General features: G+C 34.5%; 3 protein-coding genes across 8 annotated transcripts; 1 reads left to right on the top strand and 2 right to left on the bottom strand.

The window, feature by feature from the left end:
• Positions 1 to 27,102: 27,102 nt before the first annotated feature.
• Positions 27,103 to 48,673, top strand: LOC132276958 (uncharacterized). Its single transcript, XM_059778617.1, has 13 exons — positions 27,103 to 27,631; positions 35,311 to 35,387; positions 35,543 to 35,597; positions 35,963 to 36,041; positions 36,147 to 36,216; positions 36,496 to 36,948; positions 39,151 to 39,226; positions 40,893 to 41,117; positions 41,650 to 41,726; positions 42,189 to 42,231; positions 42,423 to 42,480; positions 44,310 to 44,379; positions 47,912 to 48,673. Exons 1-13 carry the CDS (start codon positions 27,436 to 27,438, stop codon positions 48,455 to 48,457), a joined length of 2,025 nt encoding a protein of 674 aa, XP_059634600.1. The 5' UTR covers positions 27,103 to 27,435; the 3' UTR covers positions 48,458 to 48,673.
• A 1,177-nt stretch (positions 48,674 to 49,850) lies between these two features.
• LOC132304907 (uncharacterized) lies at positions 49,851 to 59,892 on the bottom strand. Of its 5 annotated transcripts, none has more exons than XM_059802614.1 (14): positions 59,536 to 59,890; positions 58,671 to 59,285; positions 58,314 to 58,395; positions 58,109 to 58,212; positions 57,611 to 57,737; positions 57,426 to 57,520; positions 56,833 to 56,956; positions 54,337 to 54,417; positions 53,955 to 54,053; positions 53,683 to 53,868; positions 52,024 to 52,158; positions 51,870 to 51,926; positions 51,305 to 51,439; positions 49,851 to 50,206 (listed from the first exon to the last, which is right to left on the bottom strand). In XM_059802614.1, exons 2-14 carry the CDS (start codon positions 58,709 to 58,711, stop codon positions 50,006 to 50,008), a joined length of 1,467 nt encoding a protein of 488 aa, XP_059658597.1. In that variant the 5' UTR covers positions 58,712 to 59,285; positions 59,536 to 59,890; the 3' UTR covers positions 49,851 to 50,005. The 5 variants fall into 5 exon arrangements, with proteins under 5 accessions (XP_059658597.1, XP_059658604.1, XP_059658600.1 ...); XM_059802621.1 differs by having other exon boundaries at positions 58,671 to 59,269; XM_059802617.1 differs by having other exon boundaries at positions 59,707 to 59,890.
• Positions 59,893 to 62,619: 2,727 nt separating this feature from the next.
• On the bottom strand, positions 62,620 to 67,879 carry LOC132304898 (uncharacterized protein At3g52155, chloroplastic). Of its 2 annotated transcripts, none has more exons than XM_059802602.1 (5): positions 67,440 to 67,874; positions 66,188 to 66,287; positions 65,882 to 66,061; positions 64,821 to 64,938; positions 62,620 to 63,380 (listed from the first exon to the last, which is right to left on the bottom strand). In XM_059802602.1, the coding sequence occupies exons 1-5, from the start codon at positions 67,693 to 67,695 to the stop codon at positions 63,312 to 63,314; spliced, it is 723 nt and encodes a 240-aa protein (XP_059658585.1). In that variant the 5' UTR covers positions 67,696 to 67,874; the 3' UTR covers positions 62,620 to 63,311. The 2 variants fall into 2 exon arrangements, with proteins under 2 accessions (XP_059658585.1, XP_059658582.1); XM_059802599.1 differs by lacking the exon at positions 62,620 to 63,380 and adding an exon at positions 63,980 to 64,153 and having other exon boundaries at positions 67,440 to 67,879.
• Between the last annotated feature and the right edge of the window lie 4,210 nt (positions 67,880 to 72,089).

Raw genomic sequence — 72,089 nt, 5'->3', positions numbered from 1 at the left:
ATGCTTCCATATTTGTTATAGGAAGTGGCTAAAGATTCCTACGATATCCGATGATCAACTTTCCACCTTTGTAGCAGGTTTTACACTTAAGGCAATTGTATATGCATCCTTATCTGTATCTGTTCACCAAAATTGACATTTGATGTCGTGATGTACCTTCTAACCATTTGGGTGTACCAAGAAAATTATAAATTTTCATCTCAGTCGCCCGACCGTCATATCATTATTTCCAGAAACTACGAAATCCTCCTCGAGTACCTTAAACTCCATCTAAGTAAGGTAACACCGTCTCCAAGGTCAGCTCCAATATTCAAAGTTGACCTTCTCAACTACCGTAGTAATAACAAGTGTTATTATTACACCTGCTATAAATGCATCTAATAACTCAACAACTAACCAAAAGATTTAAATATTCTATCATTTGTTAAGAGCATCCACTTCCATAATTGCTTCCACCAAACGGAACTTGATATAAAGTGTGAATTACCACTTTTATCTATCTAAACCGTCTCGTGATCCATTCTATTCGTATGAACTAAAGTCCTACCAGTTCGAAATAGACAAGAACTAAGCTGACCTAACTTATCAGTCAACCAATATCCCATCCAGAATCATGACCCTTGTGCGAAGTCAGCAATCCCTCAACTAAATCCGTGGAAAATGCTATCTCATTTCCACTTCAATATAGGGAATAGCTGTAAATGATCTAGTGATCTCTAATGGTCCATCTCGACTATCTAATACAAATTACAATGGGAGACAAAATCACTATGTCCCCCCTCCTGCCTGTCCTCCAAACGTCTGCTTCATACCGTGAAGTATCATATTTCCACTAGGATAAATAAAGAACTAAGAGTTGTGAAACTCAGTCTTTGCATTCTCCATCCAATTTGTCTGCAGAAAGTACTATTAATCCGGTACCACCAGTTTTCGTCTGTACCCATTGTTTAAATTGGAGCATCTTCAAAAGCGAATTCTGCAACTAAATCTATCCACTACTGATCTGTGATAAACTTACCGATATTGAAAGTCAATCGGTAATTCCATTTATCAATAGTTAACTACGACTTTAACTCAACAAAAGTCAACAAATTACAACATTTCCATACATACCATGCACCTCATCTTTATAAAGGTGTTTGGTCTCACCATCTTGTCTTTGACACACCCTGCTTCTTTAAAACAAGTTAATGACAATCCGACTTCTTTGTTTAACTTCAAAAGAATATGAAATCCTTCCATCCTCTACATAAGTTATCAATTTCCTAGTAACAGCTAATTGTTGCAAATTGTGACCTAAAAAAAAATTTCCATATTATTTATGCAAGTGAATAAGACTTAGTTTCCTCCTCTATATGCAACACCGACAACTCCTCCTAATGACACGCCCTCACGAATAAAATTCTTGATTAAGAATAAACTGATGAATATTTATTCAGTCTACTATCCTCAATCGGTGTCATTCTAATAAGTACATAAACCCATACTAAATCCTCCTTTCGACTTAGTAACAACTTCCGGAATTTTTCAAGAAGATGTTCAGCAAATCCGGCACCTCAGATAAATCATCGTGGCGTTATAGTGATCTTTATTTACCACCATCTCACGCATCCCAAAATATTAATAACCACCATTATCATAGCGTTGTAATATGACACAAATATGTACCTAGAGTAAAGTAAATCAAACTAATCATACTAGATTATTTGACTCACAGTGATGGTTTAACTATCCCATCCCAAACAATATACTAGAATGACGCATGTCCAGGTCTAATAGATTGGCTAGAATTATGTGTATCTACCATATCCTACGACCGCATGCTCACAAATCTAGCGTAAATAGCGCTATTACTCCATATTATTAAAAACAATAGTTGGCTGATCACATACTTGTGTCCCCAACTAAACCATATACCATTAACCAAAATAATCAACGAAAATAAAACACGTATGACAAACACACTAGCACAAAATATACTCCTACTTAGGACATCGTTCTTTCTAGAAAAGAAAGTCTCATTTGAAATCAACACTACCAAATTGTTTCACAATATCCTTTTATAGTTTCGTAGGTAATCATCCAACCTCAAAACATATCCTTTAAACAGAGCTTAAAAGCAACATATGTTTGCCTAAGCAAATACTAAGGGCTTAACCCTCATCCTCCCTACACGCTGAATGTAAACTATCTAACTTGGCTTTATAAAGCGAATTAGAACATCACAACATAATACCAATACCTTCCTGAATGTGATACAAAATCATACGTTTCGTTCTAATAAGAACTCCATCAAATCCCCAATCTTCTGAAGAATACTTCTTATATATCTCTTTTAGAGATGATAAGAAAGCTTAATTATTTGTAGATTGATCAACCCCAATTCTACTAATAACATTCGCTATACTAGTAGCAATTCAGATCACCTCGCGCGATCATTCATCTTCAAGATTTAGTACCCTTTTTATTGGATGCACATAAATCTCCTCCATTAGGATCCTCTTCAGCTCCTACTCCTCGCTTGTCTCCTTTTTGAGATCAACTGAAGTCGTGTTGGCCCCGATATGCGGTGACCTATCACGTACACCTAAATCCTTCCTTGGCTTATACTTTTAAAGTAACGCAAAATGAACCTAAACCATCGATCCCTAACTTTGCCTTCTGGCAACGAAATCGATAACGTACTCCTTTACTCTTTTGGGTCTTTGTCGCTTTTGCCTTGAACCCATCCTTTTCTTAGTGCCAACCATTCTGTAACTACAGAATATAATTGACATCAGCTGCTCCTAACGAATCGTAAACAGAGTACAATGAATCCTAATACAGGCTCTAAGTTTTAAGAGACGCAACGCGGAAGTCACATAACGGAAGACACTCCTAAGGACACTTGAACCTGGAGTGCTCTGATACCAACTGTGATACCCTCCAGGATTTTCGAATGCGGGTTGGCCAGGCCCACGCCTGTATACCAGAGGATATCAAAACAAATTGATAATAAACGAACACAAAGTACAAAAGAATAAAGAAGAATAAATAAAATATTGACAAAAAACTAAAATGATAATCTAATAATAAACCTCAGAATATATTTTCATTAATTAATAAACTCTTCTGATACAACTGATCCTCCAAAATACAACTCGGGAATCCAAACTGTGTGGACCCCTAGAAAATCCAAACTAAAGAAGTGACAGCAATAACTGTCTAAATCAGGAAACTGAATCATAAAAGAACTCCTATGTAGTATCGGAAGAATGAAGTAGACTGATCCCTGCTCAGCACGAACAACCTCTACTCCTGATGAACACCTGAAAAATAATGGTGGGTCAGGCCCACAAACAAGTTCTACTCTACTACAGTCCAAACAGAGATCCGATACACGTATACATCCTAGTCAATCCAACAGTAACTAGTAGTCAGTATATATATATATATACACACACTAAAGGAACCTCACTAGACTATAGGGTTGTCTCAACCTGTATAGTAGGCAACATGCAAAACGCACATATAGTGGGCATGAATACCTAGACCAATCAGGGTACACAACTACACTATATCTAGCTACACATCCCTGGCGATATACGCACCCTAACCACTAATCCTGAGACTCAAGCTCATATCATGGCACCATACTTATATATATATAATCTAGTAACTATCCTATCCGGTATAAATTAATCCTCTATAAGTCATTCTACTTGTTCAGCTGACCTGACTTGAATATAAGTAGGACTTAACATTTTAGTTAATCCATTCCCTTATATAATAAATTAATCATCCATAAGTCATTCAACTTGTTCAACTGACCTGACTTGAATATAAGTAGGACTTAACATTTTAGTTAATCCATTCCCTTATATAAAATAGGTAGGACTTAACTGATAAGTTAATCCGTCCTTAGAATGCCACCGTCCCATACCGGTGCATTAAACCACACAATCTAACAATTAATGTAACGATTAAGGAAATACATCAAACAATTCAGAAATAACTATGATAATATGATATCAAGTTATCACAAAATAGGAATGACTTATTATTTATTTAAGCTTCCTATATCATATGTCCTGCATAAACTGAATCTTATACATATGATGATATTTTATTATACCGTCAAATAAGTATTCTCCATATCCAATTCATCCTACACATTTAATCTCAATTGGTAAAACATATTAAAAGATTAAATTCATTCGTTTGTTTAAAACATTCAAATAGCAAGCATCATTATAATTGAGTCTATTTAAATTTATTTAAACCCAAACCTAGTTTCTATTTAATGTTCAGGAATCCTAGACATGTTTTTACGTTCCATCGTTCCACAGATATGAAAAATACATAATTTAAACATGTAAAAATTCACACCGGAAATCAAATCAAAATCATACATTTATCAATTCATAACATTAGAACAGATATGAACCAAATTCATAAAACCTATGTTCTAATCCAATTAAACATGCATAATTATTTAATTTTATGTGTTTAATAAATTCTGGAATTTTCTAGGCATGTACAGAAACACGAATCAAAGGGAAAGAGATAAAAGAAGAACTTGCTTTAAACTTTCGAATCGAAAATTAAACTTCTTCTTCCTTGATCTTCTTTCTACAGGGTTTTCTCCTCCTTCCTTCATCTTTCTCCTTCTCTCTTTAACTCTTTCTCTATAGAATATATTACGTGATATATTTTCACTCCTTTTTCAACCTATAGTTGTGTATTTATAGGCTAAATAATAACCCTATTCCTTTTCCTAATCCAAGTCAACTTAATAAAGAAAAATAAAAAATGAAAATATCAAAAGGTAACTTAAAATATGTTACGTATATAATCTATGTATATCCTTATTAATTAAATAAAATATATACATCAGATTATTTATTAATACTAAAGTTACCATAATATTAAAAGGTAACTTAAAATATGTTACGTATATAATCTATCTATATCCTCATTAAATAAATAAAATATATACATCAGATTATTTATTTATACTAAAGTTACCATAATATTAAAAAATAACTTAAAACATGTTACGTATATAATCTATCTGTATCTTCATTAAATAAATAAAATATATACATCAGATTATTTATTTATACTAAAGTTACCATAATATTAAAAAGGTAACTTAAAACATGTTACGTATAAAATATATGTATATCTTTATTATATAAATATATAAAATATATACATCAAATTATTTATTAATACTAAAGTTACTATAATATTAATAAATTACTTTCCTTTTTATATATATGTATATACATATATATCTATATATATACATATACAACTATCCATGGGTAATTATCCATACACATCCAACCTCCTATCCAAGTAGTCCATGGGACCCAATTAGTTAGCCCATTACCACTAACCATAACCATAAAATAAAATAAAATAAAACATTTAATCATTTAATTTACAATTAATCAAATACATCATTTAAGCACCCAATCTAATTAAACAAATAATACAAATAACACCTAGACAAAATACAAATAACACATAGATAAGTAGTCAAGTAATCAAGTAACACTTAATTCAATTAAACACATAAACAATTAATCAAATAATCAATTAAATAATTTTAAAAAATACAATAAAAATAAATAAATAAATACCGAGACTATCCTTTTAAAATTAGGGGTATTACAGTTTTTGAGGAGGTTATTGCTATTACGAAGTCTCTTTAGCAAGTGCAATTCAGTTTAGTTGAGAATCATATGAATGATGTTTTCATTGAGGAGTAGGATATTAGACAGAAATTTGAATGTGCTAACTCTAATGAAGCAATTCTTCTGTCTCAGAAGACAAGAATTACATGGATGAATGACCAAGATAGGTGCACAAGGTTTTTGCATCTGCAAATTAAAGAGCATATGGCTCGAACCAATATCACTGTCATTTAGGATGCGGAAGGGAATTTTTTACATGATTATAGGCTTATGAATGACAATGAGGAACTTCATTTGGGGGCATAATGAAAATATTATAAAGATACGAGGAATTTAGAATGGAAGAAGCTTGTTGCTCCTAAAGAAGAAGGTGGTTTGGGGGTGAGAAGAGTTTTGGATATTGATTTACTTGAAAAGTGTGCATTAGCTTTGGATGTTTTACTGTCGAAAGATAGAGATTTCGATGGTTGGGTATAAACATTGTTCATGTTACCTAAGGAATATATCCTTTTGGTAGGTCATTCTAAAGGTTTCAGATTCTTCTATATGGAAGAATATAGTTGCATTTTGGGGGACTTCATGAAGATCAATTGTAAGTATGTTATTGGAAATGGAACTGACATCAACATTTTTCTTCATCCTTGGTGTGATGGCAAAATGATGTCAACATTTTATTCACATACAGTTTTCGATCAAGGGTTTTGGGGATGAAAATGGATAATATTCCAACTAATCTACAACACTATTTTTCTGCAATACAAGATTCATGGAGGGGGACACAAATTTACTTGACAAGCTAATCAGTTATCTTTTAAAGCTACCTGGAATGTTTGTAGAACTACAAGACATAAGGATTTTTTTGTTTGATATTCGCTGGAATGGTGGAAGACCTACATGGTCCACACTTGCTGCTTTAGTATTGCAGAATGCAGTATTTATTTGCAGAAGTGAGGTATTTCTTTGGTGTGCAAATGTATTATCTATTGCAAGACTATAGATGATAGTGATCAGATTTTGTGAAGATGTGAGTTTAGTTGGAGGCTATGGAGGCCCTGCCATCTCTTTGTTAATGGTATTTTCAACCTTTGTCATCTATTTAGGATGTGGCTATGGATTTATCCCCGAAATTGAAAGTGAAGTCCATGACATATAAGTTTTATACGATGTTTTTCACAGCTACATTGTATTTTCTTTGGAAGGAAAGGAATGATAGAATTCACAATGCTAAATTCTCCTCTCCAAAGGATTTGGCAAATTGTATTGAGTGGGAAGTTATGCACATTTTAGGGGTATGCCTTCAAGATATGATTACTGTTTTGCATTAGGTTTTAGTGTGACTTTTTCTGATATTACCTGGTCTGGGAAGACTTTGGTGTGGGATACATCCCATGTGACCTTTGTAATAAATTGTTTATATGTAAAAAAAAAAATTTCCATTTAAGAAAAACAAAAAAAATAATGCATCTTAATTAACACACTTACATGGTTAGTTGATGAAGTACATGGTTCACTAATATTAAGCTGTCTGTTATGAAATACAACTGGTGGTGTTACGTAAGATTCTTCATTCAGAAATTGGATGGGAATTTCTGCACCCTAAAATATTTCATATAAACACTATCAATGCACTTTTAAATATAATCAACATGTTAACCAACAGTCATGAATACTAACTACTTATCTATAATATATTGCAATAATACTCACATTCACTAACACGTAGGACGGGGTTAACGGACTATCGTTGCCATTGGCCACTCCCAAAACAATGGTTTCATTTGATATCTAAAACATAAAAATACTTTAGTTTCTTCCACTCACGAGTGTTTTATAAGGAATGATATAATGTTATGAAAACGAATTTATTTCTTTCGCATGTTCAAATAGTTAAACAATGAAATAGCAGTGCGACAATAACGAATACCTGGCATGTTGCTTTCATTGACTTCCTCCTTTTCTCACTATTTAACTCTGTGGCTGGTTTCAGCCTTTTAAATCGTCCTTTAAAGATGTCTTTAACTTTCAGGGACATGGGAATAGTTCCACTGCTACTTTTGACCCCTTTTTTTTCCCTTACCCCTTGTAATTTTCTCTGCAAACCTACGACCACAACTTATTTGTATTGTTCATTTCCAGTCCAGTGTTTTTTCTAATAGATCGTTATATCATTCAGGATCGTGCGATGCAATAGAAGATATTTCAGTCAGTATACGGCAAAGTGTCCTATGCTGTCGCCTAATCTCAAGTTGAAGATCCGGATTCACGTCGGTTGAAACAATTTCGTCCAACCTGCCATCTCTAATATTTCTAGCCCACCTTTTTATTATATATCGGGAAGGCAACTCATTCACAAACATACAGTCTTTAAGGATTTTCAGACTGTGCCTACACAAATAACCCTCTCTTTCAAATTTACAACATGAGCATGACAATTCATCTTCAAATGTCCTGATCAGACGACGTTGCTGTAATATTTTCAATTTTTCCCATTTTTCATTTCTGAGATTTTTAATAGTCTTTGTCTCGTTTTGTGTGCCGGACACCACAGAGTGTGCCGGTTGTGTCTAAGAGTTGGTTGAGACATTTCATTGCGTCCAAGACTATTTGAAATGCCAAAGTTGCCATTTTTGCATTTTTTCATTTTTCAGGCCGAACGATCCCGGGTGGGACCCTCTACCGGATTTGTTGTGTACTAGAGTTGCGTCATGGGTCCATTACATTTCATGCATTGTTATTTTTGCACAATTTCATGGTGGTGTATTAATTTGTGTGGTTGAGATTTAAAAGATATATATATATACATATATTTGTGGTGGAAAATAAATGGTAAATATATATATATATATTAAAAGCAAGTGGGCCCCATTATTTCATTAAATCATCTCAAAGGCCATTAGGCCATATGCAACCATCAGATTCTCTCTCTCACGGCTAACTCTCTCCCTCTGTTTTCTTTTCTTCTTTTTTTCTTTTTCTTTTCTTTGAGCTTCAATTGTTCTTCTTCACTTTCCGACCAATCGGTAGGGATTCCGGTCTTGGTTCCTTAACGGAAAACGTTCCACTCATCGTTTTTTATCACATAGTCAAAGGGTTTAATTTTTAGAGGAGCTATGATTATTTTATGAATTTTTGAAATTTGTGGATCTAAGGCTTCGGATGGGGTTTTGAGCCACTTAGAGTCGGATTCCAGAGTTGACCCTTTGGAATAGTAGAATCTTCTCATTGACGACTATGTTCTCACCGAACAATTTTCTATTTTGAAGCCGTTGACCGGCGTTGACTTTTGTTGACCGGCATTGACCGCGTTGACCGGCGTTGACTTTTCCTGCTGGGGATGTATTTTGGCTACTTTTGAGGTAGGGGTACTCTAATTCACAATTTCTTAGGTTCTATGTGAATTTTCCTTCTTAAGTTGACTATAAACATGTTTAATTTCAGTTATTTTGACTATATGATTGTGGTTGACTATATGTAAAATGGTGGATGTATGCTATGTAATAAATAAGTTTGTAAATTTAGTTATATCCTTGTAGTGAAGAAGCATGCTTAGAAATGACAAGTTGTTTACTTTATGTATTTCAATTGCCATGGAAATTTGATGTTATAATCGTAGAAATAAATGTTTAAAATATTCTTTTACAAGCTGTGATTATGATATGGGTAAAATGTAAGGAATATGGTTGTTGAATTTGACATTTGGAATCATGAACCATTTATGCATTCATTGGGAAAGAAAAAGGGGAAAAATATATATATTTTTTAAAACCAATGAGATTGTTTTGGGGAAAAGTTTTTTGAAAAGTATTTGTGAAAACCCGGACGCCTAGGAGGCGCCTAGTGGACCGTGGTGTTAGTGTAGTCTAGAGAGGGAACTAGGGAGAGTCCCTAGTGTGGTTGAGCTAATCAGGCCGAATGCGACGCCTTGGAGGTGCCTTGTGGTCGTGAATGGCTAGCCAATCCCCCTTTCGTGACACCTTGGAGGTGCCTTGGGTCGGATTACACTAACGGTTTGAAAGTTGAAACGGTATGGTTTCGGAAACGGGGAGTGACATTGCATGGCATGGCACATCATTGGCATACGTGGTGCATTTGGTAATTGGTTGAGATATATATGTTTGTTGATGATACAGTGGTTTTATTTGACTCCCGAGATATGATCCCGTTCTCTTGCTTTCTATTCTCTATGTGGATTTACGGGGTCATAAAAGGTGTGTCTTAGACATTTTCTACTAAGTGTTTAGCTCACCCCATCATTTTAACATTTTTCAGGTCGCGGGAAAGAAGTGGCGGACGAAGCTCCTCCACAGGTCTTGATGGGCTAGTGGACTATTTTGTCATACTTTATAGTTATGATCTCATTTAATTATTATTATTATTATTATTATTATTTTTTTTTATAAACCTTGGAATAACATGTATAATATGCATTGACATAGGAAAGGACAGTAGTGTCCTTAGTTGACCTCGGGTTCAGATAAGGACCCGGTTAGCGATTCGGACCCTCGAGTTCGGGTCATTACAGTTGCACCCCATCCTCACCAGCAACTTTATAAATACGGTGTCCATTGTTATCCAAGTCACTGCAACTAATAATAGCCTGACTCGCAAGAGCAACTAAAAACTTCTCTTGGAAAAGCTAAAATATTGCTTTGTTGTACACTTTCCCCGCTTGACGTAATATGTAGCACTTTGTTTTTAGTTCCGATTGCCTCTCCACCAAGACATACTCGACTTCATACTCCTTGTACCGCTTGTCCGACAACAATCTGTAATACCCCTAATTTTAAAAGGACAGTCTCGATATTTAGTTAATTGTTTTATTTGCATTTTTAGATTATTTAATTGATTATTTATTTATGTGTTTAAATGTGTTTTGTGAATTGATTGTTTGATTAAGTATTTAAATGTGTTTTGTGGGCTTATTTAATTTTAAATGATTTAACTGAATTATTTGTTACCTGATGATGTGTAATTTAATTGTTAAGATTTAAATATTTATTTTCTGTCTTATATTTAAAGGAATTGGACTTAGATAGTAGTAATGGACCAACCAATTGGGTCCCATGGATTACTTGGATAGGAGGAGTAATGGGTACGGATAATTACCCTTGGATAGTGTGTATATATATATGGGTATATATGTATATATATACGGTTGTTTTATTTATTAATTATTATTAGTAGTTTTTATTTTATTTTTAGTAACTTAAGTATATATGTATATTAAAGTATATATATACGGATTTATTTAAGGATGAAAACGTGTGATACTAATTAAGGTATATACTGCACAGTTAGTTATTATACCTTTATTACTGTAATTTATATTTTTGTTTATTCAATTGTTATATTGATAACTTTTAGGAGTCAAGCTTATTTGATTTTAAATTATTTAACTGAATTATTTGTTACCTGATGATGTGTAATTTAATTGTTAAGATTTAAATATTTATTTTCTGTCTTATATTTAAAGGAGTTGGACTTGGATAGTAGTAATGGACCAACCAATTGAGTCACATGGATTACTTGGATAGGAGGAGTAATGGGTACGGATAATTACCCATGGATAGTGTGCATATATATATGGGTATAAATGTATATATATATGGTTATTTTATTTATTAATTATTATTAGTAGTTTTTATTTTATTTTTAGTAACTTAAGTATATATATATATATTAAAGTATTTATATATATATATATATATATATATATATATATACGGATTTATTCAAGGATTTATATGTTGGAAACGGGGGTATTAAAAATATAAACTTTGGATGAGATTTGAAATAGATTCCGCTAATAATTTTTTACGGATCTCTAGACAAGCGCGTTTCTCTACGCAAGGAGATGAACGTGGTATATTTACTTTCTGAAATCCATTTCTGGATGAATGAGAAATTAGCTCCAAAGTGTGGTGTTTTGATAAGCCTAAATGGGTATGCAAAATGTGGGAAGTGTTTGTCCCACATGGAAAAAATGTTGAAACAAATTGAAATTTAAATAAGCTGAGTTTAGGATTTGGGCTTGGGCTTGGGCCTAATTTTAAAGTCCAGATTATTCTTTTTGGAATTTTGGATTGGGCCTAATTTTGGGCTGGGCTTATTTAAATGGGTTTTACAAATGAGTGGGTTTTTTTTGGTGGTTGGTTTTTTGAATTAAAAAAAAAACTACTTTTTAGTTTTTCTAAAAGGTTACACCTTTTAAATTAAAAAACCATATTTTAGTTTTTCTAAAGGATTACACCTTTTAAATTAAAAAATCACTTTTTAGTTTTTTCAAAAGGTTACACCTTTTTCCGAACCATCATGACCCATGGTTGCACCCACTCGAAAAGGCACATTGCAACCTATTGGAATGGATGTGTCTATTGGTGAACAGACACCATGTGAACCATTGCAACCTATTGGAATAGATGTGTCTAGTGGTGAACAGACACCATGTGAACCATTGCAACCTATTGCAATGGTTGTGTCCAATAACGAAGAGATACACCCTATCCGAAAAGACATTTCTGTTTCTATAAATACCCCCCTTTGGATCATTTGCAAGTTGTTCATTTTCATTTTCTTCTATCTCCCTCTCTAGACTTGAACCCAACCCAAGTGGGTTCAAACCATAGGTTAAGTGGTCCGAATCACTTAGACCCTAATCCAATTTCATCGAGCCATATTAAGATTGGTCCGAACCATTTGGTTCGGATTACACCCAATTCAGCATTTATATAATATATAGATGCATTTTTGAGTCAGAGAGAGTATTACACAGAGGAGGTTCGCCGTATCCACGAGTTTGTAGTGCTGCTACTGGTGGATGTAGACCGTTGTATCTTGGGAGATAGACGCCACTGAGTCTTTTAGCACCATAGCAGGGCGAATCTGTCTTAAGGACATAGTATCCAATACTAGCCTCGGTCTAGGTTCATTCCTTGCATATTATTATTATTTTATTACTTTATTTTGTATATTTAATTAAATATAGAGTTGCATATTTAATTAATGATTTATTAGCATATTGTTAATTATCTCATGACATATTAGTATAAGGGTTGTTATATCTTAAAAGTCACATTAAGCATATATTTTTCCAACAATCTTAAGACAGATTCCTTCCTTGCGTAGATTTTATTATATGTTTCTATTTAACATATAACCAAGTAGATATTATACTAATAGTTGAGATATGATAAAATAATGTTATATACATTATTATATGATAATATGTTAAATATTAATGCATTCAATATTATGTGAAATTGAAGCATGTTATATAAGTGGATTATTGAATTATTCAATATTGGTTGAATTATTTAATTTTGTAATATGATATTATGAAGTATATGACATTACCTTAAACATGTACCAACTAAAGGTGGAAAAAAGTACTTCGTTACTTTTATCATTGGTTGCACAAGATACCGTTATGTGTATTTGCCACGAAGCAAAGATGAAACCTTAGAAATGTGACATTATATGAATTATGGAAAGGTTGAAAACCTTTCTATAAATTCTTAAAAGTGTGGAGGTGTCTATTTAAGGTTGCAGATCTTACTCCTGTGAAAAGTTAAAGTGAGACCTATAATGTGGCAACCTTGTGGGTGGGTGTGCCGTGGGTGGGTGCAAGAGGCACTGACATGTTATCACATTGAGCAATTTATAGGGGCACAGTCCCACACCACCTACGTAAGGGAAAGGTAAAGTGATTTTATGTAGTGGTGTTATCTCCAATTGGTAAGAGGCCTTTTGAGATAAAACCCAATAACAAAATCGTGCGGGCTTGATCCCAAAGTGGACAATATCATACTATATGATGGAGTGGATCGTTACATAAAACCTTTGATAGGTTATAACATCAGTACATATCATTTTCTTGTCGGTTAGAACGTCTACATCTTTTGGTCCTAATTTTCTAGTATGTTTATTGGAGAATGAGCCACAAATCTTTTTTCTTAAATTAATTATGTGATATAATTAATCATGTGATATAATATGAAACTATATTGTTATGCAAGTTCAATATTATTTTTACAAAAATTTATAATTTGAGATTATAATATTGAGATATGTAGTTGAATTACTTAGTGTACGTTGTAATTTAATTTTACAATATAACTTATTTAATGTGTGATATTATTAATTTTGTATGAGTTCATGACTGGTTTGTGTATTTAATAAAACAGACAAAAATTGATTAGTCTAAGTATGTTAATTCTTCCAATGGTCAAGGGAGAAAGATCTATACTAGTGTCTAGGACACGTATAGCTGTGAATGGGCTAAATAAGAAAAGATTTTCCGATAACTCTAAAGAGTTTAATGGAAAATGTTATGGATACACTAAGCTAGTACACTGAGATAAGCTAAATCAAACTAGTTAGCTCTAATGTACAATTTAGCTAAAAGTTAAAATGTTACTGAGTTGCAAACAAGGTAGCTTAGTTATAAGCTAAAATGATTAACGAGGTGCACAAAACCTGAGAGGAAGATGGAAAATCTGTTAGTTGGTTCTAGCTCTCAACTTGGTAGTAAAAAAAAAAAAAAAAACACGAGGGTGATGAGTAGTTATTTTAGCCATAAGCTATTTGAGCTATTCATCATAGCTGCTCATGTAGGAGAGAATAATATTACTTGTAAAGTAGTAGTTTTTGAAGAATATTCTTCAAAACAAATTACTCTACTACCAAGGTAGACTACTTAGATAAGTGTGTACTAAAACTATGAACTACTAGAATTGATAGCTAAACAAACTTAACTTCAAGTTAGCGGTAATAGCTAAAAAGTGGGTGCTCATCATAACCTAGTAGTGAGATATGAGAATAGTGTACTTAATCTAAGCTAGTAATGATAGTTAAGAACTCACTTTTGACTAGTAATGATAGCTGAGAAGTGAGTGCTCACTCTGTAGTGATTGTATCCAAAGCTTAAATAATAAGATAATTATTTGCTTAAATGATTGAGTTATGTGATGTGTGACACATGAAAGGTTATAACATGTTAATATGACTGACTTAACATGAACCTAAATATGAATAACTCAATTTATAAATATAAAAGAAGTAAAATCAAATATTAATTAGAGCCCATTGTAATTAATATCTTTAGCATTAATTCACGGTAATGTCGGTGAATTATTATAAGAATATGCTAAAGATAAAGTGAGTACATATGCACTAGAGACTGTTATATATGCTTGTTGAGAAGCGAATATGGAACCTTGAAAAGGTAGATGAGGTGAAGTATTTAATATATGGTACTTTCATAGTTGAAAAATCATAATAAATACATTAGAGATAAAATTTCAGGATTATCCCAAAGTTGTGGGGATATATTATCTATAGATGAAATTTATTACGAGTCACTCATCTTAACAGAAATACTTATAAATGTGGGGGGTTCCAAGTCCTAAGAGCTTTAGGATAGAACCAAAAATCATTTATATTATTATAACAATAGTGCATATTATTTCCTACGAGGAAAATATTATGGAACAACTAGAAGAGTTCTTTTTTCAGTTGAAGTGCTGAGTTATTTGTTCCAGTTGAAAAGTCAAGTGTGCAAGCTTATAAGTCCTTGAATGGATTAAAGCTACTACCGAGACAATGACATAAATGTGATGCGTAAGTCATTTTATGCCTTAAAATATAAATGATATACTGATTGGTATATTTGATATGAAAGATTTAACATCTGATAATATAGTATATTCTCAATAGAGTGAGATTGAGATAATACTAGTTATGATAACAAAAGCCTAGCTAACTTTTGTAGATGTAAATCTCAAATATAAATACTAGCCAAAGTATATCATTGGTTGAGATTGCAAGGCAACTTAATAACTGTGTTTAATTGCACATTTTCAATCTAGGATCGGATCACTGAAAAATAATAAATTGGGTAGTTGAGATACACCCTAAATCCAATATTGCATAGATCGAGGTATCTAATTAAATTGGAGGTGTAACAGTGATGCAATCTGAATATGGGATATTAAAGACTTCAAATCCAATAGTGGATATGTCTTTTATATTAAAGGTGTAGTTCTATGTTCTTAATATAACTCAAAGTTAGAAACTTTGAATAAATCAAATAGGGAAGTCAATAGACTTCACCTAGAGGACAATTCAAAGTAAGTCTACACCTGTGCCACTAAAGAAAATGATATTGCTAACAATAAGCAATTTTAGGGTACAAAGTATATAGTTGCTCTCACTTGGAGAAATCTCTGCAGTGTGTAATATTTCTAAACACAACCTTGTGGCCACATATAAAATTGAAGGTTGTACTAGAGAGTAAATGTACAGTTCATCGAGGGGAATGGGGTTTAAAGCCGAAAGTTAACGAGTCACCTTAATGGAAACCCAACCTAGCTGACTGGAGATCCCAAGATCTAGGTTCAAAGGGACAACAGAAATTCTGAGTGACTCACCAGAAGCACTGGGAAGATATAAATCTTCTACCCATTTCTATGATGAGACAGTGCTACTTACAGCGATGATCAGGATAAGCTACGATTTTAATGACTCTTATACCTTGAAAATTCAAGTGGGGTTTGGTAGGATACTCTTAATAAGAAGTTACCTATATGAGTGTGAAGTAGGGCCGCTTCTATGAGAACTATAAAGGCTAAGTTTTCTAGAGCACTCATTGAATATCAGGACTTGTTTAGGGCCAAAATGAACACAACAATGAGAACCAACTTTGTGAGGAAAGCTACTGTGTGTTTGTTATTGTCTTGGTTTACACAAACGGCTGAACAGTTCAAGACATCGCGTTCACTGGTTAGCTAGTAAATCCGATAGCAATACACTAGGGAAGGTTCAAAGCCAAAAGCCACCTATCCTGATGCAGTAACTTTTTCGACTATACTCTCTCTAGTGTCTGCATGATCATCTTTTGCATTTTACGCAAATTTCCATTCATGTGGGGGATTATTGGAAACGGGGGCATTAAAAATATAAACTTTGGATGAGATTTGAAATAGATTCCGCTAATAATTTTTTACGGATCTCTAAACAAGCGCGTTTCTCTCCGCAAGGAGATAAACGTGGTATATTTACTTTCTGAAATCCGTTTCTGGATGAATGAGAAATTAGCTCCAAAGTGTGGTGTTTTGATAAGCCTAAATGGGAAGTGTTTGTCCCACATGGAAAAAATGTTGAAACAAATTGAAATTTAAATAAGCTGAGTTTAGGATTTGGGCTTGGGCTTGGGCTTAATTTTAAAGTCCAGATTATTCTTTTTGGAATTTTGGATTGGGCCTAATTTTGGGCTGGGCTTATTTAAATGGGTTTTACAAATGAGTGGGTTTTTTTGGGTGGTTGGTTTTTTGAATTAAAAAAAAAAACTACTTTTTAGTTTTTCTAAAAGATTACACCTTTTAAATTAAAAAACCATATTTTAGTTTTTCTAAAGGGTTACACCTTTTAAATTAAAAAATCACTTTTTAGCTTTTTCAAAAGGTTACACCTTTTTCCGAACCATCATGACCCATGGTTGCACCCACTCGAAAAGGCACATTGCAACCTATTGGAATGGATGTGTCTATTGGTGAACAGACACCATGTGAACCATTGCAACCTATTGGAATAGATGTGTCTAGTGGTGAATAGACACCATGTGAACCATTGCAACCTATTGCAATGGTTGTGTCCAATAACGAAGAGATACACCCCATCCGAAAAGACATTTTTGTTTCTATAAATACCCCCCTTTAGATCATTTGCAAGTTGTTCATTTTCATTTTCTTCTATCTCCCTCTCTAGACTTGAACCCAACCCAAGTGGGTTCAAACTATAGGTTAAGTGGTCCGAATCACTTAGACCCTAATCCAATTTCATCGAGCCATACTAAGATTGGTCCGAACCATTTGGTTCGGATTACACCCAATTCAGCATTTATATAGTATATAGATGCATTTTTGAGTCAGAGAGAGTATTACACAGAGGAGGTTCGCCGTATCCACGAGTTTGTAGTGCTGCTACTGGTGGATGTAGACCGTTGTATCCTGGGAGATAGACGTCACTGAGTCCGTTAGCACCATAGCGGGGCGAATCTGTCTCAAGGACATAGTATCCAATACTAGCCTCGGTCCAGGTTCATTCCTTGCATATTATTATTATTTTATTGCTTTATTTTGTATATTTAATTAAATATAGAGTTGCATATTTAATTAATGATTTATTAGCATATTGTTAATTATCTCATAACATATTAGTATAAAGGTTGTTATATCTTAAAAGTCACATTAAGCATATATTTTTCTAACATTATACAGGGCTGTCCTTTTTATCCTCTTTTGTTTACTGATCATTTCTCAACTCTGATACATGATAAAATTGTGGGAGGACAGATCAAGATGTGCAATGTGGTTCAGAAAACTGGAATGCTGGTTTCTCATGCATTTTATGCTGATGATTTATTTATTATTGTGAAGGCAGATATTTCTAAGGCTAAGACAGTTGATGAGGTGCTTAAAAGGTTTCATCAGGTATCTGGGCTTGAAGTGAACAAAGATAAGAGTTCCATCATATTTTCTAAGGCTGTCAAGGGGAGAAAGAGGATTTTACAGATTTTGCAAATGAAAGAAGAAGCTTTTCCTATAAAATATCTTGGAATTACTCTAGTGAACAGAGTTTGAAGAGTGTTGATTGCAAGGGTCTATTTGATAAAGTAAATGCAAGGTTAGATCACTGGAATACTATCAACCTTTCCCTTACAGGTAGAATCGAGCTCCTTAGATCAGTTCTATATTCATTCTATCATTGGGTATTTGATTTCAAAATACCATGGGGATGTATTAGTGCTTTGGAGAAAAAGTTTAAGCATTTTTTATAGAGTAGCAAGTTAGACTCAAGAAAGATGTCCCAACTCAAATAGAGTCAAGTAACTCTCCCTTGTGCAGAAGGTGGCTTTAATCTACGCAGAATCTCTGACATTGATTTTGCAGCTAAGGTTTCAATTTGTTGTCTGACGAACAAGAAGACTATATAGGTGCAGCGGATGCATGCTAGATACTTACAACATCATAATTCCTGGATGGTTTTACCAAACCCTCAAGACTCAAGTATTTGGAAACAGATTCTGGATACAAGAGATTTTATTCAAGCAAATGTGGTGTTCAAGATTGGAAATGGTGGATCATTTAATATGTTATTTGATCCTTGGTGTGCAGGTCTGTCATTGGTTCAGAGATTTGGGGCAACTATGTTTAGAAATTTTGATAAACAAGCTATAACAGCTACTCTTCTTGTTGATGGTGGATGGGTTTTACCTGTTTCTTTCCCAGAACCTGCTGCTGCGTTTGTTGTTAATATCATTCCAAAAACTGGTAATGATGAGATCTGTTGGATGCATGGTGTGTTCAGTTTGAAGAATGCCTAGATAGCTTGCAGGGCTAGAGGGCAAGTGGTTCGGTGGAAGGGTCTGTGTTGGAAATATTGCAGACCAAGGATTTCTGTGGTTTTTGCAATTATCATGCATAACAAAAATCTTTCTTTTGTTAATTTACAGAGAAGGGGTTTTCATGGACCATCAGTATGTCATAACTATTTTCAGGCTGTAGATAATAATAATCACTTATTCTGTACCTGTGTGTATGCTATTGAAGTCTGGCAACAGATTGTTTTTTGGTTAAAAATTCCTGATCACAAGTTCCAAGAGCTTAATTTGTTTGTTGATTGGATGCTTCAGATTACACAGCCCAAGGGTTTTAAGTTCAAGTTGTTGAAAGGGTTCTTTATTGTGTTTGTTTGGAAGATCTGGATGGTGAGAAATTCAGTTTTACATTGTGATACAAGAGTATCCTCTGTTGCTGCTGCAAATGATATAGTTTGGGAAGTTTTAAACTTATTTTCTATTGGACTTGCTGATTTTCTTGCTCTTTTTGATGTGGTATAATGAAGCTTTGTTGCTAATAGAAGCTTGGTTGCATATCTGTTTTGAGTTCAGCTAGAATGGAAGGTCTTGACATAAGTTTTTATGTATTTTGACAAGAATTTCATGTGCAGCATTTGGTCTGTTTCAAGGTCTTTAATGGGCTGTTTAGTCTGTTTAGGTTTGTTTTGCTGTGCTTTGTAAATGGACTTAGTCCATTTATTCTTCTTTCTGCGGGAGAGTTTATCTCCTCTTTGTAATTGTACTCATTTTTCTTTATTTAAATCAAAAACACATCATTCAGAAAAAAAAAAAAAAAAAAAAACGTGTGATACTAATTAAGGTCTATACTGCACAGTAAGTTATTATACCTTTATTACTATAATTTATATTTTTGTTTATTCAATTGTTATATTGATAACTTTTAGGAGTCAAACTTATCCTTTAATATTAGTTTATAAGTATGTTAGGTTAGTTGCTTTAGGTCTGTACGTAGGTCTTGTGTTATAATAGAATTAGGATGCTTTTTTTATATTATATATAGAGATAGGTTAAGTTTGTGGCGTGGGTATTGATTACAAACGAAATAGGAGAAAAAAAACATAATAGATCAGAGGGTGGCACGAGAACTAGAGGAAAAAAAAAAAAAAAAAAAAAGAAGAAGAAGAAGAGAGATAGAAAGAAAAGAATTGGGTGTCGCCGGATTTAGGGGAGAAAGCAAAGAAAATAATTAGGTTTTTAATCTGAAAATCCTTAAGGCAAGTTTCTTTTCTTACTCTTCTCATTTAACTTGTGTTATATACATACTTAGATTAGTTCCAGGAATTTAATTTAATTAATTGAACCTTTTTGCATGATTAAATCTAAATTTACAGTTTAAGTATATATTAATATGTTTGTGTTAATATTACAAGTTTTGATGATTTTGTACATGAATTATGTTCTATGTGTTGCAAATATGATTATATAATTAATTATTGTTGTTGGGAGGTCTGGGTTATTAAACGGCTGGGTTATTATTTTTGCAGATTTCTGATTTTATTAATGGATCTATATTGAATAGTTTTAATTTGATTTAATTACCTGGGATGTTAAACTCCAGATTGTTTAATTAATTTAATGGACCTATTGTTAAATATTTCAATTGATTTAAAAAGGGTTCATTAAGGATTAGAATGCATAATTTAAGTTTACATGCTAAGTATGGAATTTAATTAATTTTAAAATGATAAATTAATTAAATATGGTTGGATTAAATTATTTTAATCAATTGTTTAGATTTAAATTAATTTAATTAGAATATGAAGATGTACAATTTAGTTGAGATGCATGTTAATTTCTTGTGATATAAATTAAATGCATGCTACTTAGAATTGGTATTTTTGCTCAAGTAAATGTAAAGGATGTATATATGATTTATATCATATTTATTTGGATTATTAGATGTAAATATTATTTACATTATCCTTGGATTGGAAACCTTTATTTGGTTATGATATGGATTAATGCATCATTATGGGACGGGGGTATATTAGGGACGAATTAACTTAAGAGTTAAGTTCTACCTATTTTTAATAAGAGAACGGATTAACTATAGAGTTAAGTCCTACTTATTCGTGTCAGGTCAATGGAACAGTTGGATGACATATTATTAAATAATAATTGGATAGTTTATTTTGATGGTTGGATATAACAAATTATATATATATAATTATACGCCATGATATGAGTTTGAGTCTCAGGATCAATCGTTAGGGTGTGTATATTGCCAGGGATGTGTACCTAGATATAGTGTAGTTGTGTGCCCTGGTAGGTCTAGGTACTCATGCCCACTATATGTGCGTGTTGCATGTTGCCTACTATTCTGGTTGAGGCAACTCTGTAGTTTAGTGAGGTTCCTTTAGTGTGTATATATCTATATATGGACTATTTAGTTATTGTTGAATTAACTAGGATGTATACGTGTATCGGGTCTCTATTTGGAATGTGGTAGATTAGAATTTGTTTGTGGGCCTGACCCATCATTATTTTTCAGGTGTTCTTTAGTTCCAGTCTTAGAGATTATTCGTGCCGAGCAAAGACAGTCATTCACTCTTCCGACTCTACATGGGATTTCTTCTTTATATTTTAGTTTCAGATTATGTTTATTTTCAGATGTTTCAGTTGGAATATCATTAGGGGTCCACTAGATGGATTCCCGAGTTGTAATGATAATTTAAGATTTTGGATAATTCATTTGGAGGTTTTGTTATTTAGTTTTCTTTTCAGCGATATTATTTATTTCTTATTATTCTTTTTTATATTCTGTGTTTATTTACATACTTAATTGTTTAGTATCTCTCGGATCTATGCTCGGACTTGATCACCCGTGGCCCTAGAATCGAGGGGTATCACACAATCTGTCAAAGTGTGTGAAGAATTCTGGTAGAATAAGTTGTCTGGAAAGGTAATACTTCAATTGACCATTGAAGCTTTCACTCAATTGCATGCTACTCATTCCTGCAGACCAGTCGTGTTTGACAAATGCCAGAGCCCATTTATGTCTCAAATCTAACAAAGTGGAAAACCACTTATTACCAACAATACCATACTTTGCAATCATTAAATTCCATCCCCTGATAAAATCATCCTCCTCCTCAATTTAGAATATTAATTTTGATATGACCTTCTTTATTCCTTCAACGCGTTTAAACAGAAACAGTAAGTTCTTCTGCACATAATTCATTAAGTGCCAAACACATAAATGATGCTTCGTCACCAACATGACCTGCAAGATTAAGCTACTTAATACCCATGTTGCAATATTGCAAATACCAAAAATACGATTAAAATAATACAATTGTTTCAGCATGAAAGTGACAAGAATGGAGATGCATGAAAGTTATTCACCTGCTTTAATGCCTTCGCCATTACAGCGTCTTGATCCGTAATAATCATCTTTGGCGCTTTTCTACCCATCGCTTTCAAGAACGTTTCAAATAACCAAACAAACGAATCCGCTGTCTCATCATACATTAAGGCTGCTCCAAACACAGCGGTCTCCCGGTGATGATTCATACCTAAGAAAATTCCAAATGGTCTGTTGTCGTGTACCACTTTTGTACGTTGTGTCGAAACTGATAACATCTCCAAAATGGCCATAATCAATGATCATTCTACAATCTAACTAGAATATGTTCGTAATCATTTGCTCAGTATCCAGTTGCAAGGAATAGAAGAACGAAGGATCTTCACAAGCACGCATCTCAAAATAATCCACAAGCCATGCTGCCTCTCCATAAAGAAGCTCATTTTGTCTTCGCGTCCTTAGATAATTTTTAAAATCTCTTTCAAGTACCCAATTGATTCTTTACCACCAGATTGCCTTCCCATCAACTCATATGCATTACAAGCTGGAACTCCTAAATCCGAAGCCAACTCAACATTAATGGCCTGGACTGAGGAAATTCGTCGCTGGGACGACATCATGTGGCTGCATTCAGCAATTATGAATGGATGGTTGTGACTTTCTACAAATTTAGAAACTACGTACTTTGCCTTTGTCTTGTCATATCTAAGAACCATTCGTGCACCACAATTGGTTCGTGTTTCAGCCCGGGGGGGTCTTTCTAAATACATCCCGTTTGTCAGTCCCCTTCACACCTTCCTTGCTACAAACTAACGCCCTTGATGTAATTCTTCCATTAACTTTATTGCCATATTCCTTCTGGATGCTAAAACTAATTCGACCACTGTATACATTGTAAAAATCATATGCCTCTTTCTCACTATTAAACTCTATTTTATACCTTGGTTTCCATTTAATCACTTCCGGTTCTACAACAGGAACATTTCGTCCGTTTGTTGTGTCTTGAATATTTTTTACTTCACCTTCCATCTGAACGGCTCAAATACAAAACATTTTCTCACATATGCACAAACTATTGAATTAACAAAAAATAATTTTGCTTCTACATCCCAAGTATATTCCATCTCAACGGTTCAAATACAAAACATTTTCACATGTATAACCAATCAAATAAAAAACCTTTTCGCATGTATGAGAAATTAAATTTAACATATATCTCAGTCATTTCTTTGCATGTATCAATCAAGTATATCCCAAACAAACGAGGATAAAAATCCACGTTGCCACAACAGAACGTATATGTTCAACCCACTGATGCTAATTTCACATACACTTTTTGAAAATGTTGGGATTAATATTACGCAAAATTTGGGTTTTATGTTAGCAAACAGTTGGGATTCACCTTACGAATTAGTTCGGACTCACCTTAGGGAAAATTTGGGATGTACCTTTTCAAGAAGTTGGGATGCATTTACGAAACTTTTGGGATTTATATTAGGAAAATTTTGGGATACACTTTACAAATACTTTGGGATTTATATTACGAAAATTTTAGGATGTACCTTAGGAAAATGTTGTGACTCACTTTACAGAAATATTAGAACGTAGATAAGGAAGAATTTGGGATGCTTATTAGGAGAAAGTTGGGATGAAACTTAGGAAAACGTTGCGATGTAAGCCCAATGACCAAACATTTTCTTAACATTGTGACACTCTCAAACACTCTTTTCCAGCCAATCATGTACCCTACAACTCCTCTCATTTTTTATCCTCTCAAACAAACATTAAAACCCCTAATAACTGCACAGTAAAATAGCGATCAATTCAAATTCAACAATAATTTTCTATTTTTGGGTTTCTTACCAAAAATGTGTCTATATATTCTTACTAATTATATATTTTTTCCTGCCATTCAGTTCTTATGGAAATAAAGACAATTTCCTTCAAAATCAAATCTCAAAATTATGAATCATACCTATTTAGGGTTGGAAATAAGGCGATCTCCTGCTTCGATTTGAAAATACACTCATGCTTAGCTTTGGAAATACACTGCTACTTCTTTTTGGAAGGAAATTAGAATCTGCAATTTTATTGCGACTGACAGAAGCGCTGCTTCTATTTGGAAACAATTTGTAGCATCCAAATTTTGGGTTGATTCACACAACAATCACTGCTTCCGGATTCTATTTGGAAATAAATAAATTTCTAAAATGGCTTCATTCATATTTTGGGAGAGAAGGAGACTAATAGCGAGATTTGATTTCTATTTCAAATGGCGCCTGAAATGAGGGAGGAAAGAGGAAAAAGAAATAAGGGAGGGAACAAAATTAGTGTATTCTTCAACAGTATATACATATATACACTAAAATTCTATATTACAAAAATATATTTTTTAACCAAACATGATAAACACTATTCATTGACTCAAAATGGAGCAAATGGGGCACTGTGGGACTAGAGGTGATCCTGGTCCATTGCCTTACTATATTTACTTATCCCATTTTACTTCTCCATTTATCATTCATGTTAGGGGAGAATGAAAAAAACACTCTTAATATTTATATTTTAGACAAATAATACTCCTATTCTTTATTTTTGATATATAAGTCTGTTATATAAGTTTGAAAAATGTGACAAAAAAATGCCTTAATATCTATAATCTATCTCAAAATGACCTTTAATAAGTCAGGTAAGAGGCACATAACTATTTTAAGTTATAAAATTCCTAAAACACCTTTTTGCTCTTCCCAAAATGCCCCTTGTACCATTTTATGTATATAAATCACATTCCTTTCTCATTTTGCAAACCGATCTCCCTCTTTCTCTACTCCCAAATTCTCTTTTTCTCCACAATCTCTTGCTACTCCAAAACCTTATTATTGCTTTCAAAGGTTGTGTGAGAAAAACACCTCTAATGTTCACATTTTGAGCAAATAACACTCATATCCTTTATATTCAAGGTTAGACATTTTATTCATTTGACATTTGGTATTTCACCTTTTTTAAGTGCACTTTAATTATTTAATCGCTTCATTGACAATATGTTTTTGTTCGCTCCAAAAGTAAAGATTAGGAACTTGTAAGAATTCATAAGAATTTTATACCCTATACACATGCTATAAAAGTGTTCAGTGTCCACGTTTCTTCATGTGATAATTTGTGCAATTTTTATATTTAAATATTAACAACTGGACTATTAGGCCTTGATATAACTTCTCCTAAAGAAATAGATTTATAGGTGTTTTTTTGTGTAAGATACTAAGATTTACTTAACCAAAAAAAAAAATCTAATTATTAAAATAAAATAAACATAAACTTCAGCCAATCACTCAACCTACACAGTGCAACGGATTTTACCCACAATTGCATCTACTTCTATAATCATATACAAATCAAACAAAATAGTTGTATATAATTAAGTCGCACAAAACGAAAATGGGAGCATGAGCGAATTCGAAAGTAGGAATTGAGAGCAACAAAATTAAGTCATAATCAGTGAGAATTTAAGCGAGAGTGTGCACTGACGTGGGAACGAAAGCACTCAAAACATAAGAATGGCATTTATTGAAAAAAATTGTGTGACATAAGTATAACTATAGAGGACAAGCACCCGTAACATAACAACAAATTATTCATGATGATCAGTTCACCATAAACTCTTTATATAGCTAGGACCTAGTACCTATTTGGCTGTTGAGGAATATAATAGCAATTCTCACAAAAATAGCAAGAATTCTTTGGTACCCACTAATCCACCATTGTCCATGTAACCTTTTTCTTTCGGTAAATTTTATAACAGAACATTTTTGAAGAATGTTTTTTACCTCTTAACTCCATCATGGATATCTTCTCTTTACAATTATTACTTGGGATTGTTTTATTTTTCTTTTTCCTAATTTTGAAAAATTATGAAAGACAAATAAAACGTGGATATTGTAACATATTAGCAGTAACTAGTATTATAAGTTAAATCATACAATTCTTGGTGTTCTTCTCATGGTTCAAACGCGTTTTTACTTTCACACTTTGTGAGTGTTCTCGCTCCCGTTATTACTATGTGTGACTTAAATTTTGTCATTTTCACATTTTCGCTTTTAAATTCGCTCTGACTTTATGTAAGAAAACACAAATTTGCACTATTTTATTTCACCCCTTTATCTGAAAAAAAGGTGGATACAACACAAGGGAAACAAACTTCATTGTTTAATTGATCATTTTTATGCTTTTTTCAATTTGTTGCATTGTAAAAACACATTTTACATGGAGAATTAAAGATGAAGAAAATGCTGACACTATTGCATGTTTCATGAAATAGTATGAAGAACTAACCAAAAAAAAAAAAAAAATCAATATAATATTCTTTTTAAATTTTCAGAAAACTGTTTCATATTTTTATAAATTTAGAAGTTTTTATTTTCATTTTTATCAAAGAACAAAAACAGGCATTATAATAAGAAAACCCAACATTTTTTCTTTTCTAATTCTATTGAAGAAAATGAAAATTAGAAATGAAGTTCACTCATCGTCATACCTAACCTCGGTCCTCCTCACCCACTACTAGACACGGCTGATTATAGCAACTAATCTTACTCTGATTGGTGTGGTCCGAGACTCTCAAAAAAGAATATATGTAATAAATAAGCTCAAATTAAATTCAAATATGCCTAACATTAATTAAGACCAACATTACTTCATATTAACAGTTTAACACCCGTTCAATCAATCACTCACACATGACACAACAATGGTGTCTGTGAGTCTGTGACCCTGTGAGAAACAAACAAAATCATAAAGCAGTGTGCCAGAGATACGACCTTTTCCCTCCCCTTTTCCTACCTGCCCTTTTCCTTCCTCTACCGTACACACATATTTCCCTTTTCACCATTTTAAAGACCCAAAGTCTTCTTGATCTCTGTTTCTTATTGGGGTTTGAGATTTTCCTTCTCTTCCTCTCCCTATTCCTCCATTGATTTCTATTTTCTTTGTGGGTTTTTGTTTTTTTCCTTTCAATTTTAGGTTTTTTCCATCAGATGTTTCCCAGATCGATTCAACCCCACGAATCAATAGTTACCCAGGAAGACATTCATGGTGGTGGTGGTGGTTCGAGTCACCATGGTATAGACCCATGTCTCGTCTTGACATCTGATCCCAAACCTCGACTCAGATGGACTGCCGACCTTCATGAGCGATTCGTTGATGCCGTTACTCAGCTTGGAGGCGCCAGTAGTCAGTATTTTTTCTTATATTTATTTTATTTTTATTTTTTGTTTCTCACTCGCGTTGGGTATTACAATGAATATTGTTATTTTTTCTAATTCTGGTTGCTTTCTGATTCCATTTTCTCACTGTATTTAGACGATTCTTGTTCTATATTCAGTACTATTTCTCTATAATAGATGAGTTGTTTTGTTAATGGGGCTCTTTTGGTATTTTGGTTAGTAATGTAGCATATGAATCAAGCATCTGGTTGCTTTTTATTTTTATTTTTTTGTTTCTCACTCCCTTTGAATATTACAAGGAATATTTTTAGTTTTTCTACTTGCTTTCTGATTACACTTTCTCACTTTATTTCCCTGATTATTGTTCCATATTTAGCAGTAGTTCTCTATAATACATTTCCCAGATGAGTTTGTTTTGTTTATGGGGCTTTTTGGTATTTTGGTTAGTAATGTAGCATATGAAACAAGCATCTTGGTGGTTGCTTGTGTTGATTAATGATTACTGTTAGAATTGCTTTCATAGAGAATTTATTTGCATGTATTTGATCGTCTTAATATTGGTTTTTGCTGAAATTTGTTGTCTGTCATGCTCTCTGAACTCGTTATGACTGCATTAGGACAGCAAAGGGACCTAGCCAGCTTGATCTGGATTCTTGGCCCACATACTCGAGCTCAAATTATTTACTGAAACAACTCAAAATTCAGCTCGAATTTGAGCTTAATCCTTACTTCCTATAGTGTCTGATATTTAATTTTGTAAAAATAAGTTAAATTATTAAAAGTGTTTCACTCGTGATCAATAAAGATGAAATGTTTTACTCATGATTAATAAAGATCAAGGATTTTACCAGTAGGTTGGGCAACATATTGTGGGTTAAACTTGAAAGTCATGGAGAAGTAAAAGAGAACAGTATATAAGCTGTGTAAAAAAGTCATGACTGCCTATTATTAATGGCAGAAAATAATTGTGTTACAATGTACCGCTCGAACAGTTGGGTATTAATTTGTAATTTATAAATTACTTATTACAAAAAATAAGTTGTGCAATAAGGTTTTTTTAAGTAAGCCTAATGGTAATAAACTTATAAAAAATGGAATTTGTAGTTGCAATGAGAAGAACCGATGTACTTGGTCTATTGGGAGCTACATAGGAAGGTTCAAAGAAGTTTAGGGTGCTTGGTTATGGTTTATGAGGTCCAGCTAGTGTACCTTTAGTCTCGGTGTGTTGAGCAGCAGCAATTGGCTGGGGTCTTGCATACAAGTGGCATGCATTAATGTTATATTGTGGGTGGAAGTAAGAAAGGGGCCAAAGCCATAAGCAACATTAGGTGTAGAAAGCCTATGAGATAAGAATTTTCAGTGAGTAAAGACTTCAAAGGAAACATATAGGTGACATTTAAGATTATGCAATGGGTAAACATAGTTAAAATTCAAATTAGTTGGGAAGGTAAAAAGGACGTAGCAATGGTTGGTTATTGCTAGGGCTACAATTAAGTTGAGCTGAGCCAAGTTGAGCTTTTGGCTATTTGAGCTAGAGCTCGACAAGCAAACTCGAGCTTGAGCTCTGTAAGGGTCCTCTTGTGGAACACAAATACTCTATAGTAGATAAGAGATATTACACAGTGTGATGGATCCAAAGAGCTAATCTGGAGGGAGGAGAAGCAGACAAACCAAAGGGATTAATGGTGAAGGTAGGAATGTTTGTGTCTTGTGACAGAGAGTAAATGAACTATAGTACTGGTGATTTCAGGTTGCTGATCTTTTGACATTTTTAATGCTTAATGATACTCGTATTTATAGTCTGAGGTTCCTTGGATAATACCAAAAGGTTCAAGGCCTTTTTGGGGTATTACCCAGCACCTAAGACTTTAGGTTATGATTATTCTAGTTGTTCTTGATTGGCTATTAAGTCAAATCACTTTTTTATTCTGCCCAAGTTGACAGCGGCGCGTTAAATGACTAATGCATCATTAAATGTATTCGGTTGTTTAATAGTGGCGGTGGTTGAGCATTAAATGGTCAATACGTAGCATTAAATGTTTTTTCGGTGTGATTGTAAGTTTCTTTGTTATGGCACGTGCTCCACCGACCTTTTGGTTAGATCACAATCTTTTATAGTTCTTTGTTTAAAAAATTGATGATTAAACTGTGATTAGAAATTAGTTTGAAAGTGTTGAATTTGCAAATGTTGTTGGGTATTGGATTAGAATGTGAAATTTTGTAAATTGATAGTGAAGTGTTGAGATTGAACCTGGGAGAAGCACTGAGCATGATGATTTTGGTGAAGAGATCAGGGCGAGTGATGGAGGCGATGGCACCAATGAGGGTGGAGACGGAGTGGCCAATGAAAATGCAGGAATCGACTTTAAGCTCTTCCAAGAGGGTGAGTATGTCATAGGCATAACCTTGGAGGGAGGAGTAGTGGTCGAAGTAGTCCGTGTTGGTGGTTCCGACACCCATGTTGTCGAAGACGGTGAGAATTTGCCATTATAGAGAAACTTGCAGTCATATAAAAAAAACATTTAATGTTACATTTTGACCATTTAATGCTCAATTATCGCCACTGTTCAATAGTCGAATACATTTAATGTTGCATTATCCATTTAATGCGTCGCTGCCAATCTGGACAAAATAAAGGGGCGATTTGATTTAATTGCCAATCAAGAGCAATTGGGGTAATCATAAGCCAAAGCCCTAGGTGTTAGGTAATATCCAAATAAGATCTCGAACTTTTGGGCATTATCCAAGGAATCTCGGACTATAAATACAAGTATCCTTAAGCATTAAAAAGGTCAGAATATTAAAAAACTAGAATTGTCATTACTATAGTTCATTTAGTATCATAAGGCACAAACATTCCTACCTTCACAATTAATCCCTTTGGTTTATTTGCTTCCCCTCCTTCCGGACCAGCTCTCCAAGTCCCTCATGTTGTGTGTGATATCTCTTATCTATGGTGGTTAAATTTATTTTACTTATGCATTAGGTTCTCCTATGCACCAGAGTTTGGAATAACAGATAAAAATGTTAATTGTATATCAGCTCTCTAGTATACAAAACAGATAAAACTGTTAATTTACGTATAATTGTTAGATTTATTTTTTGGAGAGGATTTGATTCGTATTTAGAGAGGATGTTGTGTGCGTAGTGCTGATTGCGATTATTAGGGAGTTGTACCACATTGTGTCTGGTGATGCATTTGGAAGCAGAGGAATAGTAGAATGTTCAAAGGGAAAGAATCGTCCACGGTGATTCTGAAACTTCACATCATACGCTCTCTTTTCAGTTATGTGAAGAGGAAGTCCTGTTCCTTTTCCGAAGATTTAATTATTTTTTTGGCTTCTTTGGGGCCTTAAACCCCGGTTCCACTTTTGTATAATGGATGCGTTCCCCTCTTGAACGCCTTTTTAATTCAATTATTACTTATAAAAAAAAAAATTGTTAAATTTATTTTACTCGTGTCAGTTTAACCCCATTTAAGTAAACAGCCCCATAATTTAGTAAGTAAATTTATTTTACTTATGTATCAGCTCTCTAGATAAAACAGTTAATTATGGGGCTATTTCAAGATAATAGGGAATTAGGGATGGATTTATTCAAGGAATTCTTGGGGATGGTAGAGTTTCTGTAAGAAAGAAATCTCCTTGTGGAGGAATATATTAAAGGGTACACAATAGAAAATGTTAGAGGCTTAGAGCAAATAGTCTAACCGACATTTGCCTGCGCCTTCTGATTTAGGTGGTTATGGTTGTCTTTTGGAAATCCTTGATTTGAATCCATCTACTCCTATCAAAATGATGAGAAATGATAGTGAGATGCTTAAGAAAAGCTCCGAGCATTCTATAAAAATGTGTAACGATCTTTAATTTATGTAACATAATTTTGGAACGATCATAGTTGAGAAGAGGGTCTGAAGATGTATGCATGCATCGGAAGAGTTGATGAGTATGATCATATCCTATTGAAAAGTGGAGTAGGACCATATTCTAGTCATATTTCCCTTCTAGCCTTCGGATATATAAATCTGAAAGGTCCAGTTTTTTCACTTGATGTCAAACTGAACTTAGATTGGATCGGCTCAGTCAAGCTTGACATGAGCTCAAAGTGAGCCTAGATACAAGCCAACAAGAATCAAGTTGAGGTCAAATAGCTTGATAATCAGATTGACTCAGTTCAACTCATTTCATCTTGTTTGTACTCTTTATTGACTTGTTTAAGATTAATGCTTCTTTATGGTGGAATACTTTTGTCACAACTCATCTTTCAGATGAGGGACAGATATTGTTTCTCACTTTCACTCATAATTAAGGGAGCCTCTGTTCTGGGTTTCCTTATGGTAAAAGACAAGTCCAATTTGGATGGCTAACCTTTCGGTTAACCTATTGGAGTAACTGGAAATTAGAGAACGTCAAGTCTAATTTGGATGGCTAGCCTTTGGGTTAACCTATTTGAGCAACTGTAAATTAGAGGACTTAATAAGATTATTTGGGTTGTAACGTTTCTCTTTGTCACGAATGTCCAAGGTTGGTGACAATGGCTAACATATTACCCATTCATTGGGGAACCCCTGAAAATGTCTCTTTGGTCTGTCTGGTACACAAGTCTGTAGTTGTCGGGAAGAAAGTAACATTATAATAGGCAGAGCTGGAGTGCTCTTCTCAAAAGTAGAAAATCAGCCTTGCATTAGTTCTTTGTACCTTCTTTTTGAAGTTAGGTAAAATAAATGATAAACTTAAGCCAGAAGGTGCTGGGGTGATCGAGTGTTTGTGAAGACCAATGTTCCCTCCTTACTGGTTCTTTTATTCTGTTTGTTTGAATTTTGGATTCTTCCAAACCGATCTTTCTGCACTTCATTTCTTTTTTACTTTTCTCCTTCTTGATGTATGTGGGACCCAGTTTGCCAGCTCAGGCTTTGATCCATGCCATGTGGCATGGACCTTGCCAAGTCAGCCACTCCCACAAGACTTCTCTCTCTAACTGCCTAATTTAATGGTTTAGTGTCACAGGTGTGGCTGCGGAGCTTAGCCTGAAGCTCCACCAGGAGTTTGTCTACAAATAAATCTCAACCCCTCAAGGAGTTTGTCTATGTAGATAAACCTCGATCCCTTGAGGAAAGCCGTCGAGGAGCTCCTCTCCACAGATAAACCTTAAGAATGAAGTGAAGACCTTCGAGAACTTACTCTCTATAGACATGCCTCAAAGAAGGGATGATACTTCGTGTTTCAAAGGGGCATGACCTTGTTGCAATACTCTCTTTATGTAACCCTATGGAGTGTGGGCCTGATGGCTGAGGTTTGAGGAATGCCAAAGAGTTATCACTGCAGCCCGAGGCTGGGCTCACTTTTTTACTTGTCATATAGAAAAGAGGAAAGCAATCTTGCCTAGAGTAAGACGACTTCCGGAGCCATTACATTTAATGCAATACATGTCCTGTCATAGTCGCATTTAATGGCCTGGCCCTCTCCTTTACCCCAATGGAGGAAACAGTTCATCTCGAGCCTCCAAATAGTCACATCTTTGCCCAATCTGTACGTTGCAGCAACTAACCAATGACCAATGAATAATGTTGTCTACCCTTGGTCTTTAATCGGAAATAACCCCCCCCCCCCCCCCCCCCCCCCGCGCGGGTTCCCTCTTCCTCGAGTCCCTTTCGAAGACCCCTCATGTGATAGCTCGGACTTCCACCTAAGCCTCTACTCATTGGTCATTTACAATTAAAGTGATTCCTCATTTTGTAGAACCTACATCAACAAAGCACATTATGTGTTGGTTCGGATAAGGGTAAAGAAAGGATTAGGACCAGAAACCAAAGTGAATTATCTGTCCTATGGTGTTTCCATTTCTCCATATCGATCATTTTACATGTCCACCAGCTTTTAGATGGTTGGTGTATTCTACTGGTGGATTTAGGATTTATTGAAGACTTAATGAGGAATCAGTGGAGGAAAATCTTTCAGTAATTGATGTTGTTTCCTATTATTGAAGATTTGGTGTTACTAGAGGAATCAATGGAGAAAAATCCTCCTTGTTTCCTATTTTCTAATTCTTTCAATTCTCATAATTTCTTCTCCTATATAAAAGAGTCTCCACCATTGTATTGTATATGAATTAAGAGAGTATTATAAAAGTGATGTAGCCCTTTGGGCTCTTTATGTCGTGGATGTAGGCCCTAGTGGCTGAACCACGTAATATATGTGTGTTCTACCTGTTTAATTTCTCTTCGCTTCCGTTGCTTTACGACATGGTATCATAGCATATTTTCTCTTCTTAGGTTCGGAACCTTATTTTGGAGTATTCCCTTAGCGTCTGAAATGTTGCTGAGGGTTTCTCGGTGCTATTTGTGACTTGTTTGGGCTGCCGGTTTGTTCAGTAGTAATGTTCTTCGCCTTTGCCGTGTCTCCAGCAGTTTTTATCGACTTGTTTGGGCCGCCGGTGTGTTCGGTAGCATTGTCCTCACCTTTGCCGTGCCTCCGGCAGTTTTTTGTTGACCTGTTTGGGCTGTCGGTGTGTTCGCTCTCTTCTCTCTTCATCATTCACACTTGTTGTTACTCGTTATCTCATAATTTCTTCTCCTATATAAAGGAGTCTCCACCATTGTATTGTATATGAATTGAGAGAGTATTATAAAAGCGATGTAGCCCTTTGGGCTCTTTGTGTCGTGGATGTAAGCCCTAGTGGTTGAACCACGTAATATATGTGTGTTCTACTCGTTTAATTTCTCTTCGCTTCCATTTTATGCTTTACAACATGATTAAATTTAGTTGACGTAGAACTCGGCCAGTGTCATGAATAGTGCTTTGTCTTTACACGGCACGTCCCAAGCCCAGAAAAAGAAAGCGGGTTTCGTTAGGTTGTTTGACATGTAAAACTTTAGTCAGAACCAAAATGAGCATTAATTTTTAATTAAACACAGGATTAGTGTAGCCAACCCTAAGTAGCTAGGAAAATATTTTATTGAGTGGAGTTTTTTTTTTTTTTTTGTTGGCTTTGCTGCATGAAGATACCTGCCTTGTGGTGCAGGTTACGGATGTGCTGGGGAGGTCAGTGTTTTGTATTACGTTTGTTGATAGCATATTTTCCCTTTGCCCTAGAACTTAAATTTTTAGCTGTTAGTTGGCTTTGCTACAATTATGAACACAAGCGCACAACTCAAAAATGTGTTTTCTTGACCGCTTGGGTTGGGTGGGTATCTCTAGCCACTTTGCTTAAGCTAGAGCCTTAATTCTCACGGGCCAAGTTTCCTGTTAGTCATTCCTAATACAGTCCTCCTCTGCCATTGCCTCCCCCACATCCTCATCGGTCTTTTTTTAGTTCTTCCCCCATCTCCCCCCACCCCCAAAAAAAAAAAAAAAAAAAAAAAAAAAGCACACACGCACACACAATCCCTGTCATCTGATCAAACCAAGTCACGTGTTCCTCAATTCATCTGGTTAAGTAAGCAATCTTCAAGCTCAGGCAGGGATTCACTGGCTCTCTGCCTTCTTAGCTTGTTAACAAAGTTTGAAACCACTTACCAGTGTGCTGATGTTGAGATGATCATGAATTGCTTTTCTGTTTACAGTCCCTACCAATGACTAGTACTTAATCTAGGCAATGATTATTTTGAACAAGAAATATTCTGTTATGTGTTGGATTATCTTAATTTCCGTAATCTGATGCATATCTGAGCATGAAAAATACCTGCAGAAGCAACCCCAAAGGCTATAATGCGGACAATGGGCGTTAAGGGACTCACTCTTTTCCATTTAAAGAGCCACCTCCAGGTTTGTTACATTATTAAACTAGCTAGTTTCCCATTTCACTCAATTCAATTAATAGAGCTTATATGAAGATGAACAACCTCTTGTTATATATATATTTCCCGGATAAGTAAACTCTTGCCAAGTTATTTGACTGCGGTTGTCTTTTTGTGTTACAGAAATACAGATTAGGTAAGCAATCTGGGAAAGATTTTGGTGAGGCTTCCAAAGATGGTAGGTTTAGTTTTAATTCTAATGGCTTTTCCAAAGTGTGTAAAATTTTTTCAGTGGCTCTAGTCCCTTGCTACATGAATGCTTGCTAGTTGAACTTGTAAAACTTATTGTTTGCTCCAAGCTTTAACTTTGTTGTGTTAATTCGGCTACATTGAATTCTGAACAATGTAGCAGCTCTATCTCACCCCTCCCCATCTCTCAAAATGTAAAACTATTAATAACTAACCCGTCAACCGAGAGAAAATCTGAAAGCAAGGACTTGTTTCTTATATTCACTTGTAACTGATTATATCTGGAAATGTTAGTTTGGAAAGCTGCTTAACTAAAAATAGTTACAATTGATTTCTTTTGCCACTGAATGGAAGGAATATCAGCTTCATACCTTTTAGAAAGCCCTCGTACCAGTAATTCTTCTCAAAGCTTGCCGACTTCCGATATGAATGAGTAAGATACATTTTTTCCTTCAAGAGTTCTATATTTTCTTATAGATGTTGGTTTTATTATGATGTTGCAACTTCTAGTAGCTCTAAGGATTTAGTTGATGTTTAGGGGTTATGAAGTTAAGGAGGCCTTGAGAGCTCAAATGGAAGTACAAAGTAAATTACACCTGCAAGTTGAAGTAAGTTTCCTTCATTTACTGAAATGCATTTGTTTGAAGTGTTTATCAAAATAAAAGACTCTAGAGCTGGGATTTAATAGCAGTCATGTAACCTTGTAATTTCCTTGAAGTGGGAGGAAGACTTTTACTTGATTATTTGCCTTGTTTTGTGATTACATGTGCGGACGATACAATAGTCAATAACTGAGTCAAAATGCTAAACCTACCATTCCATTACTAACTTGTCAACTTGGACTGCGTCTATACTCTGGCCAAGCTGATTGTGTTATTTCTATTAAGCAGGCTGAGAAGCACTTGCAGATTCGACAGGATGCAGAACGAAGATATTTGGCCATGTTGGAGAGAGCCTGTAAGATGCTTGCAGATCAAATTCTGGATATTGACAGAGACGCTTATCAGGGATTGAAAGCAGAGACGCCAGCAAGTTCCTCACAGATCCCTCTCGGCTTATACTCTTTACAATCTGCCGAGGTGGTCAGAGTCCATGGTCCTGAAGAAGTGTCACCAAGAATCCATCCCCAGAGGGCTGATTGTTCCACTGAGAGCTGCCTGACTTCGCATGAGAGCCCTGCGGGATTGCCTCTGGAGGGATCTCCGCCTGGTGGGAAGAGACGGATGCTGAACTTGGACTCGACCACCGCGTCAATGATCTGGGGTGGTGAATCAGATATGAGAACCCAAGATGTCAATGTGGTTCAAGTTAATTCAAATGGAATCACTGGGTATGGGATATAAAATCGTTCTTATTGATGTTGACCTATTGTCGAAAAGATCCTCTAATATGACTCTTATTGTAGAAGTGCAGAACTGTTCATGTCTATAAAAATGACAGAAGAATGTAGTGGACCTAAGTTCTCTCAAGCTGTAAATTAAAGCTGCTAATGTTTCCATGTTGAAAACTTTTGACTGGATTAAAGTAGTTGGCTTCTGTTTTAGTATTCAGCATCATCCTTCCGTTACAGAAATGGGCACAACCCTAATTGCTCCCAACTAGAGCTAACCATGTCCAACCTCAGGTTCTATATTATGTCCAACCTCAGGTTCTTTATTATGTCCAACCCCCCATTTTGTGTTCACGGAACTTTTTTGACTTTCTACTTTGAAAGGTGAAGAAGTATCACAATTTGTAATTTGTGTTGATTTAAAGTGAAATTGATAGTGTGAAAATGCTCATCTACGTGATACTCATCCCTTAAGGAATTTTTTTTTTGGTAATTGCTTGTGCATGTGGAACAGAAAGGCTATATTAGTCCCATGGTGGATTATTAGTCCCATGGTGGATTATAAGGTGCTTTAAAAGATCCCACACCACCATAGTCTAAAAATAATAATAATAATTAAATTAAATTAAATTGGTTAAGAGGATGAAATATTCCAAATGGGTCAATTCATGAAGAATGTAATTGCTTGTGCATGTGGAACAGAAAGGCTATATTAGTCCCATGGTGGATTATTAGTCCCATGGTGGATTATAAGGTGCTTTAAAAGATCCCACACCACCATAGTCTAAAAATAATAATAATAATTAAATTAAATTAAATTGGTTAAGAGGATGAAATATTCCAAATGGGTCAATTCATGAAGAATCCAATTGCTACAATTAATATGAAAGCGAAATTTTTGCCAACATGTGCCTAAACTCAGAAAAAAAACGAGGAGAAGTTAATTTCGAATGCTTAGTAATCATGTAGTAAATGATAATATATATATTTTTGTGATTGAGATGGCAGTTGAATGTTCGAAATTGTTTGATTTACTTGGTTCAATCTCATCAAAATTATACATTGTCATATTATGTGTGACTAAAGTCCATTTCAATTCTTAAAAAATCATCGTGATTAAATGAGATTTAATCGATCAGATATTCAAACTTGTTGGGTAATTTTCCATGGATAACATCATTAAATCAACATGATTTATAAATCAGGGCATTGAATCAACATTCTATCACTTAATCTGACTTAAATTAGCCAATGAAATAATAGTAAATGTTTGGCATTATGATTAGGCAGACTAAAAGCACATCCAATAAAGTAAGATCTATAAAAGAAATATATATTGGACAATAATATATTTATAAAAAACACTTTATAATATTTTTTATAGCTAGAGAAATGATTAAAGAATAAAAAAGTTTAGTCACTCTTAAACCCTCAGATCAAAATCACATTTTTAACAACCCTTTAATCTAACATTGATCGCATGAACTCACCTAAGATGGCTTTCACCATAATATTTGGTAAAAAAAAAATTAAAAGAAAAGACAAAGATAATATTTTCTAAAAAGTTAATAAGAAAAAACAAAGATGAAAGAAGTCCAAAAACATTACTGTCAAAGGGATTAAAAAAGATAAAATGGCCGGAACAACAGAGACGTGGCCGGAATATGACAACAAGATTCCGTCCGTTGCTAGGCCGGTCATCCTGTCCATCATTAGATGGGCAGACCAATTCGCTGACCGCGGGCACTTTTTATATAAATTATATATATATATATATATTGACACACATATACATATATATATATATATATGCAACATCACATCATTATGTTTAGTTTAATTGTAATCAATCATTAGTTTACTTTCAATCTTAACGCTGTATCGTCGTACCATTGGCAGTAATCAGTGTAAAATTTTCAGAGGTAGTAATTGTCTATATATATAAGTAAATATATATGTGTATGTATATACTATATATGCAACTTCACATCATTTAAAACAAACCCACCTCCCAAAATTGGAAAATCCCCCACCCTCCACCTGCTCTCCCTCACCTTTCCTTCCCAAAAAGAGAGAGAGTAGTCCTGTGGTTTCAATTGGAAGTCAATCTTTTGTGTGTGAGAGAGAGCATCTATATATCCTAGTCCAAGGGTTCAACAAGGTCAAGCTCAAATTCATCGAAATTCTAAGTCTTTCTGGTTTTGGTTGGCAGTCATGTTCAATTGTTCTTTTTCAAAAATCAGCTCAGACTCTCGAATTCGAGCTTCTCCTTGATTTTTCAGATCTGGGTATGTCTATTCTTCTCCTTTTATTGATTATATATGAACTGGGTCAACTCTGATTTTCTTTTGAACACTTCAACAAAGGGAAAAAGAGTTGTTTTGTTTTTAATTATTCTTAAATTTCTATTATTGTCTTTTATTATAGTCCCTGCAACCCTAATTACATGTGATCATGTTGTGTTATGGTGGAAGGTCTTTTTTTATTCTTGTGGTGTTTGTTTTTCCTTGAAGTGATTAGATGAATTTAATTTTCTTTAGTTTGATTGGTTCATTTTCTACTTTAATGGGACTTCTTTTAGTCGGTAAACATCAAACAATTAGTGCATACCCTAAACAACTTAGAATATTCATGACCTTTCCTAACAATTACTGCTTGCCCTAAGCCCTGCCATCGCATATGCGCTTGTCTAAAAATTTTGGGATTCTTGTGGCTGTCTGTGTAACTTCTTCTCAAGCTTTTAGTAGAATATTGGTGGGTTTTTATTTTTGGATATTTTTGTATGTTATATATGTGGATGGACTATTGAGAAAAATTCTTAATTATTTTTACTTTTTGGAAGACCTTATTATTGTGATTTGTCACTTCTATTTTGTCTAGCGAATCAACCATTTAATGTCTGTGCTTGTATTTTGCTTTAAAAAAATATGACAAAAAAGTTGATTATACTTTTCAAAAACAAAAAAGTTGTAATATGGTTATACCAATTTATGAGGAGGGATGCTTCATCCGTCCTCCCATAATTCCCTCTGACCCACCATTTTGCTTCCATCCAAAATTTGAGAAGAGACAAAAAGAAAGATATTTGCCGGATAAAATTAAAAGGATTTTATTACCCTCATTTAAATGTAAAGTAGTTTATATATCTAAGGATATATTGTTCCTTCCACTCAATCAAACAAAAGGGAATGGATTCTAGAGATGCCTCTTCCATCCCTCCTCGTCCCCTTCTATTTATGTTTCCTTCCCTCCCACCAGAGTATAATCTTATGAGCAACACATTTCACCAAAAGCAGAACAAGGAGGTAAAACATAGAGTTTATCTGTGTGTACACAAACACACATATATGCGCAGTATTATTCATACTAAGGTTTTTATTTCAATCTGGGTTAATGTATTGACTTCTACTCAAGAAAGTAGGATGTTGTGGATTTAAGAAGGTTAAAACTTGAAACATAACATGTAGATGCAAGGCTTAAAACACAACCATGTTAGACTTTATATTGCTCAAGGATATCTGGAAACATTCTGCTGAAGTTCTTAGCAGCTGTTCCCTCCTATTTTTTCAAAATCTGGGGAGCCTTGGAGCGCTCTGAATAGGATGGTAGAACTGGGTTGGTCTCCAGAAGGTTCAGGTTAATCCCCAAAAGAAATGTGTTTCGTGTCTACACTTCTTTTTATTTTCTCATGGCTAAGTATCTCACGTGATGCAATCTAAAATCTTGAACAAACGGGGTGAGTTTATAGTTGGCATTTCTTACCTGTCAGCTGAGGAATGCTGAACGATGCCATCATTTGAGCTAAGGAATCTCTTGTGGATTTTTTAAATCCACCACTCTTTTTAGACAGTTTAATCACTTGTTTTGCAAATGCATATGGTAGTTAAATTTGAAGTCTTTAGATTTTTTTGGTATGCTTTTAGTGACTCTCTGGTTTCTTGTTTATAGATAAATGACAAATGTATCAACCGAAGGGTGTTCCTAGTTCCAGTTTAGTTCGCGAGAATTCAGTTTCCCATAGTCAGCAATTAGATTGTGGTGCCAGCTCAATGGAACCTATCAGTGGAGGAAACAGTCTTAGCAACAATCCTAGTCTGGCCTCAAAGCAACGGCTGCGTTGGACACATGAGCTTCATGAACGCTTTGTTGATGCTGTAGCACAACTGGGTGGACCAGATAGTGAGTTATGCAGATCTTCATCTGGCTTTTTTTTTTTTTTTTTTCCCCTGATGAGTAACATACATCTTCAAACTTTGTCTTGTGTGCTTTCTTCCTTTCACTCTGAAAATAATAAAATATCATGAACCATTTCGTAAAAATGTCCAGCTGCGGTTGCTCAATCTTAATACAATTTAAATAAATGAGAAATGAAATAGCATTGTCTCACTGTGATTATATGCTTAGAAACTGATGTACAGGTAGGACTCGTCATTGATATTTTGAATTAATTTGTCAATAATCCTTTTTTAGAACTTACATGGTCTCTCAATGATTCAACGTGTCAACTATTCATGATCTAATTTTTACTGTGAGGTCAAAGGGGTAAGGTTATTTTGTAAAAACATTGGTGAACAGGAACTGCTAGAGAGGGTTAATCAATTTCTCAATAAACTGATTGTAACTGCTTGGGTGTTTGAAATGAAAAATCTTTCTATATTTGAACTTTATGCTTATCTAAGTGTTTTAAGATAATTCTCTTTGTTTTCTTCAGGAGCTACACCTAAAGGAGTCCTCAGAGTCATGGGTGTACAAGGTCTAACTATTTATCATGTCAAAAGCCATTTGCAGGTACATTTTTGGTTATTCTGTTGGGGGGCAGATGTAGAGGAGTGCCCAGGGTAGCAATGCATCCCACCCGAACACAAAAGATGACTTCTGTGGTTATGTTACCACCTCTCACTAGCCCCCACTCCTTTTTCTTTTTAATTTTTTTATTATTACATTTTGAACCATTTTGATAGTTATTTTCTACATCTTTCTTAGTAAATAGGGGGCCACTACTTTTCTTACTGCTCTGCAATTCCAAACTTAATTTAATGATAAAATGATGGACATTTTGCCACCTTTCCCTGCATTTGACTTTGCCTCCCTACTTCCCGGAAGGAAAAGGTCCCAAGGCCAACCCTGATTCTGTTTTATGCAAATCTTCTTCTTGATGGTGCTTTTTTGCTGTTTTGTTTTGTATTATTTTGTTTTCGAATTATTGTCTCCTTAATTATTTCATTAATTCTGCTGTGGTGATTCATCCAGAAATATCGACTTGCAAAATACCTGCCGGATTCCTCATCTGATGGTAGGTGTGTTATGTTTCCGTTGTTCTTTCTTCGGTAATAATGTTATGGCCAACTATAATGACTATATTTTGTGGAGTATTAGAATGGGCAGTTTTCTTATTTTGGTCAGTGTTCTTTAAGAATGTCTTGAAATGGAACCTTCCTAAAAGGATCATTGTAGTGATTTTCTTACTTAAATTGTTATTGCAAGGGAAAAAAGCTGACAAGAAAGAATCCGGGGATACACTCTCCAGTTTGGATGGTTCATCGTAAGTACTTTTGCCCAATTTGCTTTCTTTCCTTCTTCTTTTTTCCCATTAGTGACAAGTTTACAAATAGGTTATAGTAGAAAGTTTATGAATGAAGGTTGAATGCATTCCATAAATATAAATATCATGCACGTGGTAGAGGTGTGCAAGAGTGTCAATGTTTAAGGAGGAGTTGAGTTCATGCCAGACATTGACACTCTTGCACAATTTTTTAAATATGTCCCACACATTTGGACCTGTCTATTTGAAGCTATTTCTTATTTCTCTAGATATGGCCAACACTTCTCGCACACTTGCTAACATGTGACTAATTGAACCATGTATGTTGGATGAGACTTTCTTTTAGCATTGAAAGAAAGATCATAATTTTAAGAAAAAAATCAAATTAAAACTTTGTATAAAATTAACAAAAAGTTTGTCTCAAAGTATATCAAGAAACAAAAGATTTAGAAAAGGTTTTATTGAGGAAATGGGATGAGACCACGGAGGCTTAGCTCAAGTGGTATCCCCTCCTTCCATTTGGAAGGTTGAGGACCCTAACAATAAAGGGGGTGTGTGTTTGAGTTGCATGTGTAAGTTACCTGCCAAAAAAAAAAAATGTGGGATGAGAGTAGGAAAGGACAGAGAAGTCATCCGCTTGTGTATACATATACACATCAAAGTGTGTACATGAATATACACACAAATATGTTGTGTCCTTCATATATTTTTTCTATATGATAAGGGTTGGATGAGACTTTCTTTTAGCATTGAAAGAAAGAGAATAATTTTAAGAAAAAAATCAAATTAAAACTTTGTATAAAATTAACAAACAGTTTGTCTCAAAGTATATCAAAAAACAAAAGATTTAGAAAAGGTTTTATTGAGGAAGTGGGATGAGACCACGGAGGCTTAGCTCAAGTGGTATCCCCTCCTTCCATTTGGAAGGTTGAGGACCCTAACAATAAAGGGGGTGTGTGTTTGAGTTGCATGTGTAAGTTACCTGCCAAAAAAAAAAAAATGTGGGATGAGAGTAGGAAAGGACAGAGAAGTCATCCGCTTGTGTATACGTATCACATCAAAGTGTGTACATGAATATACTCACAAATATGTTGTGTCCTTCATATATTTTTTCTATATGATAAGGGTGATTATGAGTATTTAATTTACAAGTCACAAACTTCATTTTAGTTTTATAATGTTTGATTTAATTGTCATGAAGTATTGTTTGTATCAAATATATATATATTTAAGTATTGTTTGTAGCAGTATAATTCTTGTATATATAAAATTATAGATTTTATTGCTGTGTCTGTACTCTGTCCTACTATTTAAGATATGTTTTGTCCGTGCTGTGGTGCGTCCTGATCTTGTATCTGTGTCCCCATTTCATGTAATGCGGCCTGGACCTAGAAACATTCACATTAATCTGTTTCCCATCTCAAATGGTCCAAAAGATGTAGTGAACAAATGAGAACTTATGGCAAGGCTATGATTATGTAAAGAAACATCTGGCTATGTCCATCTCTGTGTGTTTTTTTTTTTTTTTGGGGGGGGGGGGGGGGGGGGGGGGGGGAGGCAGTATTCTATCCCATGTATGTAGTATTTATTTATTTATTTTTCTTGGCAAGAAACACACACACACCCACTTTGCCCCTATGGGGTCTTGAACCCTCAACCTTCTACTTTCGAAGGTGAGGAAGTACCACTAGGCTACAGCCCTTGCCATCCCGTGTATCTAGCATGCCTAAGAAATTCTACCAGCCAAGCTAGCTTGCAAATTCATCTGGTTATGCTCAATTAACTTGGGCTACCTTATCTGAGAAAGCATGTGTTCTTTCTGCTTTCAGGGGGGTGCAAATTAATGAAGCACTCAAGCTGCAAATGGAGGTCCAAAAGCGATTACATGAGCAGTTGGAGGTATGCTTTTCTTAGCAATTTCTTGTTTCCTGTAGATAGATCATTTTTAGAAATTTTCTTCCCCTCTTTTAGGATTATCAACCTAAGTTAATGAAAACACATTGTCAGTGAGGAGAATACTGTATCTATGTAAATAGGTATAACTTCCATGATGCATGGACACTTCAAATTGTGTGATTTATCCATATTGAACATGACGCGTTACCATGGGTTGGGCATTGTGTTTGATGCTCCTGCTCAAACTGGAAGTATCGAATGGGTGTATTAAACAAAGTAGGGGAGGAACTCATTCTTTTTTTACTGCAAATTTCCTAGATCACATTGTTAATCTAATACTACATTATTTGAAAGCGTGAGGGCTATCTATGTTGAACATGCTATTGTAATATGACACTTATATTTTCCAACATATAACAAACAAGAAGGATATTTAGATACTTCGATAATGTAGCCACATGATTGTGCCTTGAGGTATGCGACTAGGAAAATCCGACACCTAGACACACACCTATGTTGTAAGTGCTAAATGCTAATGAACACTGGTACATATAGTTTTCTGGAATGGGTGTTCTACGAAGTGGAACACTTTCGTTCGTGAACACTTAATTGAGTGAGTGATCCAAAAAGGAAATCTGTATTGCTTATTACAATTGAATTCTTATTTTATCCCTTTCTATCACTCGCTACGAAGGGTTTACGATTGGATTGCTTGAGCTAAAAGTTTAGTTGATCAAACTACTGGAATAAGATCTAAGCAGGCTCCAAACAGTCATGTTGGTTCTACTTCAATTCTATATGTTCAGAATCAATGAAATTCGGCAACCTTATCATTTTTATACTCATCCAGTAATTTAAAGTTTGGAAGTTTCTAACATAAAATTTCAATCATAGTCACCCCTCATATTGAACATTGCAACACGAAATAATGTGGAAGTGGAAATTTTAGATTTTCCAATCACATGCACATTGATTACTGAGCAAAAATGGGGTTTATAGTGACCCCTCAATCGATTGAAATGAAGCTCAATTGACTTAGCACCTGGACAGAAACCCAGAAATGACTCCCAGCAGACACCCTATCAATCAAGCATCCATCTCAGTTGTTTGAGATTGCGACAAAAGGCTAATATAGTCTCCAGAAACCTGCAAATTCAACTTCTTTCCTAAAACTTTCTAGATATCAGCAAGCCAATTTCTATCATTCCATGTTCTTTTGCAGTCTAATATTTGCATATTTCACGGCAACTCCAATGTCTCCTTTTGATCAAATTCTAGGCGTGCCACAAAATTATCAACCTACAATCAAGCTAGTTATTTTGTCAAATGTATAGTCTATAACTCCGTGTCCAGAGGACAACACCCTGCACTCTTGACATGATTTGCGTGAACTCATCAACACTGGAACATACAAAGGCATGCAAGCATGTCTAACTCAACGTTTACTCATCAACTGAGCATAATTTAAAGAATTACTTCATGCAAGTATATAAATTCCCATGCAACATTCAGAATTAAATGTAAGACTGTAAGCATTCATATCAACTTATCTTTGCAAATTTTTAGGAAATGAATTTAGATACAGTGAGTGGAAGCTTGTTATCCTGCCTCTCATAGCCAAATTCCTCATTGGTTTTTGTTTTTCTTTCCTTTAATCTCTGTTTCTCCCTTAGTCCTCCTTTCTCATCTCTGTTCTCTTTATCTTCTTCTTTTCTTTCCTTTCCTTTTCTTTTATTCTATCTTCCTTTTCTTTTTCTAGTTGCCTCTCCCTTTTCCCTCTTTTCCGTCCCAACCCAGCCCTAATTATAGGCTGGGATGCATGGCCATGTCTCCCATATTGGTGATACCTGATCATTTTGTTTTTCTTTGTTGCCACATCATATTGTTCTGTTCAATCAAAGGTTCCCTTGGATCACTCAAGCCCATTATTTTTATTTTTATTTTTTAGAAAAAAAAAAAAGCATTTTAAATTCACATTTCTCTAATTCCCTTTGATCCTTTTAAGTTAATATGTAATGAGTGACCCTTCTATGATATAACCTAGATTAATGTCTATATACTTAATTTAAATTTCTAGATTATCACATGGTACCTCTTGAAACGTGTACGCATATATTCATACATATCTTGGATGCCCAAAAGGTTTTCAACACATGCATACATGTGTTTCCTTTTTCTGTCTTTCTTCAAACGATAAGCTAGCTTATCGATTATTATGATTCAATAAGTTACTAATTTCATGTAGAAAAGTCATAGTTTGTTAAATTTAGGGATTATTCCTAAAAAATGGGATTATGAAGGTCAAAGGACAAATTCATGGAGTCCAAGTGAATCTTTCCAAAAAAATGGATTTACAGAGGATAAATGCCAAAATCATGGAAATATACTGTACATGGTATTTTGAATCCCAAACTGCCCTTTGAAAATTTACTTCTTGCCCAGCAAACCCAGAACAATTCCAGCCAAAAACCATTAAAAAAAAAAAAAAAAAAAAAAAAAAAAACATCATCTTCTTCACAAGCGTTGTTGGAATGATGTTGGCATAGAGAGATTGGTTATATGTGTGTGTGTGTGTGTATGTGTGTGTGTATTTGTAAGAATCAGTGGCAGATCAAGAGAGAAAGAGGAGGTTTGAGAGAGAGAGAGACTCGTCAATGGCGGATCAAGAGGAGGAACCGCCAAAGTCGACACAATAATGGGTCTCGCTGCCGGCAGTTGGTGGTCGGCGGTCTGGAGAAACAGAGAGAACTCTGGCAAGCAAGAACTGAACCGACAGAGGAAAACAGAACGTCAGCGATCAGAGACTAAGACTTCAGGCGCTGAAGGGAGCCGACATTGGACCGAGCAATGACTGAACTGAGATAGATGCCAGTGACTTAGACCGAATTGACGAGCAAGGTAGGACGGTGATGACAGTACTAGTAAAGTTGGTGGAGGGGTAATAGGGTTATTTCTCAAGACAATCGAGGGGTAATTTGGTAATCAAGACTAAATCCATTTTTTTTTGGAAGAACTGACTTGGACTCCATGAATTTGTCCTTTGTCTTTCATAATCCCATTTTTTAGGAATAATCCCTTAAATTTATTTATCATTAATAATGCTTGTCAAATACAGTTTTTATATATAAAAATTTGTTTTGTAGTTGTCATGTCCATAATGTGTTCGTGTCCAACTTAAGATTTGTCATATCAACATGCTACTGTCATGTCTTGTTCGTATCTTGAGTGTGTATCCATGCTTTATAGGTTGATGCTCAGTCAGAATATTTTAGTATATGCCAAAAAAGCAAAATAAATAAATAAAATTCCATGCCCTTTTGCAAATACGTCGTCACACTCATGCTGGTATTTTAGGTATAGACAGTATCATGAATATGCTTGTAACTATATTAATTGGGCAATTGGCTAGATTGAAAATAGGATAGAAATAGAACGTCTCTCTCCCTTTTTTTTTTCTTTTTCTTTTTTAATTGAGCATCATTGATTCATAAGCCAAAACTTTGCCAATTAAATTTGTAAATTTGAAATACAACAGGTGCAAAGACAGCTACAGTTACGGATAGAAGCCCAAGGGAAGTACTTGAAGAAGATAATTGAAGAGCAACAACGAATCAGTGGAGTTATTTCAGAAGTGCCTGGTCCGGGGGCCTCTGCCCCGGTGTCAGCTGACAACTGTCCTGAATCTGACAATAAGACTGACCCAGCAACCCCTGCCCCAACTTCTGAGTATCCACTCCTAGAGAAGGCCACCAAGGAACGATCCCCAGCCAAGAGTGTTTCTGTTGATGAATTGTTCTCTTCTCGTCACGAGCCACTGACACCAGATTCAGGTTGCCATGGCAGTTCACCAGCTGAGAGCCCAAAAGGTGAGAGGTCACTGAAGAAGCAAAGAGTGAGCATGGGTGCATCCTATGCTAAACCAGAGGTGATGCTTACACACCCGATATTTGAGTCGAGCTTAAGCCCACCTTACCAGCAACCAAACTCAGTTTTCTTGACCAGAGAACAGTTTGATCATTCAGCTGGGATATCTATTGGCAGCAAAGATCCACTGGGAAAAATTTCAGGTAGCAATTTATAGTTTGGTGTACTTTGTGTGTTATTTGCATATCAGGACTTCCGATTTCCCTTGTATGTGTAGTTTCTAGAAAAAAATATATATATAAATTTGATTAGGTCAAAGAACACTGTCAGTTTTAGTTAAGAGATTGTATCATTAGAAAACACTTGTCCTCAGAATTACTATTTCTTCCTATGCGAAAATTGAAATCCCATTAATAATGTGAATTTTACCCTACCCACCAGATATTGCACCATAAATCCCACCAATGTTGAGGTTGACAGGCTCTTGTGGATAGATAGTGTTTCAATTTAGTTGAGGAATTATGCCTCCTGGTTGAACAAAGGTGCAAACCTGAAAGAGCACTGGTGGAAAGTTCGCACAGAAATTCTGTTTAAAGTATTGTCTGTGACTTGTGGGCGTGCCTCCGAGCTATGCTTTGAATCTTGAAGTAAGACAGAATCCGGAAATGTTGCATATGATGTCAAAGGCCCAAGTTTCCAGTTTTAACATGCAGAAAGTGAAGCAGCAACCTCCGAAATGAGGAGGCAAAAGTTCCAAAGAAGTCTTGGCTATCAAATTCCAATTTGTGAGACAGGTGTGTAGAATTGGCCTTGTAATGCTTATGATTCTGTTCTGACCTCCCAAAAATCAATTGAGTTGTGGCTTTTGTGCTACATGGCTATGCATTGAACCAGTGGGATGGCCAACTTCTGGCAGTTCCTTGGCCATTGAATGAATAATCAAAAGGATAACATTAGCCTATAAATGCTGATAATCTTTCTTTTTTTCACATTAAGCAGAAATTAATCAAATAATATTCTAAGCAATTTATGCACCTGGTTTCCAATTTCTAAAATCAGATTAAGCATTGAGCATATCTTAAAAAGTTCAAACATAAAATTAAATAGTTGAATTATCCAATTTCTAAAATCACAATTGTCTTTCATCAACATTATAGTGGAGCCTAGTGAGTGGTTGGAGGAGAGCAGAAAAGCTAAATGAAGGAGGTGGGGTCTGTTTGGGGAGAAAGTCTTCAAGACTTGTGCAAGTACTGTCAAAATTTTGAACTTCTGCAAAGCAAAACTGCTTCTCTGTAGCAAAAGCAATAAACTGGAGAAGAAAAGCTGAATGCAACAAACAGGCACATATCTTTTGTCTAAAAGGAAAAATTAAAACAGAATAAAAGTTGGGAATAAGATTTAAAATAACAACTATCCACCTTTAATTGTGCCTAAAGTTACAAAACAGCACTATGTGATGACGTCCTCTCATAAAAAGTGGAGTGTTGTCAAATCCTTACTCCAACCCTTCACATGCTGAGTGATCTGCCAATGATAGCGTCATATAGACACACACACTCACACACACACACACACACACACAGACTCATCAACCACATGTTATGTTCACATGCAAAAGTTAAAATGGTATCCTGAATTTTGATCAGAACTCATGGTTGTACATTTGGAGAAAATGATACAAGGAGAGATGAAAAATTTACAAAATAAATTGAGGGGAACAGCTACAGTTACAAACCACCTATCTTTTCTAAAATACATTTAGGTATCATGAGGAGCGATGTCTCCTATGATTAACTCGCTTCAGAATGCAATGGCGCAGCCGTTGGCTTAGGGCCTCTAGTTTTTCAAATTTCTCGCGTTTGGTCTTCTTTGCAACTGTCGGAGCTTTTTTCTTCTTTCCCTCTTTTGGTGAGTCTGGTGGTTTCTGTTGGATACCTCGAAGAGGGGTTGCAAGCACCGCTATCATCTAAATCAAATACAAAGATAACAAGTTGCTCATCAAGAAATACAATATTAGGGGGAAAAAAAACAAAAGCTTTTGGATCTGAAATGCAGTTCAGTGAAACTAAAATTGATTTGGTTTGCTGACGTGCACAATTACAACAATCCACAAGTGACAATTTCAGGCAATTTGGGGTATTAAATGGTTAAAACCGAACTTGAAAAAAATAATCAAAGAGGGATGTAGGTACAGATATGTTTATTGTGCCTAAGCAGAGTCCGCAACTTAAACCCAGGTTCATTGTACAACCTTCAATAAAACTTTTCCACCTAAGCAAGATAGCATCTTCTCATAACCATTATGCTACACACAGCTCGGTGTGTGTGAGAGAGAGAGACTTCTTGATGAACACGTCATTGAAATTTAATTCCACCAAGTCACTAATAAAAAAATGCCCTAAAAACTCATTCTGTTTGCTTTACAGATTTAATAAGGGAAAAGGAAAGAACAAGTAAACGGAGAAGTGAGTTTGCTCATATTCTTTTTCTTGCTTAAATAAGATGAGAAATTATAATTTTCTCAAAAAGGTTGACAATTAGAAAAGGAAAAGGAAAATGATACGTAATGTAAAAATATTATCCCTTTCCTTATATTTTGTTTCCCGTCCAGTTTTCATGGTAACTAAATAAGAGAATGATTTTCCAAGCACCTGTCTTTTCCTTTTTCTCACTAAAATTCGTGAAACAAACGGAAATAGGCTGGAGTCGGAGAATAGAATTCATGCTTAGGGGTTGTTTGTTTTTGCCTGGACAACATTACTTTCTACACCAATTCCTCCCAACCAATCTCAACCCAAAAACCCACATAAAAAATTTCCAAGTCCTGATTAGGCCTTAAAACGACAACTAATCCTTAAATCCTACTTTTGACCAATCTAAACCCAAATTTACTGTCCCATTTCATGCTGCAGAGTGCTGACCCCAACTAATCCAGAGTTTCTCTTATAATTGACGACAATATGAAAGGCTTACTTGTAGTGGTTAAAAATGGAAAACAACTGAAAAAAACATTTTAAGCAACTGTACAGAAATGTGCATAATAGAGAGAGAGAGAGAGAGAGACCTGATCGCTGTTGTTCGCAGTTGTGCAATTTGCAGAAGGTTCGTCATAACTACCCAAAGACGAGCATCTTCCCCAACTCTCTCTATTTGAGCTTGTATACGAGCAACATTCCTCATTTGGGCCAATTGGCTTATCCTGTGCAGATTTAAAATTCAGAACTCACAATACAACGATTTCAGTGAAATAAGCAAACCTAAATTCTACAGTTCAAATTTTAGAATAGATTATGTTCCAGGGCTAAGGCCAATCCTGAGTAATAAAGTCAAAATGAACAGCAAATTAAAGGTAATTGAGTGATCACAAACTCACGCACATGCACGGAATAGTATTATATCCAATTAGTATCACTTCTAACTTTATCTTAATGTGTGGAAGATTATCTTCTGGTTAAAGGAGTGTACAGTAAACTAATATCAAACCAGTGTTGAAGAACTATCTTCTGGTTCAGGGAGTCAATTTAAATTAAGACAAGGCCATACTTTTATATTGAAAAGTAGACCTCATAGGATAATACATCAAGAAACTACAAATTTGAAATCGGATACATAGTATGAACCAAAATCACCTGTAGTTGTGACGGGTCATCATCATTTAGTATATTATCTTCATTGATTAAGGATTCCTGCATTTTCATATACAATAAGAAATAGAACGGTAATTTACGGACAAGTGTGATTAGGGATAAAACAGTAACTAAAACTGCAAAGAAAGATTCATACACTTGTAACTGGAGGAATATCAGAAAGAAATTCACTGACAGATTTTGTGTTCAAAGTACTAGGTGGTGCAGATGATGAGCTTGCAGCATCGGTACCCACAGTTCGAAGACCAGTGATTATCTCATATAATAGACTCTAAAAACAAAAGAAGCACAAACTCCATGTCATCGTCCATGAAAGAAATATCACCCAAATAAATTTACAGGACTTGGTGTCATTGCACTAAGGTCCCAGTCAGGTTGCCAACCACCAATTACATGTCATCAGGCGCTATGAAAGCTATAATTACATCATAAATCAACCAATGCAAAACGCATTGAAGAATGTTAACAAGGTTTGGCATACTATATCTACAGAGTAAGATCATCACACCATGACTGAATTTTTAGTTCTTTAAATGGATTTTTCTAAATTGTTTGGTTGACATCATCATTGTATGATGATACAACCGACTTTGCAAAGTACATTATCCCACCATTCCATCATATCTGGACAGTCCCCTGTATATTTTCTGACAATTGTTGCAGCACTCATTTTGGCACAAAATTTTAATTTTTATTTATTTATTTATTTTTAAGGTAATTTTAAATATTTTCTGTGGCACATTATTTACACCAAAAATTATTCAACGTACTGTGGACCCTGTGGTGGACATTTTCAGGAGAGAGATTGCAGATTATGTGCCAGAGTTAGGTTACTGAGAATTCCCACAACAGGCGTGTAGAGGAAGTGCAACTTTGGGAGGTTACTGAAGGAACATATTGCAACCTCAAGAGAAGGCTTAGAAGTCAATGGGCATTCCTAAAAGAGATGCAAAATACACTTGCAAAGCGATGATAAAAAGAAGTTTAAAGCAACTAGAAGAAATTATTTCCAGCAATAAGACGACAGTGAAGACATAGAAGAGAGTTCCAGTGGCAACCAACCCAGCCATATGTTGCCTTTACTTTATCCTAGTCCTAGCTGTTAATCTATAACCTAGCTTCTCATGCACCCTCAGTTTTGACTCTTATCTTCACTTCAAAAACAATTTATTGCATTATGATCGTATCTTAATTAAAGTACGAAATATGAGATTTATTTCCTGCAATGTCATCTATCTGCTTTATTTTCTTCAATCGTCCAGTGAAATTTGAAGTTACCTCACCGACCACCCCCACCACCCCCCCCTCCAAAACACCAAAACGTACATGTGTTGACACGATACAACATGGGTATTGGTATCACACACACCCATATCGGGCACTTGGATCTTTTAAATGTGATGAAGAAAAGCTCAAATTTTATAGCAAAGAAGGTTATCCTTATATTTTTCACAATATGCCATTTAATTTGAATTATTGATGAATACTTCAAAGAATAATAGCATCATACGTTATAATCTTATGTGGTATAACCCATTAGGAGGTGCATCCAACTTACCCTCTCTTTTTTTTCTTTTCTTTTTTTTCTTTTTTCTGCGGGGCAACATAAAAGGGGGGGAAAATGGGAAACTTCACTACACACAAACATAGTAAGTCCAAACCTCTTACTAGAAGGTATCCTGGGACACCCTCTGGGTACCAACCTTCAAAAGAAAAGTAAGTTCAGAACTATTATTCACCCCCTCAAAGACAACATTTAACTATAAAAAAATTTATATAATGAAATGAAAATCACCTCATCTATACCAGCACCAACCTTCAGGTCCCCCAAATCATAATATTTCTCAAGCTTACTTGAATAAGCAGGAGAAACTCGAGGAGGGTGAAGGATGTTGTAGAAGAAAATTGATACTGAATCATAATAGAACTGTGGTCGAGAGGAGTTGTGATCACCATCAAATTTTATTATATTTTTATCCCCCTGCACAAAATAGAAACATGGTTGAGTATTTTAAAAAGCTTTATCACTTCTAGAAATAACCATGAGAACTTGGAATAACTTGATACCGCATAGGAATTAAAGATGAGATCAGAGTGACGGGGTTGAATAAACTTGTCATCCTTAGCATGTCCAAATAAAGCAGGAATAAATGTTTTGGGTGCAGCCTGCAGGTGTTGAAGTTTATTAGCATATGAATTATTAATGGATAAAATTGTTGTGTTCAATCTACAGGTTATCTAGGACAATAAAATGAGTGGGGAAAAGGATTTATCCCGACTAATTATATGCTTTAAAATATATTGATTGATTAATCCCACAAGCAAATATATTCTTCTCGCAAAAAGAAACTGGATTTGCACCTTGTAGGAAACAATAAAAAAATACATCAACTTTAAGATAAAAAGGACAAACTCATCATTCACAATGATTTAATAAATATAGACAAACCTTTATACAATTAAGGTTCATAATGTCAAATTTGGCCTTCCTTTGGATTATCCGTCGCATGTATTGTACTGCCACCTTAACCTGAAATTGGGAAAGAAGATCTCACACTATGATTGAGAGGATACACTAGCATCACCACACACGGACTCCCTGTTGTTAACTAGACTTTCAGTACAAAGAGTTGACATTTTAATAGCATGCGTAACTCCAACCCCAACCATAACGAAATGCCCAAAATTCTAATAGAAGGATATATGTTCCACAATAACAAAGCAAACGGTATTATGACTCTTCATCACCTTTAATCCTGATCAAAGATTCAAATACACACACAAGAACTAAATGTTGACTTTATCTCACAAATGGTTTTTATTTTGGTTTTCTCATCCAATTATTAGTAAACCATTTTTTTTTTCATACAGTAAACATCAGTACATCACTAGAAATTGGAACACAATACTTGTGGATTGTTGGAGTCTCAGAAACAATAAAGGAAATAATTTGAAAGAGAAAAAAATGGCAATTCATAGAATATGGGCATTTATCCAAATAAAGAGTGAAAAGCTTACAAGATGATAGAAATAATCACAAACTGCAAGCAGGTAACATGAGACAAAAACTATGCGTGAATGAATTTCCCAAATATTTTCAAACTGAACAAAATACGCCCAAAGCATATAGAGGAATCTTTAAAATATTATCAATACCATACCAAATAATAAATTAAAGCAGAGGGCGCACCTAAACCAAATGAAAAACTAAACTGATTGTCTAACTCAAAAGCCATAGCATGTGAACCAGTTTGTGTACCAGGTGAAATTGTAACTTATCATGTCCGTTAACTGATCCAAGGCTAATCAGGTCTGTTAAATGAACACAAGCTATACATGGACTCGACACAATATGCAGATGTCATAAGTTCCGAGAGAACAAGAAAGAACACAGCAAGGATACGGCAATGTTTTCACAAGTACAAACCTACACGATCATGACCAATCAGGTCTTCAAGTACCAGTAGATCTGAGGAGATTACTATGATCATTGCTATATCCATATTAAAGAGATCTAATAAAGTGTTGGACCATCCTGCAATGTTCAATGATCGTAAGCTATAGCTTCCATCAAGGTGTCGAATGAATCTCTCTCTGGAATTGCAGCTCACCTCCTTGTCCTCTTCCTCCTTTAGTTGATATCTCATTGTGCCCATAGTCTTTCTTTGAACATGGTTCAGATATTTATAATTTTCATTCAACTTCAATAATTTCTTCCATTTCTGCTATTTAATTGTACTTTAGAATCATATCCATTGTCCCAGGCATGTCAAACACATGCCAAAAGTGTACAACAAACAGCTGTTAAGTGCTCAAAATTATAAAAACAAAGACATATATATATTTATTAAATTATGGACATCCAAAGTGTGATGAACATGTGCCTAGTTATGTCGATTCATATTGATACACAAATATGGCCCCTCATAGAAGTAATATTGCTATGTGGGACAAAGGCTACAACCCACCCATAGACAAAATCCTACACACAACGTGGGTCTCGTGAGGTTTGTTAATTAGACAGCAAATCTTTAACCACGGCTGCTGAGAAGAGTTGTTTAGAGGCAATATAGATCCATTGACAGTATCAAAACCCAAAATACCGATATAATACTAAGCTAAGCCATACCGGCTGAAGCCTTAGGCCATTTAGGCAACTGCCTAAGGCTCCACTGGACTTACTAAAGGCTCTTTTTGTTTTTCATAAAGGTTTGTTCGGTTTATTACTTTTTGGAATTTCTATGTGTCTCCTTTAGGAAATCTTGTTTGTTTTCTAATATACACTTCCTATAATTCTTTGATCTTGTTAATATTGAACAACATGATGCTATTAAAATATTTTAGAGTAAACAAGTACTTTTATTACTTTTTTTTTCTTTGTTACTCCAAAAGTGGTTTTCATTTGAGGACATATGTAATGAAAACCCATATACTTATCAAATGATATTGAAAACCAATATTATAGAAGAGCAGAAGAAGGAATTTCATATATTTCAATTAATCATGAAAAAGCATTGAACTAAGTGTATTCTACATAAGTCAGGGGAAAACAAAGTGTATTCTACATACATCGAACTCTTGATGTGTGGATCACTAGCTCCTTTCACTCATGTCCTAAAAAGAGAATTTAGAAAAGAAATAAAATGAACTTCTTTTGAAATACTAATTAAATTATTTGGAACAAAAGTGGCCAAATGGAATGCATGCCCTAACATCAAGTACAAGGCATGTAATGGAATTCCTAACAATGAACAAATGTAGTAACTCCATATAAATTGAATATTGTTCATCATATGTACACACTTAAATATATGGCTATATCATCATCAGACAGGCATAACTAAAACCATAGCCATATTCTGCAGGAATAAACAAAAGTAATAGCACTGAAGAAAAAAATAAATTGTGTCAACATATGCACACAAACACGGTGAGAGAACCATACAGTAAATTTGGGAAGCCTGATTTTGTACACATCCACAAGTTCCATCATTAGATCAAATAAGTTTGAGAAGGCACTATCCAACACCATTCCAGCTATGGATGGGTCTTCTGCTCCATAAAGAAGGCTGCAAAGCATTACACAAAATCAAAATCCTTAAACATTCGGAGTCTGATAATATATCTATTACCAGAAAAATGAATGGCAATTAATGGTTACGATTCTTACGACATAATTCTACAATTTAGGGGAGGGTCAGTTGTTTGTTGGATTTTACCATCCATATTAAAAATTGAAGCTTCTAACATCAGTTAGAAATTCTTTTAACATTTTAAAGAAAGATAATAGCATTGACAAACAAGTTCTAATGCACAACCAAAAAAAAAAAAAAAAACACTGAATTTGTGAGTATAATTCAAGAGATCAAATTTTCTACTATAGCATATGCATCCTTTCCTGAAGCCAAAAAGCATTTCTAACACTTGGCATAGCATGGTTCATATTACTAGACTTTCAAGTTGCAAAGAAAATTTGAAGCAAAATATTAATAATAAGCCAACATAATAGCCAGTCAGACAAAGAGGAAGAAGAAATACCCAGTTACTGCACCCATTGACCGTCCCCAAAGACCCACACGTGATATTTGTTCGTTGCTTCTCAGATAAGACACCACAACCTTGAGATCTTCTTTCTGGATACAAATAAAAACAAACTTGCAAACTTCAAGAGGGGTGCAACTCAAGGAACTCATAATAAAATGGAAAAGGGGGAAAAAAAATACCTCATGCCAACCAAGGCTGACATAATCACCATCGGATAAGCCTGACCCCGAAAAATCAAGAGTGAACACAGTAATGTTTGATGGAAGAAGAATTACAGCAGCCTCATTTGCATCTGCCCTACATCCACTGCAGGATCCACACAAGCAAAACAATGAATTTTCACCTCATTATATGCAAAGTGCTCTTTGTATTAAATCAATATTCTTTCCAAAAAGTAAAATAAGAAATACAACTTTCAAATAAGGGAATCACACTTTCTATTTGGTAAGCAAGCATACACACCAAACTCACACACACTAAATCACTAGTACACCGTTATTGCCCCAATGGGATTTGAACCCTGGCCCTAGTGGAAAAGAAGGAAATACCACTTGAGCGAAAGCCCTGGTGGTAGGAATAACACTAAGACATTACACATTCAACTTCATTAATACATGCATGCAGAGTTCAGTTTCCAGGGGATGGAATGTTCACACTCCAAAGTGACCATAACAAACCTGTTTCCATGGCAGTATATAACACAAGGAAGAGGAGTGTTTTCTGGGAAAGGCGAAGGCACATAATGACTACACTGCAACATGTGGCCTCTTCCATTTCTAAGCTGGAAATTTCAAAAAAAATATTCTAGAAATCTTAGAATCCATTATAAGAATGCATATAGGAATATAAGACAGAGGTTAGGTAATGAATGTCCATACTTGCCTCCAGGTCTTGTCTTTTGTATTTTCTGCCTGCAAGACTAAAATCTTTTTCCCATAAATACTGATCCGGGTTATATTCCGCCCTGTTCATCCAACATAGAGATGGCTCAAAAAAAGTCAACAGGCGGTAATTTAGGCTGAACCCAAATGGGTGTCCGAGGCATAGAGGTCTGGTGGTTTAGGAGTGATTGCAGTATCTGAAGGGATTAGAACCACCCCTGAATGGAGTGGGAACACCTTCTGTTACCGAAAAATAAAAAAATAAAACATAGAGGACATTTTGGACTGTCCTGCTAGATTATGTTGGGAGAAAAAACAATAATATGTAAAGTTGAGGGGGAACTAGAGGTTAATATACCTGGGCGGCCGAATGACAAAATTGATGAACTGATCAATCATCCTCCACAGAAGAGCCTAAGAGCCACTCCGCCTCGGCGAGAAAAAGTATAGCGGAGTCTATGGGAAGCTGGAATTCAAACCCCTACCATGTCAAAATAGAACCCCTTTTCCTTGATCTAGAATGCCAGACGTTTGTGCAATAGCAGACAACAAGAATGGCTAAAAATGTCTTGTGAAAGACAATGACCTTTGAACTATAAATGAAACTCAGTAACAATAATGATATACAATCATCACAATCATCATATATTCATATCCAACTATCTGACCACCACCAGAATCTCAGCAAAAGCCTCCACCAGACCAAAAAGTTGAATTTTGCTAGCTATGCACAGATAGAAACCCTCAAATCAAACTGGACAAACCCTTTCCAAAATGTTGAAGATGGTATGAATTCGAGTCGAGACAAGCAACAACAGCACCAATACAGAGCCCTTCTCAGCTTTTTGAAGACATATTGCTATAGATCCATCACCAGCAACAACCAAGAATATAGAAAATTTTGATTCTAGAAAAAAGGCCTCTGAATCTGGAAGCTTTAAACTTACCTGGTAAAGGCTGACCCAACTTTTATCTATTAATGAAGAAAATAAATATCACATTAAAAGAAAAACATAAATGACTGGTTGTTAATGATGCTAAAGAAAAAGTTAGATCTCAAACTAGAACTTGATATCAAATTTCAAAATCTTACAACTTCAGATCTTAAACTTAACCCTTAAAACAATACTATAAGCTCAAGAGAAAATTAGAGAAAAGGTAAACAAAAAGAAAAGCTAAAGGGAAAACAAAAGCTAAATCTACAGGAAAAAGGTGGAAGTTACTTGGGGCAAGAATTGAAATTTGGACACAGATTGGAAAGCCCACTTGAACCGTGACCTAACAGCAATTAACGACTTTTTTTTTTTTCCTTTTTGGGTTGAGAGAAAATGAAATGTGATTCGAAGATAAAGAGATTCAGAAGCATTGAAAGATATTTTCCTTGGAAAATTTACCTTATCAATATGTAATATGAAATAGTATCAGATATATATATATATACATATATATAGAGAGAGAGAGGATGGAACAGTTGCTGCTGAGCTGTTGGTACTCGGTTCTACTTCTTCTTCTTCAAATTTGTTCAAAAGAAGGCCTGGGAAGACGACAACACCAATTTTTTTTTTGTTCGGAAGTTACGACGACACCAATTTCCCATTCAGAAGGAAACCACCTGCTAATTTTCTCGCCCTTTTCTTTCTTTTTATTATTATTATTATTATTTTCATTTGTTGAGTTTTATTTCATTTTATTTTTTTAAACAATTTCATTTGATGAGTTGATTAATCCAAATTCAATCCAATCTCATAACTAGACTCAAAGTGGAGCAAATTTAATGGGAAATATGGATTCAAAAATCCAAATGTGAATTGGAATTTGCATACAGGAACCAAATTCGACTCATATAATTTAAACAAATACAGAGTAAGAAAATCCAACTTATTTAAAAATTACTTAAATTCATATTTTGTAATCAAATTGGGCTTAAAAAGATAAATTACATTCACCTCGTGATATTTGAGCAAAGGAAAATGATAGGGTAATGATTTCTCCAATTAAGTCCCGAATCTGGCGTATTTTTGTCCACATCATCTACTTAAATAATTCTCAAAAAATAATTATTTAACACGTGATAAGTATAATCAACCACGTCAAATTCGATGTTAATTTGGGATTCCTTTTCAGTTCCCGTATCATTACTCTTGAGGAAAGAAAAATGATAAGGTCACCCAATGATTTCTCCGAATAAGTTCCGAATCTAACGTGTTTTTGTCTATATCACTACCTAAATAATTTTCAAAAAATAATTATTTAACACGTGATAAGTATAGTCAATTACGTCAAATTCGGTATTAATTCAGGAATTCTTTTTCGGTTCCCGTATCATTATTCTTGAGGAAAGGAAAATGATAGAGTCACCGAATGATTTCCCCGAATAAGTTCCGAATACGTATTTTTGTCCACATCATCTACTTAAATAATTTTTAAAAAATAATTGTTTAACATATGATAAATATAACCAAACACATCAAAATTGGTGTTAATTCGGAAATTCTTTTTCGGTTCCGTATCATTACTCTAGGAAATCACACTTAACGTAGCATTCAGACTTTATTGCTTCGGTCTCTTTCATACCTTTATGGCTTTATCTAAACACTACATTATCCTAACTATTTTTTTATAAAAAAATAAATAACCTAATCAAACCTAAAAAAAAACCTAATCAAATGTCATTAATAAAAATATATATTTTTGTAAAATTTAATAATATAAAAATTAACTTTGCATAACATTTTATGATATTTTTGTCATTTCATATCAAAATATAAAGTTATTGAGGTCTTTTATAATAATAATTAAAAAAAAAAAAAGATAGGACAAGACTTGCCTATTCACCCGTGAATATGTGATCCCTACTAACAACTGATATGGTCCAAAATGCACAAATAATTGGTAATTATAAAAACTTAAAAGTGATGAATAAGAAAATTAGAGAGGATGACTGAATTTATTTTTTAAAAAAAATATTGTTTTTATTTATCACTTTTCAGATTTTATAATTACAAATTATTTGTGCATTTGTGATTTGATTACATTAACGGTTAGTAAGAATGACCTACTCACCGGTAAATAGACAAGTTTTATCCATATATATTTTTTTCCCACATAGCATATAGAATATATATATATATATATTTAAATTAGATCCAAAATAGTGACTTCAAATTGCATTCACATGTCCATCCTTCAACCTAATTTTAATTCGGATTCAATTTTCTAAGCTAGATCCAAGTAGAATTTATAAAATTGTTACTCAAGTGAAATTAAACACATTGTAACCCCACCCAAGTCACGCCCCTATATTGCACCACTAATTTTCATGTTGTAAAGGGACCGCGTCACTACCCTATCACTTCTCCAACGAAAAACATCCAACACTGTTTTGGGAGGGCAACATTTTTACCGAGAATGGTCATATCAACTTCCACCTTGAGATTGTTTTACCAAAAATTATTCACCTTGAGATTGATGAATTGGTCTAGATAAGAGTGCATTTTTTATAATATATGCACTGAAGTATACATATTTTTCATGAACATGGTTTTCATGATGTTAAAAAAAACTAAAAATAAAATTTTGACCTAGTTTAGTCACGATCCTAATGCATATCATTGGTGCAACATATTTATGCTTTACTTTTGATTAATATTAGAGTATGATAAATTTTCTGTAACTTTGAAGTTAACTTTTATGTAATTCCATCAATTACAATTTCAATACTCTAATTACATGCTAAACATAACCTTAATTCATTTGCATAGAAGGTTAGCTACAATTGCATTACCTCCAACCCCATGTATGAAATTAGTTTAATTCCGACCCATCTATTGAATGAAATGTGGATTCGAAGTACAAACCATAAAATTGCATTTTACAAATCTCTACTGTCAATGATGGAAGCACTTGGTACAATGCCTGACTGTGCCGTAACTCAACACCATTAGATAAAGATAATTAATGAAAAATAAATAAGAAAGCGGGCCTCGAGTAGGAGTTAATGTAACGCCTTCGTTTGAAGGCTTTCACATTGTACTGGGATGGTCTGGATCCTCTGGACCTTCAATGTCCCAATAAATTTTCTAGCTTGCCTTGCACATAGAGGGCAGTTAAAGTTGACCCACCGCAAAAAACTTTCTGCGTGTGTGTGTTGTACTATTTGTTTAGCACCCGTGTTGTACTACATCCAACTGTTTACACGCGAGAGCAAAATCATGCGTGTGCACTGCAAGCCTTTAATTATTACACTTCTTAATTTGGCACATATAGGAGGATGAGTTGGAATCTCGGAAAGAATAAAGAAGACAAACTTGGTGACAAAGTGCAAGACAAAATAATATAAGTGGAGGAGGAAGTGATCTCTCTTCCAAATCATGACATTGAACAAATGAAACAGAATCTTTCTGGGTTCTTCAATTGTACTACAAAAGCTTCTTCTGCTGACACTGAAAGTGTGCAGAACATTATCCAGCAACACCAAAATCAGATAACATAAAGCAGTTTCATAATTAAAAAGCAATGAGAGCCCTCTATACCAATGCAATAGCTCCCAAAAATGCACTGCTCCCCCATATCTGATCCTTCGGCAACTTCACAAATTTGCCAGTCAACAATCATAAATTATCACCTGCACCATTCATGTTTACACGCGACTCGTAGGCATATTTTGTAAGGCTTCCCTATAGTAAAAGTTCTAGATTCATCCCTGCATACAGCTTTTAACTTTTACAAGCCAAATCTTCGGTTTGCACCCTATTATCACTAGTAGATATGGATGCATCTCAAATGACAAGGCTTTAAACTTTCACTCTTCATTAATTTACAACTCCGGGATTACCCTTGGTAATTGCATGGCTTTACGGGAGCACGGAGAAAGGGTAAATAACAAGCAAGTAATGCTAAATGTAGATGCCAACCAAATGGTAGACTGGGTGAAGACGGATGTGGGGAGGATTGTTACGGATAATGGTAGGGTTAGTACTCAAATTAACTGAATGAAGTTCTATAGACTAGTGTTTGGCTTCACTAGGCCCTGGAGCTTCCACCCGCCAAGTCCTGCCAAGGAAAATGCCTGCAATTGAGAGACATGGGGTTAACAGATACAAAAAAGAATATCAAAAACAATAATAAAAATTCAATTTAACCTTGATAATACATTAAACAGCTCAGAAAGTGTGCAGTGTCAAGTTCTAACCCCATAAAAATTCTCAATAGAGTTGTACATGAACCTGTTTCTAATTATAACCTCTCCCGTCTATAGAACATTCTTTTCTCTTTATGTGATCTGAATATCAAACATTACCCTTCCATTCTAGTTTGTATACAAATTTTAGTATACGTGTTTATAGATTTCTTTTGTTAACAAAAATGGATTGTCCTGTCTGATCATGTAGCCTCCCCATCCACCTCACTAAAAGTTAAAAAGCCATTACACCTTAAAGTATTTGCTAATTATAACTTCCTTTCATACCAACAGGCCGGTGGCCTAGCGGTATTTCTCAAAGAGAGGTCAAGGGTTCGAGCCTCAGTGGAGGCATGTGTGTGTGAGTACCAACTAAGGAAAAAAAATTATAACTTACTTTCATAACATAACATATTTTTCATAGAAGAAAAGCAATGTAAACCATTCTCACATATTATCTTTTGTAGTAGTACATTTCTACATAGTAATTACTAAAATTAATTAAATAACTCAAATATAACACATATGTCTATAATAACTACAAGAGAAAAGATGATGGAAGTCATCCAACTTAATTTGTGGTCTATTTAGTTCCCCTGGTAGAGGCCATCTACATTGCGCCAATAAATTGTGCTCCTTGTTTGATAAAATTGTTGAATGAACTGCATTGCCAAAAATCACATTAAAAGTCTAATTGGCAGATATGAACTTAATGCTTTAATAGACTGAAACCACTAAACAGTAAACGAAAGAGTATCTATGGAAAGACAACAGGGAGAGGAATAAAACAAAGGTGGTGAACCTAGTACAGTATAAGATATTGACATAACACATATACGAGTATTATACAATAGCAAGTATGACCTCATATCCAGCTGAATGGAAAAACATGGTTTGTGTAGCAGATCTCAAATAGTTGGCTCAAGGGCTGTAACAGTTTTTTTTTTTTTGGACTACCAGTCTTCAAACCTTTACCTAGGACTTGGGACCCAAAGCCGCTAGAACAAAGATAGACCAGTAGGGCTTTAACAGGTTTCAACCACAGAGAATCTTTAGCCAATAAAATAAGCTCAAACAGTCTTCATAACCAACAAATTCTCCAATTGGATATATCATTAACCAAATGATACTTCAAGGAGAGAAAATCTTACCAAATCAATCTAGCACTGTTTGGCTACATAATAATCCCAATCCCAAGATAAAACTTCATCAACGCAATACGGAATGCACTTGTGAAATGCAAGAATGCATGTTCTGATCACTTTGATGAATATTAATGAACAATACAAGCCAGCATATAATAGTGATAAAAATCAAAACATGCTTAACCTCTTCCCATGATTTCCCCGTAGCTTCAAGCAAAGCAGCATTGGAAGTCTTCAGTTCTATAGAGACACCCGAAAGCATTGAGGCCGCTTCCTCCCATCCCCTATTGTGACCCATACACCTGTAGAATTACTTCTAGATCAAAATTCCCAAGTAACATCCCAATCCACTCCCATGATGAACAAGCACCAGACATGTAAGGCTTAGCAAACACATATATAAAGCAGAATCAAAAACCACTTGTTTAAATGGAAAAGTATGATAACCAAAACCAAATTCTTAATTAATTAATTTATTTATTATTTTGTTATATTACTCTAATAATTTTTTTAATAGGGTACTTCAGTGAGAAGAAAGCTAAAAATAAAAAAGGAATTAAAACCCTGTATAACTCATTTTCCAAATACTAATTGTTTCCTGCGCAAGAAGACACCAAACTAAATTTGATTTTATAAGATTGGGAACCATCACTCACATTTTAGTTATTTGTTATTATTGCTTTTGGATAGCTAAAAAGGGAATTCATATAAAAGGCACCAAGAGGCACAACCCGTTTACACACGATGCATACAATGAGTAAACAAAAAGAAAAGATAAATTTATAATCCAAAGACCTAAAACGCAAAAGTCAATATATAAATAAATATATTGTCAGCACATCAAGCAAAATACTTTTGCTGTAAAACCCATACCTACTCTATCCACATTTGATTTTTATAGTCAAAGGATGTTAATTGTGTATTGTAGGTGCCCAAAGAAACGTAACTGCAGTATTGAAAGGAACAGAGCCGTCACTAGAAATGAAAGTAAAAATTTGGAACAACTCGGATAATGATTCTCTATCGGATAAATAGACCAACTAGAAATCCTATATAAATGTGAAACTACTCATTTCAAGGATTATGTGCATTACCCAGTGTATGTCCCGCCAACTCATTTCAATTAATATGTAAAACATGAAAAATCTTCATGTCTGTGGTGTGTCAAGATGCACCCTGAATTACACAAATACCTCACCTATTAAATGGAACGCCAAAGAAGCTGTAACAGTCAGCAGAACTCACATAACTGTAAGTATCTCATCCCTTGAATTTTTACGGATAGCCTGTTGAAGGTGTTCAGCTGTCTGCCCATCCATTGCTGCAATGGAATAAAAGCTTGGAATGAAATGCACCTCAGCTTCTGAAAATCCCTGCACTTGCTCCTGCATAATTTTAAGTGTTTCTCTTGTTCGCTTTGCATCACTACACCAACACATCAGTTGAGAATTTCAGAACAAACACAGAGCAATCATCCATGGATAGAATTAAATTTAGCATGATGGAGTAAACTTTTCCAATGCTATGTAATTATTCCTGAGAGAATCTGACCTAGATAAAATAAGCTCAGGAATCCAACCCAACTCTTGGAGCTTGTGAGAAACTTTAACAGCATCTGCTTTTCCAGCTTTGCTCAGAGGGCGTTCATGGTCTATGCAAGACAGCAAAGTAAACTATGATCAATAAGCCTGAACATGATTTCCTTTCTAGTCTTGCTTCGGTAATAAATTAGACCAATACATCAATCTGATTGCTTGTCCACATATAGCTATTATTATGTCTGCCTCAAACATGTAAATAACAAAATTCATGAATTTTTTTTATAGGGCACAAGGATACAAAGGATTGACATATTATTTTCTTACTTCTATATTTTATGGACAATGGTTTTGCAGGTTAAACTTACAGGGAAGAGAAAAGGCTTATATTTCCTAAAATATATTTGGGTTTTGACGAAGGCTTTCAGCTTCAAATATCACCCATAAATTAAACATTTCATAACTTTTTTCCAGTGCATTTGAAGAAAGCTAATCAAACCCAAAACAAGCAATTAAGAGAGACCAAAGGGCTGGTGGTTGGAAAGGTTCCACGTCTCCAAAAAAAATGAAAGGAAGGGAAAAAAAAAAAAAAAAAAAAACGATTAAGAGAGAGAGAGAGCGAGATGGAGAGAGAGGCTAGTAAAAAACAAACACATTGTGGAATTAATGTTTTGTAATGATGAAAGTATTTAATTGATAAATAAGTTTGTTGAAATTAAACAAGTTTGTTATTCAGTGTTTAATAGAACAACAATTGTGTTATAAATTGATAAATAACTGCGTTGAAATGAAATAAGTGTGTTATTCAATTGAAGAATTACTGTGTTGTTCAGTGTTTAATTGAAGAATTAATGTGTTGATGTGTTGAAATGCGATGAGTTCAAATGAATTAAGTGTGTTTAATTTTAGAAATACTGTTTTGAAATGATGAATAAAAGTATTGAATTGATGAATAAGTGTGTTGAAATGAAACAAGTGTGTGATTCAGTGTTTAATTGAAGAATAAGTGAGTTATTAATTGATGAATAAGTGTGCTGTGCTAAACAGAATCAAATGTTTGCACTTCACTTCCATTCCTATCAAAATTTCATCAGTCAAACCTACGTAGTAGTGAGCTAGAGACAAGAATAAAAAGATAAACAGAAAATATGTAGTCTTGTAAACATTGGTACTCTAAACCTCCACATTATCTTCAAATTGAACATAATCCAAAAAAGTTTTTCAAATAACCAAGAGATATATATAGAAAGTATGGCCTCAGATACCTCGCAACGAACGATCTTCCCATGAACTCTTGGCATGACGGAGCAGGATCAAACGACGAGTGACCGATTCCGGAAGAGCTTCCTCCGAAGACTGGCCTTGGACGGTCTCGATGATGAGGGATCGAGGAGGAGGCGAGCGGCGAGGGTTTCTGCAACGGGCGGAGGAATTAGGGCAGATGGATGAGGGTGAAGACGATGTTTTAGAGAGAGAGAAAATGGGCATGGGGATGAGCAAATTACTTAGCCCTACATTCATGGTGATGATGGTGGTGAGACGATATATATGTGTATGTATGTGTGTGTTTATATATATATTGAACGGCGACGAGCCACACGGTTCTCAGTTTACACACAGTTCAGCACTTCATCATCATCATCTTTCTTATTTTAGTTTCGTCCTCTCCTCTTGTAGCGTACATTATTTGCGTTTTGTTCGTGCTCGGTTCGCACGTGAGTTGAAGAACCGGATTATACTACAAATGAACCGAGCTTGTTACCACAAGCTCCGAGTAAACCTTGGCCTACAAATTAGCCGAGTCGGACTTGAGTGTATATATATATATATATTTTTTATCTCGACAATAAAAAAAATAGATATGCGCCATCTACAAACGCTGTCATAAATGATCATATAGAGGCAAAAAAAAATCATAAAGCAACAAAAGAAAAAAACTGAAAACACAGGCTTCAAATTTATTGAGAAACAAGTCAAGTGGAAAAGAGCAGCAAAGGGAATGATAAAAAAGTCAGGACGAGTTGGAGCTTTAGGCGGTGGCCTAACTCCCAGCTAATAGAAAGACTCCAAAATTTTAAAATTTTTTTATATTAAATTATACTGTAATTATTTCTTAATATTGTTAAAGTCTAATAAATTTTTTTTTTTTTTTTTTTCCTATCCCACACGTTTCGATTTTATATTAGGCTCAAATATTTATATTCTAAAATAACTTATTTTTTTTCTTTTCTCTCTCTCTCTTCTCATTCATTCCGATTTTATATTAGCCCTCAAATATTTATATCCTAAGATAACTTTTCTTTTTTTCTCCTTTCTCTCTCATCCTTTATTGCGTTGAACTCTAATTGATACATAAATTTAATATTGGCCCCAAAAATTTATATTTCTATATGACTTTTTTCCCTCCCTTTTTCCATTCTCATTCTCATTTTATAATAAATCCTAACCAATATAAAAATTTAATAATTCTTTAACCAAACTAATCAGAATCGTAAAAGACGAATTAGTTTCACAACCATAATTTGAATAATTTTCTGCCTGACCCGTAAGGATTCTTTCAATACTCTGGAGAGAGACCTCGCTTAGAGAGATTGCTTAAGAGAATTTGGTAGTGTTGACTCGAGCGGTAGTGGTGGTGCGACTATGGCAGTGGTGATGGCGGAATAGGGGTAAAACTTTGTCAGTTTTGGTGTAATTTGATTTGGGTCCCAATCTTCACCGGAAAGCACCGAACATGGAGGTCTCCGACATCGTTTGCCGGCAGCTTCCATGCTTCCCAAGCGCTGGAATCGAGATGCTCAATCAATTGATTCAACTTCCGGTATCTCCAATGATGTCCATGCTCTGTTTTAGCGACTAATCTAATTAAGAAAATATTCAATTAAAAATTATGAACTTGAGATGAAAAATATGGTTCTCTGCAACTCTTCCTTCTTCCAATGAGATATGATCGACTACTTTAGGAAATATATTGGGATAAAATTCAATGTAATATGTCACTTAAAATGATTCACTTGACTTCCAAAACATGAATTTAAAAAGCAAATTTTGTAGGCTTATTCAGAACAGACTTTCAAAGGCTTTCACTTTTATTAGAAGTCCATTTTACATTTCACGCCAAACACTCTATGTTTTTTAAGAATGGACTTTAGGGTTTGGAAGCGCGTTTCAGGCACCCAATTCTGCTCGGTTTTGCTTCATAGTTCTAGGCTTTTAAAAAAAATTATGCAAAATGGAAGAATCAATAAATCTTTAGTCCAACTAGCAAACATAAATAACATTTATATTTATTATATCATGGTTCAATTTGATTTAGTTTAAAATAAGGGATGAGATATTCGCAATCAACTTATCTTTTTCTTTTAAAAGAAGTGATAAAAAGGTCCTTGAATTAATTAATACATTATGTCTTATTTTATAATGACATAATTATTCTTTATACAACTAAATTTTTTTTTTCAATGATATACTTTTTTTCTTTTCTTTTAAGAGGTCCTCTCAAAGAAGATAATTTATTCCATAATGATAATTTTATTTTTGGCAGTCAAAAAAGATAATTTATTTTTTTATTTTATTTTATTTTATTTTATTTTTTTGGTGGTGCAATCAAAACAAATATTTTATTCAACAAAGTTAACTTTTTTTTTTTTTTTTCTTATCATGTCAAAAGACGTAATAAGTTTAACTCAAAAATGACTTAAAAAGATACCTTGATTAAGGTATTTTCATTCAAATGTTCAATCTTTATTCATTAAAACAGTTGTGGAATGACAATGCTAAAGTGTGCTTTCCAATTAGGCATGATCAGTTGAGTTTTAACCACTATTTTCGGTAGGAGTGCAACTTGGATTGGGTAACCCGAACCCTACCCGAGCCTAGCCCGATTTTTCACTAATTTGGGCAATCAATTTTACAATTAGGATTGGGTTTGGGTTGAAAAATCTCAACCCGAATTTAATTAGGATTGTGTTGAAAATTTAAAAAGATTTCCAAGTACTTTTCATCTTAAAGACGGTTAACCAACTTAACCCCACTTTCATAATACAAGTCAAAGAAGGTTATTCAATCTTGATTTAAGGAAGTCGTAAAGGTTTCACCATTCTGATTTGAATTATTTGGACCAAAGGATTTGGGTCTTGGGCTAGAGAAGAAAGCCTTACAGGATTTGGGATGGTTTGAAAGGTCCATGAATTTTTTATTTTTGTGATTTTTTATTGGTCCCATCAAAATAAATAATTTATTCAATAGAAATATATATAAATATTTTTTTGGGTATTATCAAAAGAGATAATTTATTTAATAGAGATATATATATTTTTTAATCCACTTTTTTCGTACTTTTTTATTTTGATCTTGACAAAAGAGATTATTTCTTCAATTTTTTTTTTTGTAAAAAGAGATAATTTTTCTTAAGGTTTTTTTTTTTTTTTTGGTCCGGCCAAAAGAAAATTTATTCAACATAAAAAAATTTTTTGGTCCCCAAAACAAAATATTATTCAATTTTTTTTATTTTTATTTTTATTTTTTGCCAAAAGAGATATAAAATATTAAAGATTAGAGATAAGGAAAAAAAATCTAAATGAACAGTTGTGTCATTTAAAAAGTAATAATAATTTATTTATAAAGTTAAAGATATAATTGTCATTTCATATAAGATTGTAATGTAAATGTAAAAAAGTGGAGTGCGAGTAGTGTCTCCCTAAAATAATTTAATTTCAAACTGGTTAATTATGTGTTAGCTGTTTTAAAATCGGGAATCAAGAAGAACCGGGTCAAATTAGTTATCTCAACACAAATTTCACAAATTTGGAATGAAAAAGAAAAAAAAAAACCTTCTCACCATGATTTTAGACAATTCTATTATTAAAATTACAAAATTACCAACTCATGTAATATATTCATAGATAATTAGATACACTAGGTCAAATTATTCTATTGTCATTGATGCACTATCACTTTTGAAATCAAATGCACAAACTCAACACATTTAATCCTGGTAACATCATTATTTTGAGGCTCAAAAAAATTGTGTAGCACTCCCACCTTAGTTTAACATGCTATAGGAAAGACTACAACACAATTATTTTGAAATTACAATAGTGTTATTTTCTACCTCCAATGCAACACATTAAAATAATGATGATGTTACACCTCGCAAGCACACTATTATGCTCAAAAACCATTTAAACCAAACGTAGCCATTTACTATTGATAATCCACGCAAGCAAATGATTTGTTTTTACCTTCAAAAAAAAAAAGAAAAAGAAAAAAAAGAAGCTATGATTTGTTTTTCTAGGTCATGGAGGGTGCCTTCACCTGTTTTGAGAGGGGGACTAATCCAACCCCACTCCCATACCCCACTCATTTCCATGTCTCTTCTTTTTCACCTAACTTTCACTCACATACAATGAAGGTTGCATGGTTGGGTGTGTGGGGGTTATTTTGGCTATGAAAAGCTTCATTTTCACATCAAACTTTTTGATCACATTCCAAAGGAGGCACAGAAACAAATACAAAGTTCTATCAACACAAACAAATTTTGAGTGAGTGGTTCTAGAATAGAAACTCTTAATTTAACCGGATTGGCCTGCGGAGTAGAAGACATGGAGGGCCGGACCTGATAATAATAATAAGTCATCCTAGTGGCCTCTGCTAAAGCCCAACTTACTATTGTGAGACATAGCGAGTACGAGAGTTGGAGTGTGAAAGCCGTAAAATACAAGGTAGAATAGTATTCATGTTATGTTTGGTTCGAGAGAAGGATGGATAAGACCGGGCTAAGAAAAATCTCTTTATGTTTGGTTGGAAGAAAAGAAAGAAGAGGAGAAAGTAAGAAGGAAATAAACATTTATCATTCCTTTGTATTTTTTTATCGTCCAAAATTGAGAGGAAGGAAAGAAAGAGAAAAGTATATT

The sequence above is a fragment of the Cornus florida genome, unplaced genomic scaffold (assembly GCF_030987335.1).
Source record: "Cornus florida cultivar Cherokee Brave unplaced genomic scaffold, ASM3098733v1 CherokeeBrave_3.0.0_Hap2_Chr01, whole genome shotgun sequence".
NCBI lineage: Eukaryota > Viridiplantae > Streptophyta > Magnoliopsida > Cornales > Cornaceae > Cornus > Cornus florida.
The sequence above is the reverse complement of the archived record's forward strand: the minus strand, read 5'-3'. Positions and strand labels throughout refer to the sequence as shown.

What these genes read in the sequence shown, in the direction of transcription:
- LOC132304907 (XM_059802609.1), bottom strand. Translation starts at nt 58,711, where the DNA reads ATGATTGATCAGTTCATCAATTTTGTCATTCGGCCGCCCAG. An exon ending in TGAACCTTAATTGTATAAAG is followed by an intron (nt 54,054 to 54,336) that starts GTTTGTCTATAT and finishes CAACACCTGCAG; the next exon opens with GCTGCACCCAAAACATTTAT. An exon ending in ATATTCCTCCAGTTACAAGT is followed by an intron (nt 51,927 to 52,023) that starts GTATGAATCTTT and finishes ATGAAAATGCAG; the next exon opens with GAATCCTTAATCAATGAAGA.
- LOC132304898 (XM_059802599.1), bottom strand. Translation starts at nt 67,695, where the DNA reads ATGAATGTAGGGCTAAGTAATTTGCTCATCCCCATGCCCATTTTCTCT. An exon ending in CCTGAGCTTATTTTATCTAG is followed by an intron (nt 66,062 to 66,187) that starts GTCAGATTCTCT and finishes GTGTTGGTGTAG; the next exon opens with TGATGCAAAGCGAACAAGAG. An exon ending in CGGGGAAATCATGGGAAGAG is followed by an intron (nt 64,154 to 64,820) that starts GTTAAGCATGTT and finishes TTGGCAATGCAG; the next exon opens with TTCATTCAACAATTTTATCA.
- LOC132276958 (XM_059778617.1), top strand. Translation starts at nt 27,436, where the DNA reads ATGTTTCCCAGATCGATTCAACCCCACGAATCAATAGTTACCCAGGAA. An exon ending in ATGTCAAAAGCCATTTGCAG is followed by an intron (nt 41,727 to 42,188) that starts GTACATTTTTGG and finishes TGATTCATCCAG; the next exon opens with AAATATCGACTTGCAAAATA. An exon ending in GCCGGATTCCTCATCTGATG is followed by an intron (nt 42,232 to 42,422) that starts GTAGGTGTGTTA and finishes TGTTATTGCAAG; the next exon opens with GGAAAAAAGCTGACAAGAAA.